The sequence below is a fragment of the Oryx dammah genome, unplaced genomic scaffold (genome assembly GCF_014754425.2).
Source record: "Oryx dammah isolate SB20612 unplaced genomic scaffold, SCBI_Odam_1.1 HiC_scaffold_5, whole genome shotgun sequence".
Classification (NCBI taxonomy): Eukaryota; Metazoa; Chordata; class Mammalia; order Artiodactyla; family Bovidae; genus Oryx; species Oryx dammah.
In genome coordinates this window covers 68,065,276-68,137,364 of record NW_024070189.1, presented here as the reverse complement: position 1 = coordinate 68,137,364, position 72,089 = coordinate 68,065,276, and the positions used below count along the sequence as shown (strand labels likewise).

At 35.3% G+C, this 72,089-nt stretch overlaps 2 protein-coding genes and 1 pseudogene across 2 annotated transcripts; all 3 read left to right on the top strand.

The window, feature by feature from the left end:
* Nucleotides 1–7,140: 7,140 nt before the first annotated feature.
* On the top strand, nucleotides 7,141–8,097 carry LOC120863776 (olfactory receptor 2L2-like). Its single transcript, XM_040240343.1, has one exon. The coding sequence runs from the start codon at nucleotides 7,141–7,143 to the stop codon at nucleotides 8,095–8,097; it is 957 nt and encodes a 318-aa protein (XP_040096277.1).
* Nucleotides 8,098–35,655: 27,558 nt separating this feature from the next.
* Nucleotides 35,656–36,594, top strand: LOC120863775 (annotated as a pseudogene).
* Nucleotides 36,595–59,948: 23,354 nt separating this feature from the next.
* On the top strand, nucleotides 59,949–60,887 carry LOC120863774 (olfactory receptor 2L8-like). Its single transcript, XM_040240342.1, has one exon. It carries the CDS (start codon nucleotides 59,949–59,951, stop codon nucleotides 60,885–60,887), a length of 939 nt encoding a protein of 312 aa, XP_040096276.1.
* The last annotated feature ends 11,202 nt before the right edge of the window (nucleotides 60,888–72,089 follow it).

Genomic DNA, 72,089 nt, shown 5'->3' with positions numbered 1-72,089 from the left:
TTCAGTGGGAAATTCTGTATTGTCTAGATTCTAGAGGACACGCTTCCAAAGTTTTTTTTTAAATTCTGACACTAGATTACTATGTCTTGGATATTTCACTTCATATCTTCATGATTCGGTTTTTTACTTTTCAATAATAAAACTATAGATTTAAAAATTGTATTTTCTATAAAATGTATGGATCACTAAAAGGAAATATTTTTAGTATTTTATTTTTATCTCTAAATATAAACATGGTGAAAAGGTCGGCAGCGAAATGGATACATAGTGACTTGAAAAAATGGTCAGATGTAATTCATTTTGAAATACAGGCATGTTTGTATATGATTTTAGTTATCATATGGGCTTCCCTGGCGGCTCAGATGGTAAAGAATCTACCTGCCATGCGGGAGACCTGGGTCTGATCCCCAGGTTGGGTAGATCCCCTGGAGGAAGGCATGGCCACCCCTCCCGTATTCTTGCTTGGAGAATCCCATGGACAGAGGAACCTGGCAGGCTGCAGTCCATGGGGTCACAAAAAGGTTGGACATTACTGAATGACTGAGTGACTAAGCACAGCACAGCAAGATCAAGTTAGTCATCATATAGAATATGTGGATCTGCAACCTCAGTTGAACAGCCAAAAATATGATTATTCTTTTGCAAGTGTATTCTAGATAGGGACAATTTTGTATTGGAGCTAAAACATGAATTGGATTTTTTTTAGAGATGTTAAGAGAACATTTTTGTAATATAATGTGTGTGCTTGTCGTGAGGGTGAGTGAAAATATGTAAAAACCATTATATGATTAAATAGAATATGCTAAAATGAATAAACAAAATATTGAAGTAACTTTACATGTGCTCTAAGAGACAGTCTTAAAACACATTCATTCTTGACCTTCTACCAATATGTAAAACTTATTTTTTAATGACTTCACTTTCCTTTTTATTCTTTCTTATCTTCAGTTATTTTTTGTTTGTGTGTGTGCTTGTGAACAAAGAGAGACCCACACTTATTTCAGATTCATTAACTGCAAGTATTTAATATTTGAGGTACACGATAGGAAAGATAGAAGGTGCCTTTAGATGACTAGATAGATAGATAGATACATAGGCATGGGAAACCAGCCGCAAATATGTTTTTTAATGTAAACACTTCAAATCTTTGAATCTCATTTTATCATCTATAAAACATCAATGGTGATTTCAAGCTCGAGTTATCAAATTATATTGGTCAAGATTAGACACAATTTAATCCTGGGACATATTGTGACACATTTCATGTATCATCCTATGAAATTCATCAGTACAAGTTTATACTTTTTGCCTTCTCTTTTATGTAAGTCACTGTCCAGATTTAAGGCTTTATTTTTCCCAGTGAAAACAAGTCAGAATTATATTATTTTTTCCCTCTATTATACACTATTATACCCTTTGCTTGGATTGCAATACTTTCAAAGAAATTTTAAAAATCAGAGATTGAAAATATTTGATAAGTTGAAATGAATTATTTATTGTTCCTCCAGTAGATAAAGACAAAATTAAAAGGAAAAATTGCCTAGTTAGAATTGTTTTTACCTAAGGAAAAAACATTTGGCCCTTATTATTATTATTATTATTTACCTTTAGATTTTGATATTAATGACTTCATGAAAAAATTTCAAAGAAAGTCCTATAAAAAATACATGACATTGTAGTGATCATAATTTCATTGGTAATTTCAAAAATTATATTTTTGCTGTCAATAATTAAATCACTAATGTAAATTTTATATTCTGGTATACTCTAACTTGCTATATCCTGATGAATCCAAACTACATTTAGGAAAAACAATTTGCTCTATTGCACTTTCTTTGGAAGTTTTCACAGGCCATATATTATTGGGAGATAATTTCTCTGCATGCTTTAAGGACTCTGATGTAGGTTTTGTACAACATAGAGTTCCAAACATGAAATAATTTTAGTTACATTAAATTCTATTTTTGACTATTTGTTAGCATCTAGGAGAATTTCCTTTCTTTTGAAGACTGAATAAAATTGTATGTATGTAATATATATACATATATAATGTATATGTGTATATATGTATATAAATATGCATGTATATACATGTTTATTTATATATATAAACATATATAAATATTTGCATATATGTGTGTATGTAGGTGTGGACATTTGTTTTGCTTACACCTCTTAGCTTTTCAGAACAAGCTTTTAAACACAAGGGTGCACAAATACTTGTTCTATACTTTGCTTTTAGTTATTTTGGAGGTATACTCAGAAGTGCAATTACTGGATCAAGTGGTAATTCTCTGTTTACTATGTTGAAAAATTATAATAGAATTTTATACAGTCGTTATACCATTTTGCATTCTCACCAGGATTGATTGAAGTGTTCTAATTTCTCCACAGCCTTATCAATACTTGTTTTTTTTTTCTTTTTGAAAAAAAAATACAAGCTCTTACTTAAGGGTGAGATGTGGTATCTCATTGTAGTTTTGACTTGAATTTCCCTAATAATTAGTGATGTGGAGGATGTTTTTCTGTGTTTATTGGCCATTTGTATAAATATTTACAAGTAAATATTTATTCAAGTGCTTTCCCCAATTTAAAATATTTTTCTGTTGTCATTTAGCTTCTATAGTCCTTCATATATTTCTTATATAAATTTATTACCTGATACATGTTTTGCAAATATTTTTTCCATTTGGTGAGTTGATTATTCCCTCCATTTTTCAATGCCCCAAAGTTTTTTTTTTTTAATAATGTCTAATTTATCTAATATTTTTATTCTTGCACATGTTTTTATTGTTATGTCTAAGAAAACACAGATGGATTCAATGGCATAATCTTTTCCTATATGGTTTCATCTAAGAGTTTATACTTTTAATTCTATATTTAGCTCTTTGATCCATCTTAGTTAATTCTTACATGGTGTAGGACATAGACCCAAATTTATTGATTGCATATTAATATTCCATGGTCCCAGGAATATTTGATCAAATGGCAACCCAATGAAATGGCTGTGAGACCCTTGTAAAATTCACTGACAACATAATGTAAAGTGCTTTTTTTCCTGATATTTCTATATTATTTTGTTGGTTTACATCTGTCTTGTGCTGGTACTACACTGTTTTATTACTGTAGCTTTGCAATAGGTTTTGAATTAGAGACATTGTGTTCTTTGATTCTAAGACTTCTTTCCATTATCCCAAGTCCTTGAGAGTTCATTAGAATTTTAGGATGTATTTTTATATTTTTACCTAAAAACTATCATTTGAGTTATGATAGACATCTCATTGCATCTGTAGTTTTCTTGTAGTAGTACTGTCATCTTAACTATATTCAGTTTCCCAACACATAAGCATAGAATGCTTTTCATTTTATTTGTCTTTTCAATTTCTTTTGCCACTTTTGGTGATTTTCAATGAACACATTTTTTACCTCTTTTGTTAAATCTATTCCTAGGGCTTTTATTCTTTTTTCAAATTCTGCAAATATAGTTATTTTCTTGAATATCTCTTAGTATTATATATTATTTAGTGTATAGAAATATATTCTGCAACCATGTGGAATTTCTTCATTAGTTCTAACAGATTTTTTGGTGAACTTTTTACAATTTTACACATATAAGCTTATGTAATGCTCTGTAAATTGGAAATGTCAAAGTGGACATCTTTGCCCTTTATCTTCTTAAAGGAAAAGTTTTTTGTCTTTCTCCATTGAATACAATCTTAGTTGTGTGTTCAATTTTAATCATGCCATCAGTTTTCTATCAAGTGAATATATAATTCAAATAAAGCAAGAACATGATCTTAAGTGTCTACAGGACAAAAAATGGTTTCATGACCCCATCCTGATGTCCAAAGAAAATATATTATTTTGATACTTTTCCCTTATTATTCACATTTTTTCATCAATATGCTTATCTTCTAGTGCTTAATTATTAATATTAAATACTATCTCTTGGTTCTTTGCTGTGAACATTGTGGATGGAGACCTTCCCTCCTCCATACACAACAACCTTCAGTGATTTTTCTATTTTCCCATCCTTTCAGCATAGTTACATCCCACTTTGTGTCTGGGAAGGCAAGGCTGACTATTTCACCATCATATAGTATATGCTAAAATACAAAAAATACACAGTATTTTAAAACCTAAGAATATTTTAGTTGGTATTGCTATAAAATAGTTTTTCTTATTAGTAGTATTTTCTTTAAGACACTTTTTTAAATTTTATTTTTAAAAAGTTTTATTAGAGTATACTTGATTTACAATATTGTATTTCTACTGTACAGCATGGTAAATCAGCTATACATATACATAGTTTTTGTTCAGTAGCTGGGCTGTGTCCGACTCTTTGTGAGGGCCTGTAGCATGCCAAGCATCCCTGTCCTTCACTATCTTCCAGAATTTGCTCAACTTTATTCCATTGAGTTCAATGATGCCATCCAACCAACTCATCCTTTGTTTTCCACTTCTCCTCCTGCCCTCAATCTTTCCCAGCAATAGGGTCTTTGCCAGTGAGTTGATTCTTTGGGTTGGGTGGCCAACATATTGGAGCTTCAGCTTCAGCATCAGTCCCTCCAATGAATAAGCAGGATTGATTTTTCCAGTACTACCATTCACAAGAACGAATTCTTCCACATTCAGCCTTCTTTACGGTCCAATACTCACGTCAATACATAACTACTGGGAAAACTATAGCATTGACTATATGGACCTTCGTTGACAAAGTGATGTATCTCTTTTTTAATATGTGTCTAAGTTTGTCATAGTTTTTCTTCCAATTTCTTTTAATTTCATGGCTGCAATCACCATCCACAGTGATTTTGGATTCCAAAAAAATAAAGTTTGTCACTGTTTCCATTTTTTTCCCATCTATTTGCCGTGAATGTTGGACAGGATACCATGATCTTAGCTTTATGAATATTGAGTTTAATATCGATTCTTTTTTAGATTATTTTCCCATATAGTTCTTTACAAAGTATTGAATAGAGACACTTTTGAACCACACATTAATAGAAGTATTGAAAATTGTCCAAAAATATTTTCAAAAGACATTTAGAATTTTCATGGAAGCAATTCCAAAAAAACAGTTCACATTTATTTTTAAGTATTATGTTTATATTTTTTTAATATTGTGTTGCATATGTATCAATTCTGATAAAAATAGGTTTTTTGGTATTATTAACTGTATTATTATTTTGAACTATATATATATTTCTATGAATTCCAATAAGCATGCATTTCTTCCCTTATATTAATTCTTTAAGCCTTCTATCAATTCAAGTGACAGCATTAATGTAATTTTCTTGCAGTTTTTCTTTAAATTTTTAAAAATTACTTTCAATTTGTCTATAACATTTGATTAAATCTTTTATCAATTATTATTTTAAAATTTGCAAGACACCTTATTACCAGACACTTTCTTTTACACATCTAATGAAATTTTTGTAGTGGAATGAAAATGTGTCATACATGTTTGAGATGCAAGCCCTTTTTAAAATAAAACATGTTCACTTCTATACTTTTCCAACCATTTTACCTCATTGTATCTTGCTTATGGGCCTTCTCTGGTGGATCAGTGATAAAGAATTTCCCTGCCAATGAAAGAGACATGGGTTCCATTACTGAGTGGGGAAGATCCCCTGGAGACGGAAATGGCAACCCATTCCAGTATTCTTGCCTGGGAAATCACATGGACAGAGGAACCTGGTGGGCTACAGTTCATGGGGTGCAAAGTGTCAGACATGATTTACAGCCACCACCAACAGCTGATTGTTTATGTGTGTGAACATGCATCTCTGTGTGTGTATGCGTATGTGCAGTTGCATGTCTCCATCCTTCATATAAAAACTTCCATAAAATCTGGTAACATTTGGCTCGTAAACTATTTTATGACTAGGAAGGAAGGAAGGGAAGACGCTCAGCTGTGTCCAACTCTTTGTGACCCCATGGATTGTAGCCTGCCAGGCTTCTCTGTCAATGGGATTTTTCAGGCAAGAGTACTGGAGTGGGTTGCCATTTCCTTCTCCAGGGGAATCTTCTGGACCAAGGGATAGAACCTGGGTCTCCCGCTTTGTAGGCAGGTGCTTTTACTGTCTGAGCCACCAGGGAAGTCACCACTAGATCATTACATAATCTGTGAAAATTTTCCACTTACTGTGTCTCTGGAGAATTCTTTCCATCTCCATGAAAAGATTCCTTTTTCTTTTTATCCATTTAAGTGACTGAGCATTACTCTGTGCAATCCCTTCAAAGGTCCTAAATTATTTCATCTCTTACTGTGCCTTGCACTCATCTGCTTTCTTTTCATTTATAACATTTCTATATGTTGTTATCATGAATTGGGATTTAATAGGGAGATATTTTAAATATATGTGATTAAGTTTGTATACTAATCTACAGCTGGAAAGTTTTAGATACAAGAAAATAAAAAGTAAAAATTGAACGAGTAAGCCAAAGTGAAATTGAACACTGTTTCTCTAACACATAAAAGTCATAAAACACATGTCATTTGGGAGAGTTTCAGCAGACTCTTGAAAGCTATAAGGAGTGTGATGCATAGATTTTCAAGCATAGTTTTTGTTAATATATTAACCACAGCATTCAGAAATATATTTCTTCTAAGGAAGCAGAAGAAATGATCCTTTAAATGTTACATGACATATGGATTCATTCTAGACTTCACAAAAGATAATTCAGCTAATGCTACCTAACTTAAATGTGAAAAAAAGTTCGTTGTCATAAATATTTACTAATAATGGAATTCTATAGTGCATGCACTTACATCATTTTCCTATTCATATACTTTAAAATGACATCATTTTTAATGTTAGTTTAGTTTGTGTAGGTCAGTCAAACATATTTATCCTAATGATGTTGCAATATATATATTTTTTAGATTATTTAATAGAAAACACTGGAACATTTGGAAAACACTTTGACCAAAAATGTTTGCATTTTCAAATTTTAATTCTGGCTCAAAATATTAAGGTTTCAGTTTTGTAAAATTAATAAAATCAGTTCATTTTTAAGAACTGTAACATTTTAAGTAATAGAGTCGATTAAAATAATAACAAAAATATCTTATAGTTTTAAACTTAACTCATTTGCTTTTGTGTCTTCCTTTAGGAAAAATAATATGAATGACCAATGGAAAATTATAATCAAACATCAACTGATTTCATCTTACTGGGGTTGTTCCCCTCATCAAGATTTGGCAAATTTCTTTTCATTCTTATTTTTCTAATTTTCCTAATTGCTCTGTTTGGCAACCTCTTTATGATCCTTCTCATCTTTATGGACACCCATCTTCACACACCCATGTATTTCCTTCTTAGTCAGCTCTCCTTCATTGACCTAAATTACATCTCCACCATTGTTCCCAAAATGGCCTACAATTTTCTCTTTGCAGACAAGTCTATCTCCTTCATTGGATGTGGGATTCAGAGCTTTTTCTTCTTGACTTTAGGAGGTGCAGAAACATTGCTCTTGACATTTATGGCTTATGATCATTATGTAGCCATTTGCTTCCGTCTTCACTATCCCATCAAAATCAGCAGAAAGGTCTGTATGTTGATGATAATAGGATCTTGGATAATGGGCTCTATTAATTCCTGTGCACATACCACATATGCCTTTCGTATCCCTTATTGCAAATCCAGGGCCATCAATCATTTCTTCTGTGATGTCCCAGCCATGTTGACTCTGGCCTGCATGGACACCTGGATCTATGAGTACACAGTATTTATGAGTACTATCTTCTTCCTTTTATTGCCTTTCATTGGTATTGCATGTTCCTATAGTCGTGTTCTCTTTGCTGTTTATCACATGCACTCAACCAAAGGGAGGAAGAAAGCTTATTCGACCTGCAGCACCCACCTTACTGTGGTGACTTTCTACTATATGCCATTTGCTTACACTTATCTCCGCCCAAGATCCTTTCGTACTCCAACCGAGGACAAGGCTCTGGCTGTCTTCTACACCATCTTGACCCCAATGCTCAACCCAGTTATCTATAGCCTGAGAAATAAAGAGGTGATTGGAGCACTGAGAAGATTAATTAATAGATTCTGCTCTGTGAAATTGTCAACAAATATTTTGGCATGAGTACCCACATCTTAGGTATAAACTCATTCATCAATATACAGAAATGTAAATTACCTTATCATATGTTCAAGGTCTATGTTTAATCTGGAGAATAAGAAAATTATGTCTGGGCAAATTTATAATTTATATTTGTATATATGCATATGTATATATATATATATATATACATATGTATATATATAATTTCAAGTGTCATTCTTTTTTCTTCAATTTTTCCCCACTGATTTCAAATGCATTTATTTTTTGCTGACATGTTGTAAACCAAATGGTTCTTTGTCATGTGGTAATAAAAATGAAAGCTGTTTAACTGGTCATTCAGTATTACAATTTCACTGTTTCCAAATATTTTCCCAATATGCGTAAAGCATAAATGTTAATGTTTCCTGGATATCTAGATCAAATTTAAATGATTATTTCTGTTATTTTCATAATAGACATAATTTATCAGTAACAGTTACTCTTTTTTTCCATTTAGGGAAACTTATGGTTGAAGTGGCTTCCCAGGTGGCACTAGTGTTAAAGAACCTGCCTGACAATGCAGACTAGACTTAAGAGATGTGGCTTAGGTCCCTGGGTATGGAAGATCCCCTGGAGGAGGGCATGGCAACCCACTCCAGTATTCTTGTCTGGAGAATTCCATAGACAGAGGAACCTGATAGGTTACAGTATATGGGGTTGCACAGAGTTGGACATGACTGAAGCAACTTTAGCTGAGACTTCAAGTTCCTATAGCACTCTGAATAAGGGATTCTCAAGTTATTATACCACTCTGGATTCTAGGGATGTGACTTAACATCAGCTATATCTGAGGATCAACAACAGAACCTGGAGATGCCAACAGAGATCAAGTAAATTGTGAAGTTATTTGTAAGATGAGTGAGTCAAGATGTAGACTAATTAGTGGAAATTAGAAACATTAAGGACATTCCTGCATCTATACCTCACATTCAGGACATACTCAGTTTACTTCCTAAGTGGCCACTATTTCTTGCATTAGATAATACCTCTCAGATGAGATTTTATTCTCCACACACTATATCCCATATTTCTACTAAAATGTGTTGGCAGAAGTCAACTTTTATCAACCAATTTTAGCAATTCATTCTATAGCTTAGCTTCTTTCCTAAATAGGTCCCAGTCTCTACATCCAATAAAACTCTATCAACTCAAGTGAACAGTAGTCTGTCTCTACTCCCACCATGGGTCACTGCTCATTCCAGGCAAAACTTCTCTCTCCTAGGTGGTGAAAACTTTGACCATTGCTGTTTTGTCTGCAGCTGCCATTGTCATCAACACCACCACTGGTTCAAGTCTTAATTACAACCCAGTCACTTCCCTGGGGTACTGAACACAGATGTATATGTAAACATGAGACCAGGCCAGTGAGTCCATATGCATGCTGTCTGAGTCCACATGTACAAGCTGTGCTTCTGGATCAAAACCTCATGATAAGTCTACCACCCCATCTATAGCTCCTTTGCTCAAAGGAATCCTCGGCAGTAAAATTGCTAAGTATTTCAAGATGTTGTTACTGATCCAGGATCATTTGCATGACACTCAGACAGTCAAATGCTGAAGATAAAGGCTTATGGAACAGTGTCTTCAGGGAACTTAAGCTCCATCAGGGGAGAGAGTGCAAGAAATAAGGAGCAATAATTTCTCTAGAAAGAAGAGACTCAGCGTGGGGTGATATCACCAGCTGAGGGTGGCCAGGAAAGCACAGGAACCCAAGGGAGCAGCATTTGGAAAGGAGGAGTGGCTGAGGGAAGTAGTGAGAATATCATTTGCTGAGTGCCCATTTCAGTCAGGGACTGTTGGGTGCTTTACAGGAAAAATAAACAAACCCCCAAACAACTCTGTGGAGTAAATATTATTTACCTTCATTTTAGAGAAAAGCCAAATAGGAAGGTTAAATTCTTGTCCATAGAAGTGGAGCTGTGAGAGGGGAGGCAGGTTTCCACTGCAGGTCTGTCTGGCCCCAAACCTTAATCATTTATCCTCCAGATTCTCACAGAAGAACTGGCTTAGGTGAGTAGGCACATGAATGCAAGGAAGGAGCAAACAGCTTAGAAGAATCTTTGGAGTGGGAGAGCCTTAAACATGCTTTGTTAAACTATGCAATGGCACCATGAACACCTTCCACCACCAACAATAGAATGGAATCGAGGCTACAAATAATCCCCAACCACAACTTCAGTGGACTGAAAACATGCAGACCCCAAAACACAGGGCTATCAGTGACCAGAGCTACCAGAGCCACCAGTGACAGGACGACCAGAGCCTTGCCCTCCTTAAGGCTAGCTCCGTCCATCAGGAAATCTTCAGACAACTTGAGTTCAATAAGAATGAGACACTTTGTTGTCATGTGTTAGAGAATTTTAGTAATAAATGTATACCTCCAAGATGTGAAAGATTCCTCTTAAACATGGCACCCTGGATTGGTAATTGAGAATCTCATGTTGAAGAAACTATGAGAAAATAAAATTATTGGTGGAAAGGCAACAAGGTTTAAACTTTACAGAGGTCATCTGTAAATATGTGTTAAAACTTTAAGCATATATATCCTTGGACCCATCAATTACTATGGAAGAATCGATTCTAAGAAAATAATTGAGTAGGCCTATTAATTCATGTGCAAGACTATTCATTGCTAACTGTTAATATTAATAATGAAAATCAGAAACATCTACATTTTATAGATTCAATCAATTCAATTCAATTCAGTCGCTCAGTCGTGTCCGACTCTTTGCGACCCCATGGACTGTAGCCTACCAGGCTCCTCTGTCCATGGGATTTTCCAGGCAATAGAAATGGAGTGGATTGCCATTTCCTTCTCCAGGGGATCTTCCCAACCCAGGAATCGAACCCAGGTCTCCCGCATTGTAGACAGATGCTTTACCATCTGAGCCACCAGGGAAGTCCACATTTTATAGATAGAGAACTCATTAAATTATATTGAGTATTTAGTGGAATATCAAATCACTGTTTTAAAAGTGAGTTAAATCTCTGTATGGAAAAAATACTATCAATATCTAGTTAAGTAAAAACAAAATCACCTATTACCATTATTTTTAATGACCCAGAGAGATGATATGGGGAGGGTGATGGGAGGGGGGTTCAGGGTTGGGAACTCATGTACACCTGTGGTGGATTCATGTCAATGTATAGCAAAACCAATACAGTATTGTAAAGTAAAAAAATAAAATTTAAATTAAAAAAAAGTTTATACATAGAAGAAAATCTTGAAGGAAACCAACGTGGAGATAATTGTAAGCAACCTTCCCTTTCTTGTTTTTCTGTTTACCAATTATTTGAATTTTTCACTAAACAAATATCACTTTTATAATAAAAATAAATAAATAATTCTATACTGAAAAAAACAAATCAAGTTCATAAATGAGAAGCCTTTGAGGGAGGAAGTTTTTCAAATTAGTTTATCATTAACCAAAATAAGTTCTAGCTGGATTAGAGTTAGGTATACAGTCTCTGTTAAGCAACTATATTCCAATAAAAACTAATGATAATAATTGGAAAAATAAAATGATTACCAATAAATAAATAAAAGCAGTCTATAAAAACCAGAAAAAAAATGCTGAAACCAATACATTTATATAAAACAAAGAGTTCATCCACAAGGCAGCCAAGAGGGAGAAGGGGAGAAAATGTTTCATATTTACCTCCCCAAAATTGAGAGGCTAGAGAAAATGGTATCCTGCTCCAGTATTCTTGCCTGGGAAATTCCGTGGACAAAGGAGCCCGGCAGGCTAAAGTCCATGGGGTCGTAAAGAGTTAGATACAACTGAGCACACACACACACAGATAGATATTTATGGAATAAAGAAGTAGGGTAATTTTAGGTATGGGAGGAGCTTGGGGTTAGAATAGAAAGGGAATGACGTTATGCAAACCAGAAACATGATAGTAATATCTATTCTTTTTGTTAATTATCACTGAAAATAATCTAAGGAAGTATGGAGTTGAACATAGATGTCCATTCCAGGTTCCTTATCCAGTTCAGGTGTTGAATAATAGCTGGGATCAGGAGATGTGAATCCATTGTTGACTCTGACACACCATGGCCCATCTAAAAAAGGTTACAGGTAGTCTTCTTTAGCTATCATCCACTCCATCAAAGGTAAAAATAAGACTCATAGTTTTAAATTTCCAAAACCCGGAAAGAATTGTCAAAAGGTTTTGTAAGTACATAATTTCCTGAAATTAGTGAATTGATACAAAGGCAGAAAATAAGATGAAGACAAACTGGTCTGACTGAACTTGTGACCATAGCTGTACTTTGGAACAAGACCATAAGAGTGTGCCAAGTTAGCATCTTGCAAGACCTCATGTGCTGTGTTTAGTCACTCAGTTGTGTCTGACTCTGTGACCCTATGGACTGTATCCAACCAGGCTCCACTCTCCCAAGAATTCTCCAGGCAAAATTACTGGAGTGGGTTGCCATGTCCTCCTCCAAAGGATCTTCCCAACCCAGGGATCAAACGTGGGTCTCCTGCATTGCAGGCAGGTTCTTTACCACTGAGCTATCAGGGAAACCTTTCATATCTGCTCTCAAAAGAAGGCTAGATATGAGCTACTCCTAGGGTTTACTAGACTCTGAAGGATTTTCCAGTAAGCTGTTGTTATACTCTTAAATAATCAAGGGAAATAAAAATTAATGAAAACCTTTACAAAATTATGATAGATACCAGAATTACATGCTGTATTGTAAATTCCACTTGGAGCATGCAGATGAGATACTGGAAAACTGAAAGAAGCTAGATAATGGTGAAAAGTTTAATAAGTCAACTCTCCCAGATCTTCATCTCTAGTAGCAGTAGATGAAGCAAATAAAATACCTTTTTCACCCTCTTGGTTGTTCAATACTGCCAGAAATACTTACCAGTACCTGGAAGAAAGAAAAAAGCTTTCTGAAGCCACCGTAGAAAATTTTATTATTACAGTTTAAAAACTAACAGCCCTAAGTCCAGAACATGGATACAAGCTCCTCTGCCCAAACTCTAGTAAAAATCTTAGTCATCTAAACAGACATAATTTCCTTTTTGAAGACACTTTACATTGCTCTGTATGTTGACATATATCTATATATACCTATGGGTGTTGTAAGTGTGTGATATATTTTAACCTTTGGATAGTATTGCCAAAATTAATTTGTAAACGAGTTATTTTAAATTGACTTGAACAAAATTAACCACTTACATGAATTAAGGAGTTGTAAAACTCTTACAAATGTAATAAAAATTAACTCAAATGTTTTACAAAAATAAAAGCTAGCTTGCTTTTGTTTCTTCTTGGGTTTTGCTTTAATTTAAAAAATATGTTTGTTTTTTTTTTAATTTATCAACACTGTGTATAATGCAGTCATGAAGCTTTATTCTACTTGGGTTTATTAGTAAAATAAGGTCAAGTTAATCTTTGTTATCAAATCCATCAGCAAAAAAAATAATTTGGGATGATGGCTGACTTTGTCTGATGGCCCATAAATTGTTTTGTGGGTTGTATAAGCATAATTATTGATGACAAGTAAATTAAATAGAATAAAACAGAGCAAAAGTTTATAAAAACATTTTAAAAATGGTATTTATGAAATATATCTACCTAAAAATGCTTTCTAAAAGCAACAACAACAAATTCTAAACTATTTTAGTAGCTTGAAACCTTACAGTTCTGTTTAGTTAAATGATACAAGTTTATTAAATATGAAAACTATTTTCAAATATGATTAAATATGGAAACAAGTATTACTTAACATAAATTTGTGTCTGCTCTTGGCTTTCTTTAACAAAGGATAAAAAGATAATTGAGATGATTAGTTAACATGTTTTGTGCAACACTAAAAAAAGATCATTCTGTGAGAAAATATGTTTCTAAGGGCGTACAAAATATATTTACATTTACCAAACCAGAGGATGCTAAGTCTAATATATGTGGTTAAAATTTTTAGATATAGTAATTGAAACATCCCAATGTGCAAGGAAAGTACAGTGAATGCGGTTTGTAGAAAAGGGTATGAGAAATATAAATATATTTCCTTGTTGAGGTAAAAGAAAGTGCTTTTGTCCTAGAGTGATACTTCTTATTTCAGAATGGGAAAAAGGAAAAAACAGAAGAAAGAATACAAATGTAAAAATAAAGTTGTTGATGGTTTGTGGTAAGGGGATATTTGGAATGAATGAAAAATGTCACCTGCCAAATCAGTATATAAAGACTGTTGCAGCCATCAAATTATCACATTACAGCAACCCCAGAAGGTGAGCTTTGAGGGAACTCAAGATGGAAACGAGATGCCCGCCATCAAGCCACGAGCCATCACAGCCACTACTCAACGTTGCACACTGAGGATACTCGACATGGGAAAACACAGTATACTGGCATCAAACAGCAAGGGTTAGTTGGTCAGATATTAAGATTCAATAAATTTAAGAAAATTGAAATCATATCAAGTATCTTTTTTTTTTCTGACCATAATACTATGAGATTGGAAATCAATTACAGGAAAAATGTTATTAAAAATGCAAACACATAAAGACTAAACAACCAATGGACCACTGAAGAAATCAAACAGGAAATTAAAAAAAAAAAAACCTAAAGATAAATGACATGAAAACATGATGACACATAACCTGTGGATGACATTAAAAAAGCAGTTCTAAGACAGATGTTTCTAATCATACAATCCTATCTCAGGAACAACAACAACAACAAAAATTCAAATAAGCAGTCTAACATTGTCCCTAACACAATTAGGGAAAGAAGAACAAACAAAGCTCCACTTGAGTTCAAGGAAAGAAATCATAAGGATCAGAGCAGAATAAATAAAATAGAGATTTAAAAAAATAGAAAAGATCAATGAAACTGAAAGCTGGTTCTTTGAGAAAACAAACAAAATTGATAAACCCTTAGCCAGACTCATCACAAAGAAAAAGGAAAAGATTCAAATCAATAAAATTAGAAATAAAAGGGAAGAAATTAGAACTACACTGAGGAAAACAAAGGATCATAAGAGACTACTTCAAGTAACTTCAAATCAATAAAATGAACAACCTGGAAGGGATTAACAAATTTTTAGAAAGGTATAATCTCCCAAGACTGAACCAGAAAGAAATAGAAATATGAACAAAGTACAAGTATTTAAATTGAAGTGGTGATTAAAGCTTTCTAACACACAAAAGTGCAGAACCAGATGGCTTTATAGGCAAAATCTATTAAATATTTAGAGAAAAGCTAACACCTATCATTCTCAGTGAGTGAAGGTCGCTTAGTCGTGTCCGACTCTTTGCAATCCCACGGACTATACAGCCCATGGAATTCTCCAGGCCAGAATACTGGAGTGGGTAGCCTTTCCCTTCTCCAAGGGAATCTTCCCAACCCAGAGATTGAACCCAGGTTCCCACATTGCAGGAAGATTCTTTACCAGCTGAGCCATAAGGGAAGCCCATTCTCAAAGTCTTGCAAAAAATTTCAGAGGGAGGGCCATTCCCAAGTTCATTCTATGAGGCCACTGTCAACCTGTTACTAAAACCAGACAAAGATATCACAAAAAATAGAAAATTACAGACAAATACACTGATTAATATAAATACAAAAATTCCCAACAAAATACTAGGAAACAGAACTCAACAATGCATTAAGAAGATCATATACCATGACCAAGTGGGATTTATCCTGGGATTGCAAATAATCTTCAGTAAATGCAAATCAACCAATGTGATACACCATATTAACAAATTAAAGAATAGAAAACATATGAGTATCTCAATAGATGCAGAAAAAACTTTACACAATATTCAATACCCAATTATGATTAAAACTCTCCAGATAGTGGGCAGAGAGGGAATCTACCTCAACATAATAAAGGACATATATGACAGACCCACAGCAAACATCATTCTCAGTGGTGAAAAACCGAAAGCATTTTCTCTAAGGACAGGAACAAGACAAGAATCCACTCTCATCATTCTTATTCAGCATAGTTTTGGAAGTACTCACCGCAATAATCAGAGAAGAGAAAGAAACAAAAGGAATATAAATTAGAAAAGAAGTAAAACTGTCATGGTTTGCATATAACATGATACTATATAGAGAGAATTCTAAAGATACCACCAGTAAACTACTTCTGTAAATCAGTGAATTTAGTAAAGTTTCAGGATACAAAATTAATGCACAGAAATTTTTTGCATTCCTTTACACTATCAAAAATGTCAGGAAGAGAAATTACTGAAGCAATCTCATTTACTATTGCAACAAATAGGATAAAATACCTAGGAATAAACCTACAAGAACCTTCCCTGGGGGCTCAGACAATAAAGAATCTGCCAGCAACGTGGGAGAGCCAGGTGATCCCTGGGTTGGGAAATTCCCCTGGAGAGGGGAATGGCTAGCCACTCCAGTATTCTTGCCTGGAGAATCTCACGGACAAAGGAGCCTGATGGGCTACAGCCCATGGGGTCACAAAGAATTGGACATGATTCAAAGACTAACCCTTTGAACTTTGAAACTTACATGAGGAGACAAAAGACCTGTACTCTGAAAACTATAAGATACCGATTAAAGAAATTGAAGATGACAACAGACAGAAAAATATACTGTGTACTTGGATTAAAAAAATCAGTAGTATCAAAATGACTTTACCAATGTGGGAATCTAGAGATTCAATGCAATTGCTATCAAATTACCAATGGCATTTTTCACAGAACTAGAACAAAAAATCTTAAAATTTTTATGGAGACACAAAAGACTCTGAATTGTTAAAGTAATCTTGACATAAATGAAGAGAACACAAGCATAAAATTAAAGGAAATCACCTAACCACACACACACAAACACGCACACAAAAGACCAAAAGGAAAGAAAGGAGCAAAGAAAAATATAGACTCAACTAGAAAACAATGTTCAAAATTGCAATAGATACATAGTTATCAGTAATTATCTTAGTGTTAATGGACAAAATGTTCCAATCGAAAGACATGGAGTGGCAGATTGGAGGAAAAAAACAAAAAGCAAGAGCATACAATATGCTGCCTACAAAAGACCTACTTTAGAGCAAAGGATGTACCTCGATTGAAAGTGAGGGAATGGAAAAATGTATTTCACACAAATGAAAATGACAAGAAAGTGGGGGTTGCAATATTTACATTAGTGAAATAGACTTCAAATGAAAAGACATAAAGAAAGATAAAGAATGCTATGTATTGGTAAAATCATCAATACAAAATCATCAATACTTACAACATGTAAGTACCTAATATATGAGCATTAAAATACATAAAATGAATATTAACATGCATAAAGGGAAAAATTGACTGGAACACAGTAACATTAGGAGACTTCTAACACCCAACTTACACCAATAGGCAGATTTTTCTAGATAGAAAATAGATAAAGAAACAAAGATCCTGAATGACATAATACAACAGTTACACTTAATTGATATTTTCAGTGCCTCCCTTTGGAAAATACAGAATACATTTTTTCACAAGTGCATATAGAATAGAACATTCTCTAAGATTGACTACAGGCTAGGGCACAAAATAAACTTGAAAAAATGTAACTGTGCAGAAATCATCCCAAGTATATTTTCTGAACCCAACAGCATAAAACTAGAAATCAAATGCAGAATAAGAAATGAGAGAGAGAGAGAAAAAAAAAAAAAAAAAGATTCCATGTAGGTTAAGCAGCGTGCACTATAAAGCAAATGGGTCAATGAGGAAATAAATAAATAAATTTAAAAGTACTTTGAGACAAATAACAGGAAAAGAACAACCATACAAAATTTATGGGATGCAGCAAAAGCACCTCTAAGAGAGAAGTTTATAACAACACAGTCCTTCCTCAAAAACTAAGAAGATTCTCAAACAACCTACCTACTATCTAAAAGGATTTTAAAAAGAGGAAAAAACAACATAAAGTCAGCAGACAGAAGGACATAGCAAAGATCAGAGAGGAAAAAAATTAAGAAAATGACAGAAAAAGACAAGAATGCCAAGATTTAGTCTTCTCCAAGGGTATACAAAATTGATAAAATTCTGACCTGGCCCACCAAGAAAACATAGAGAATCAAAATAAAATAATCAATGAAAAAGGAAAAATACCAACCTGCACTGCAGAAACACACAAAAATATATATATGAGAGTAGTATAAACAATTATATGCCAACGAATTTGGCAACCTAGATGAAATAGACAACTTTCTAGAAATGTACAGCTCACCAAAACTGAATCAAGAAGAAATAAACAATTTGAACAAGAGCAATCACTAAAAATGAAATATAATCTGCAATTTGAAAAGTTCCTACAAACAGAAGTTCAGGACAGATGGCTTCACAGGTGAATTGTAACACACAAAGAAAGAAGTGAAAATCACTCAGTCATGTCAGACTCTTTGCCGCCCCATGGACTATACAAGTCCATGAAATTCTCTAGGCCAGAACTCTGGAGTGGGTGACCTTTCCTTTTTCCAAGGGATCTTCCTAACCCAAGGATCGAACTCAGGTCTCCCACATTACAGGCAGATTCTTTACCAGCTGAGCCACAAGGTAAGCCCAGAAAAAGAAAAATTTTACCAATTTTTCTTAAACTCTTCTAAAAGACTGAAGAGGAAGGAACACACCCAAATATATTCTATGAACGCACCATCACCTTGATACCAAAACTAGACAAAGACACCACAAAAAAAGAACATTGCAGGTCAATATCTTTGATACAAATAGATGTAAAAATTCTCAACAAAATAAGAGCAAACCAAATCCACCAGCACACAGAAAAAAGTTCATACACCTGACAAAGAGTGATTCATTCCAAATACAAAAAGGATGGTTCAACATACAAAAATCAATCAATGTGATATTTTTGTTATTGTTGCTTAGTTTCTAAGTTGTATCCAACATTTTTGTGATCCTTGGACTGTAGCCCACCAGGCTCCACAAAGCAAATATATCCCAACATAATAAATGCTATTCACATCAAACCCACAGCCAATATAACATTCATGGTGAAAAGCTGAAAGTCTTCATGCCAAAATCGGGAAGAAGACAAGGATGTCCACTCAAATTGTCATATGCAGATGACATGATACTATATATAGAAAACCCTAAAGGATTTATACGAATACTACTATAACAGAAGAGTGAATTCAGCAATTTATCAGGGTACAAGATTAACATAGAAATCAGTTGCATTTATTTACCCTAACAATGAAAAATCAGAAAGGGGATATTAAAAGCAAACAAACAAAAAACAATATCTTTTAAAATCACACACCCTGAAATAAAACTCTTAGAAATAAACTTGACCAAGGAGGTGATACAGTTATACACTGAGAATTATAAAACATTAATAAAGGAAATGAAAGATGATTCAAAGAAATGGAAAGATATACCATACTCTTGAACTGGAAGATTTAATTTTGTTAAAATACAAAGCAATCTACAGATTTAATGTAATCCCTATCAAACTGTGTGTGGCATGTTCCACAAGACTAGGAAAAACTGTCTTAAAATTTCTGTGGAAATGTAAAGGAACCAGAATTGTCAAAGCAATCCTGAGGAAAAAGAACAAAGCAAGAGTGATAATCCTCCCAGGCTTCAGACAATACTACAAAACTACAATAATCAAAATGGTGTGGTACTGCAACAAAAGCAGACATGGAATTTTAATCAATGGAATAAAATAGATAATCAGAAATATACCCACACACCTATGGCCAATTAATTTTTTGTAAAGGAAGCAAGAAGGTAAAATGGGAAAAGATAAATCATCAGCAAGTGGTGCTGGGAAAGTGTGACACCTACATTTAAATCAGTGAAGTTAGATCATATCCTCACAACATATATAAAAATAAATTCAAAATAGCTCAAAACTTAAATACTTAAATATAAGACACAGCTTTATAAAAATCCTAGAACAGATCATAGGCAAAATATCCTCTGACATTAATCATACCAATGTTTTCTTAGGTCAGTCTTCTAAGGCACAGAAATAGAAGTAAAAAATTAAAAATTTTTTTAAAAATGATGATGTCTAATCAAACCTATAAGCTTTTGCATAGCAAAGGAAACCAGAAACAAAATGACAACTTATGAATTAGGACAAAAAAATTAGCAAATAATGTGACTGACAAAGACTTAATTTCCAAAAATTAAAATTAAACAGCTCCTAGCATTCAGTAATAGAAGAAGAAGAAAAAAAACTATTACAAAAATGAACAGAAGATCTAACTAGATGTTTCTCCAAAGAAGACATACAGATGGCCAAGAACACTGGAGAAGTTGCTCAGCATCACTATTATAGAACTACAAATCAAAGCTACAATGAGGTATCACCTCACAGCATTCAGAATGGCCATAACCAAAAAAACAATAAAAAGTGCTGGAGAGGTTGTGGAGGGAAGGAAATCCTCTTACACTTTGGTGGAAATTTAAGTCAGTGCAGTTACAATGGAAAGCAGTGTAGATGTTTCTCAGAAAACCAAAAATAATATTACCACATTATCCAGAAATTCCACTGGTCATATATCAGGACAGAATTTAATTTGAAAAGATATATGTACCTCTATGTTCATAGCAGCACTATTCACAGTAAGTAACTAAGACATGTAAACAACCTAAATGTCCATTGACAGATGAATAGATAAGTGGATAAAGATATGGTACATACATAAACAATGGAATATTACTCAGCCATAAAAAGAAGAAAATAATGCCGTTTGTAGCAACATGAATACAACTAGAGATCATCATACTAAGTGAAGTAAATCAGAAAGACAAATACCTTATGATATCACTTATATATAGAATCAAAAATGTGATAAAAATGAAACATTAGCAGACTTACAGAAATCAAGAATAGCCTTGTGGTTCCCAAGGGAGAGGGGGACTAGGGAAGGGATGTACTGGGGGTTTGGGATTAGTAGATGCAAATGGTTACATATAGAAGGGATAATCTACAAGGTTTTACTATGTAGCACATGAAACTACATTCAATATCTTGTGGTAAACCATAATAGACTGTCATACATATATATATATATATGTATCTCCACAACTAGAGCAAGAACCACATTTGTTTGTGAAAGAGAGGACTACAAAGTATCCAGAGATTATATGCTTTTGTCAGGAGGCAATGACTCATGACTCACTGGATATTTGAGGTATCTCTCTTGGTGAGTAAGTGAATATGATTTTATGGATATTAAGATGTTTACATACAAAAAGCTTGTAGCAAGAATGGCTCCTTGTAACATAATGTGGCAGATGATTTTGATCCACCCACAATTCAGGTCCTATCTATCTATAGAAATGGGAATTGTTGGTGGAAGAGAGCTGATTAGTCACAGAGTCATATTTCAACTCTTGCTTCAAGTGGGTGAACACTTCCTTCTTTCACCCAAGATTTCCATAGTTCTGGAATAAAATCTAATTCTTTGCTTTGGTCCACAGGAAAGGGCCCAAGCAACATAAATGTTAAGAAACTTAAAATTTCATTTAAGTTTTATCTTTACACAAAGTATGACTGACTTACTTTAATACACACTGTGCATTTCTCAGTTTTCAGATGTCTGGTAAAGATAAAAGTGCCAATAAAAGACTGCAAAAATATTTCCCTATTGTTAAACTTTAGTTCATGAGAGAGATTAGATGTTAAACATCATTTAAGTAGTCTTCAGTGACTGCTGCTGCTGCTGCTAAGTCGCTTCAGTCGTGTCTGACTCTGTGCGACCCTATAGACGGCAGCCCACCAGGCTCCCCCGTCCCTGGGATTCTCCAGGCAAGAATACTGGAGTCAGTTGCCATTTCCTTCAGTGACTATGACTACATTAATGCCATGACATAAGTTTCAGGAGAAAGCATTAGCTTTTGAAGAGGAAGTGCTTAATGTCACACAAAGAAAACAGTCTATGTACTGCTGATTGAAATGCAGGTATTGCTTTCTGCTGCTAATCATAAATATTTTTTATGCTCTGATTAAATATCTCATAAGTTTTAAATGGTCTATCATTATTTTCCCTGAAAGTGAAAGTGAAGTCTCTCAGTCGTGTCCGACTCTTTGCGACCCGTGGACTATAGCCCACCAAGCTCCTCCGTCCATAGGATTCTCCAGGAAAGAATACTGGAGTGGGTTGCCATTTCCTTCTCCAGGGGATCTTCCCAACCCAGGGATCGAACCCAAGTCTCCCACATTGCATGCAGACGCTTTAACCTCTGCACCACCAGGGAAGCCCTTATTTTCCCTAGATACTTCATGTCTCCCCAATGTTCGGTTTTATCATAAACGTTTTTTATGTATAGATGTTACAGCAGGAGTGTTTCTATTTATGCATCAGTACTATCATCCTTACATCTTCTTAACCACTTAATAAACTTGTATCCGATATACAGTTGCACTATATTTTCATATGTAGGTATTTGGCTTCCTCTGAATTATTGAGCTTAAGTGTTTCTAGAGAGAGAATATTTATTGTGTTTCACTTCAGAAAAAAAATCGCAAGCATCATGTAAAATGTATTTATATCTTTCTGATAAGCTAGGTTTCTTAACTAGAAACAGAAATTGATTCAGAAATTAATTATGTCTGAAAACTCTACAGTTATGCTGCTGCTGCTAAGTCACTACAGTTATGAGACATGTCTAAAATGAGCCTGAGAATGGATCAGTGAAGAGAGCACTATTTCCCTCTTGGGTGTCATTTACAGCATCAGAATCACAGTATAGTCTTCTCCAGAAACTTCAGAAGTGTATTTATGTTGTATCCATGTTCACTAAGCAATTGTGCCCTTACACCAGTTCTCTGAGCTACCCACTGCCAAGTTAAAGCATGCAAATAAATAACCTAGTGCATAGTGTAGGCTTACATCCTGGTTGAAGGTGTGAGTCAGGCAGGGAAGTGAATATTTTTATTACATCACAGATACTGAAACATTTGCTCTCTAAGAAATATCAAAAAGAAAATCCTTTTAAAAATAATAAATGGGTTCTAAATTTTGTGCTTAACTAGGGGTCCTGTGATCCCTCATTATCTATGACTCAGGTAATTATTGGTGAGAAAAAGGGATACGTGAGAAGATTTTTTTAAAAAAATATTAATATAATGTCTGGATGAAAGGACATAGAAGGTGGAGAAAGTAAACATAATTTGGTCTTTATTCTTTGATTAGCCCATAAATAATTTGTCTGATCCTGTTTTGACAGACAGGGTGAAAGGTTGAAGAGAGAGACAGAGACAGAGAAAGAGACACCTATCATTAGTTTTGAAACTAGTGAACAAGCATTGGTGCCTTTGGGACCTGATGATCTAATGTGACATGGAGCTGTATGGAAAGGCCATCGCTACAGTCCAGTAACAAGCACCATGTGGCGGCTATAATACATGATAGTCTTTCACTCTCTTTGTCATCTCAAAGGCCCTGCATCTTTCACATTTCTGCAAAGGTGACTTTGTGGGGAGGATCTCAACTGGCATTGTTATTTACTATCACAGAATAGAAGAATCTGAAGATGACTGTGTTTCTATGATTGTAGTCTCCCAGCACAAGACTTTCTCTTCTATTTCCTTTTAAAACCCAGACTGACTTGAAATTCTTCTTGGAATTATGTAACTAAAGTAGACATTGATAATGTTGTTTTCCTCAATGTGATAAGTAATCACCTCCTTTCAGTTGGTGCATCCCTACATCTACAGGATCATACTGCACAACTTCCTGCCTAAAAGCGTATGTTCTATTCATGTTAAATTGAAGGTAGTTGCTTTAAAAATAGTGATAAGTCACAATAAATCAAGTGTACAACTTCCTGTATCGTCAATCTACTATCCAGTATTCTAACATAAAATCCTTTGGCTGGATAAATCACATTTCTCAATGTTCTAAAATTTGAAATCAGGTTCAATTTATGTAAAAAAAATTGTATCCTTTCTCTCTTTTTCATAAGTCTCAATATTCTTTGGCAACTACAAGTCTGCTCTCTATGGCTATGAGTCTGTTGATTTCTTTTTAAAATTTTACTCAATTTATTAGCAAAAAGTCTTACCACATATATGTCAATTTATAAAAGCTAAAGACTCATCCATATTCTATTACCTTTTATAGCAATGTTTTATGATTTATAAATATTTTATAGTGTTTATAACAATATTTCACCTATATTTTCCATCAAGGGTACACAGAATGGAATTTCTTTTTCAAAATATGTAAATGTTATTAGTCATTAAGAGCTGTAAGATTTAAAAAATAATCAAACTGAATTGAAATTAGGAAAAAAATATAATACACAACTCAAGATTTGATTTCAATTCTATATTCTTCATTTTCTCTTAGGATAAATGAATGCATGGCTTCATGCTCTTCTTTTGTGTGCCTCCTCTGGAGGTATGTGACACTCAATACCTATTAAACTTTTCACCGCACTCTTTATGGAATACATACGGTTATTTCAGCATCAATTTATTCCCTATGCTTGCTAGCACATGAAATGTTCAATGAGAGACTTACTCAGTGCTCTTCTTCTTTTTATTATTTTTTAAATATAAATTTATTTATTTTAATTGGAGGTTAATTACTTTACAATATTGTATTGGTTTTCTTACTGAACAGATGTGCATTGTGTTTACACTTAGTTATTGTCTGAAGGATGTGGTAGAATAGAAGAGAATATTACAATCTGCATCCTTTTGTGCCCAAACATGGTTATAAACAACCATCCAGGCACAGACATAACTTCACTAGACCTCTGGATTTTACGTGACAGATTACAGCACTCATGTGGAGCACACAAATGAGAACAGACATATTATATTGGGACATTAACTCTACCTGAGCCACTCATTCCCCCAGTAATATGAAGCACAGTGCAGAGAGAGATTTATTCTCCCATGGGTTAGCAAAAGTCAAGTAAGCATCCAATTTTCATATACACTCAAATATCAAGCCGAATGGCCCAGAACTCTGTGACTATATCTACCCTTGGTTCATGATACTTACCTGCCCAAATTCTCTAGCTTCATCACTGGTTAAAAGCTTTCTGTCTCAGATTGAGTCTATAAAAATTGGAAATACTAAATACTTATCCAAATATGAGAACACCAATGCAAAAATATAAGACTACAAGTTCTACAAGGTTCATAAAGTAATGAATGAAGATCTATAATCTGCCTATTGATCTTCCCTCATAGCTCAGTTGGTAAAGAATCCTCCTGCGATGCAGGAGACCCCTGTTTGATTGCTGGGTCAAGAAGATCCACTGGAGAAGGAATAGGCTATCCACTCCAGTATTCTTGGGCTTCCCTTGTGGCTCAGCTGGTAAAGAAAATGCCTGAAATGGGGAAGACCTGGGTTCAATCCCTGGGTTGAGATGATTCCCCTGGAGAAGGGAAAGGCTACCCACTCCAGTATTCTGGCCTGAAGAATTCCATGGAGTATGCAGTCCTTGGGGTCACAAAGAGTCGGACATGACTGAGTGACTTTCACTTTCACTTCACTTCACTTCATAATCTGCACTTCACTTCACTTCATAATCTGCCTAACAATGAATACATAACATTCCTCTTTATCCATTAATCTGGTGATGGACAATTAGCTCACTTCCATATCTTGGCAGTTGTAAATAATTCAGAATGAACATTGGGGTACATGGATCATTTCAAATGAGTGTTTTTGGATTTTTCAGATGTAAACCCAGGAATGGAGTTGCTGGGTTGTCTAGTAGTTTTATTATTACCATGTGAGAAACATCAGTAGTGGCTGCACCAATTTACATTCCTACCAACAGTTAGGATGGTTCCCTTTTCTCCACATCCTTACCAACATTGTCTCCACATCTTTGCCAACATTTACGGTTTTTGTTTTTGTGTTCTTTTTAAAGATAGCCATTCTAACAGTTGTAAGGTAATGATATCTCACTGAGGTTTTGAGTTTCATTTTCCTGATTATTAGCTATGGTAAACATCTTACCATGTGCACACTGGCCATCTACATTTCCTCTTTAGAAAAAATGTCTATTTAGTTCTTCAGCCCATTTTTTATTTGGGTGTTGTTGAGTTGTTTTTATTTTGTTTGTTCAGTCACTCAGGCGTGCCTGACTCTTTGTGACTCCATGGACTGCAGCATGCCAGGCTTCCCTGTCTCTCACCATATCCTGGAACTTGATCAAAATTATGTCCATTGAATCAATAATGCCATCCAACCATCTCATCCACTGTCATCCCATCCTCCTTCTATCTCCAATCTTTCCTAGAATCAGAGTCTTTTCCAATGAGTTGGCTCATCACGTGGCCAAAGTATTGGAGCTTCATCTTCAGTATCAGTCCTCCCAATGAATATTCAGGACTGATTTCCTTTTGGAAGGACAGATTGGATCTCCTTGCAGTCCAATGGACTCCCAAGAGTGTTTTTCAATTCCACAGTTCAAAAGCATTAATTATCTGGTACTCATCCTTCTTTATGCCCCAAATTTTACATCCATACCTGACTACTGGAAAAATCATAGCTTTGACTATATGATATTTGTCAACAAAATAATGTCTCTGCTTTTTAATATGCTATCTAGGTTTGTCATAGCATTTCTTCCAAGGAGCAAGTGTCTTAATTTCATGTCTACAGTAACCATCCACAGCAATTTTGGAGCCCAAGAAAATCTGTGGAAAATATGAGTGGTATTTTGATAAGGATTGCATTGAATCTCTAGGTTGCCTTGAGTACTGTGACCATTTTAACAATATTGCTTTTCCAATCTAGTAACGATATATTTTTCCATTTGTGTCCTCTTCAATCTCTTTCATCGGTGCCTTACAGTTCTCAGAGTATAGTTCTTTTGTCTCCATAGGTAGGTTTATCTTAGATTATATTTTATTTTATTTTTATTTAATTTATTTATTTTAATTGGAGGCTAATTACTTTACAATATTGCAGTGGTTTTGCCATACATTGACATGAATCAGCCATGGGTGTAGATTTTAATTCTCTTTGATAAAATGGTAATTGGGATCATTTCCTTATTTTTTCTTTCTTATACTTAATTGTTAGAATATAGAAATGCAACAGATTTCTATGCAATAATATTGTATCCTACAACTTTACAAAATTCATTGATAAGCTCTAGTAGTTTTCTGGTAACATCCTTCATGGACTATACAGTCCATGAAATTCTCCAGGCCAGAATACTGGAGTGGGTAGCCTTTCCCTTCTCCCGGGTATCTTCCCCATCCAGTGATTGAACTCAGGTCTCCCACATTACAGGTGGATTCTTTACCAATTTAACCACCTGGGAAGCCCACATATAGTACTGTCATCTTCTAATTGATGTGACAGTTTTATTTCCTTTTTTCCAAATTGGATTCCATTTATTGATTTTTTCTTGTCTGGTTGCTGGGACTAGGACTTCCAAAACTATATTGAATAAAAGTGAAAGTGGACATCCTTGTCTTGTCCTGATCTTACAGGAAATATTTTCAATTCTTCAACAATGAGTGTTATGTTAGCTGTGAGTTTGTCATATATGGCCTTTATGATGTTTAGATATGTTCCTTCTGTGCACCATTTCTAGAGAGCTTTATCATAAGTGGATGTTGAATTTTATCAAAAGGCTTTTCTCCATCTACTGAGATGATCATATAATTTTTAATTTTTTACTTGGTTAATGTGAAGTAGTACATTAATTAATTTATAGATATTGAAATAATGTTTCAATTTCATCCTGTGATGAATCCCACTTCACCAAGGTTTTTTATCTATTTATGTATTGTTGGATTCGATTTGCTAATATTTTGATGAGGGCTTTTCCATCAGTGTTTATCAGTGATATAGGCCTGAAGGTTTATTTTCTTGTGATATTTTTGAGTTTGGTATCAGAGTGATGCTGGCCTCACAGGAGTCTGAAAATATGCTCTGCTCTTAAACGGTTTGGAGAATTTTTGAAGGGTAGATGGTTAACAGTAATATCATTATTTTCAATAAGTACTTTAATAATTTAAAGTTGCATACTTCAATGAGATTTTTCATCTGAAGGGAAATAATTGAAAATATGTAGACCCTAAAATAAATTAAAGATAACTCCCACATAGATGATATTTTTATTTCCATATTTTTTATTAAACTAAACATATTTCATTTAATTTATAAAAATCAGATCAATATAATCAAAACTGGCAAATAAATAGTTAAATGGAAACATAACATTACTTTGAATTTACTGAACAGCCACATATAAAATGTATGGTTCAAAAACTTTAGAGACATCTTAATATAGGAGAACTAAAAGAAAAATTACTTCCATCTCCACTGAATTCACCCTTAACTCCTCTGTGTAAATGTCTATACAAGCTATCAAAACTTCTTTCCTAATCTTGCCTTAAGGCCATCTTGGACTATTAGTGATTTAACCTACATTGATGAAATCTCAATGGACTTTTGGATGTGACTATCAGAAAAAACACATCATTTTTTAGAATAAAGCTCTAGGTAAATAAGTCCTAAAATAGTTGTTGCAGCTGAGTTTCCATAGAAGTACTTAAAATGTCAAACATGGATAAAAATTAATATGCAAATTTGTTCAGAAATTTTTCAAATAAATTTACTCAGAAAATAGCATTGTTCATGTGATGACCACTGGACATCTGTCAGCTAATTAGGCCAGTGAATGAGTGAAAATGTGAATATAAGAAAATATATTAGTGCTCATTTTATTTTTATTTTCCACAAAAGAGGAAGTATTCTTCAGCAAGTGATTGAGAGAAGTTTATTCAAGATTAAATACTTCTGTTTATGATAAGCAATGAATAGATCCAGGCATCTCCTTAATTGGTAAATTCCAAAAAGAAACTTTGACTATAGTTAGTTTAAATAAAATACATAAATAATTTATCCTGAAATATGTAAACTTAACAAATAAAAAAAGATGAACTTCTCAAACATTTATTCAGGTGTTTTGGTTTTGTTTTTCTTTTAACTGGGGTATAGTTGATTTGGAATCTTGTGTTAAGAGACACAGGAGACTCAGGTTTGATCCTGGTTTAGGAAGATCCCTGGAGAAGGAAATGGCAAGCCACTCTAATATTCTTGCCTGGAAAATTCCATGGACAGAGGAGTCTGGCGGGCTACAGTCCATGGGGTCTCATAGAGTCAACCTTGACTGAGCAACTGAGCATATGATCAGCTAGATATATTTGTACCGTAAAACATATATTGTTCTTAACCTGTGTAGCTTCAAAAATTGAAAATACACATGTGATTTCTAAATACTATCAATAAAATTTCTAAGTTAGCAAACTAATATAAGCCATTGTGTAATCTTTGCTCTCTTCTTTACTGGAATCTGTTGTGGAAACACTTTAGGGAATGTGGACTCCCACATAGGTCCATGTAAGATATTATGGACAGCCATGCTTATCCTGGATTCCAGAGGACACACTTCTGGCTGCTTTGATTGTGACTTTGAAAGCTGTTATACAGTGCTCTCAATTCCACATAACTGATAGCAATACAAATAATTATTATTATTGACATTTGGATTGCTGTATAATCAGTCAGTCTTTAGGAACTATCATTGATTCATGTAGCTAAAACATAAAAGATCTACCCATAAAACTGACTTCGTTTACTGATTTTCCAACCCTACACACAAATAAGGAAAGTCAGTTTGGAGAGGATCCAGGATGTTATGTTATTTCAAGATTCTAAAAAGATACAAAGTGGTCCATTTTGCTGTAAATCTGTTGCAGTGTGTCTATTCTTTAGAAACTTGAAAAATCCCAAATTTTTTTCTTATAAGACTTTCAGTCATGCCAGTTCAAGCAGACTTCTTAGCTATCAGTTCAGTTCAGTTCAATCATTCAGTCGTGTCTGACTGTTTGCAACCCCATGAATTGTATTCATTTGCAAATCTGCAAATTATCACACCAAGCTCTAGTTTGCAACTAAGTGTGATTTTTTTTTCTAAGTGTGATCTTTATTCGAGAATAATTTTGTTCAAAGGTGAAGAGAGTGTAGAGCATAATAATACGGTGCTTTGGAGGAAAATTCTGCCTTATCTGAAGTCTAGAGAACACTCTTCCATACTTCCTGACACAGCCACTACTCACTATACAGTTGGAAAACTCACTTGTATGATTCAACTTTTTAAAAAAATTTAACAGCTAAACTATAGTTTTAGAAATCATATATTCTATTAAGTATATGAATCATTAGCCTTTTTCAATATATCATTTTCAATTCTAAACATAAACACAGGAAAATGTCTAGAGTGAAACTGATGCATATTGACTTTAAGAGATGATAATATGCAATCATTTTGAACTATGGGCAGCACGCACATGGCTTTACTCATAATATAGACTATATATATATATCTACAGTCTAAATTGGACAGCAGATAATATGGTTGTCCCTTCACAAATAAACTTTCCTCTGCTTAGTTGCTCAATCATGTCCTGTTCTTTGCAAGCCCATGGACTGTAGCCCACCAGGCTTCTCTGACCATTGGGATTCTCCAAACAAGATTACTGGAGTGGGTCGCTGTGTCCTCCTCCAGGTGATCTTCCAGACCCAGGGATCGAACCCAGGTCTCCAACATTGCAGGCGATTGATTCTGTACTGTATGAGACACTAGGAAATCCCAAGAATAATGGAGTGGGTGGCCTATGCCTTCTCCAAGGGATCTTCCCAACCCAGGAATTGGACTGGGGTCTCCTGCATTGCAGGCCAGATTCTTAACCAGATGAACTACCAGGGAAGCCCAAAGTTTCCTAGGTATTGTCAATTTTGTTTTGGGAGCTAGACAAGAATTCAAATTTATTTAGAGGCTTCAAGAGACTATTTTTTAAAGGTCATGTGTATGCTTCTTGTGAGGTCAAAAGAAAATATATTAAGGAAATCTATGTGACAAAATAGGAGAATACCTCAAAGTGAGTCAATTGTAAATAATGAATTAATTTTAGATTTTTAAGAAAATTTTCATATATATTCCTGATTTTCTGCCATCTATATAGAATTTCTATTTTAATAACCCTTAATTTTTCTTTTGCTATCTTACTTTATATTTTTTCATGGTGAATGCAAAGTGGCCTACACTATTTCAGATGCTTTACTTCAAAATATTTAATATTTTAGTTACAAAGTAGATGAAAAACTCATTTAGATGGATAATAGATATATAGATATTAGATGGATAGAGAGATAGATATCCAATGATAAAGTTTAAGGTAAAGTCACTTTGAACTCTGAACCTCAAGTTTATTATAAATAAAATATCAGTTTGATGTCAAGCTCAAGAGACAGTGGTTAGGATCAAATGTAATTAAATCCTGAAACATAACTTCACACATTTCAAGTGATGAGCTATGGAGATAACCAACAAAATCTTATACCTTCAATTTCTCTTCCATGTAGGACAAGTCCAGATTAGAAGTTCATTTCTCCTCCTGTACAAAAAAATTCAGGTTTTTTTTCTGTTAGGTCTTTCCTCTTATGTATATGTATTAATATCAATATGTCATTAATACATTGATTCATAGATTGCAATGCTTTCTAAAGAAATTTAAGTAATCAATTATTGAAAATATTTTATAGCTTGAAATATTTTATTATTCATCAGTGGCTAAAAATAAGAAAAAATAAATGATTTGATTATTTTTACCCAAGAATAAATTGTCCTCTTCTGATTTTTCAATATTAAATGTTGACATCAACATTTGAGATAGCTTCCCTGTCAGATATAGTTAAGTAATATCTCATGACAGTGTACTAGAAGAATGCAACATGAATAACCAAAAATTGCTCCATCAGCAGTCATGATACATGGAATAAAATATTCAGTACAACGTGCCATTTATTGTTTCCATTAGTGCTTTTTTTTTTTCCTTTGAGTGTTATAATATTAACTACCTTATAGAAACATTTTCATTGACAGTCCTATATAAAATATATGTGATAGAAATGATCATATTTTTATTGGCAATTTCAAATATTACATTTTTAGCTTATAAATTATTAGTTTACCAATATGGGACAGTTTAATATGTTGTATCATGTTGGTTCCAAATAATATGTATAAAAAAAGTTATTTCTAGATTTTTCATGGCAAGTTTTCACAGGCCACATATTATTGGAATATTAATTCCCCTACACATACATATTCAGGACCCTGACATAGATTTTGTACAGTATATTTGGAATTCCAAATTTGAAGTAATTTCAATTATATTGAAATTATATATTTGGCTTCTTTATTGTGTGAATATGCACACTATAAAATTTTCTATTTATCAATTTTTATGTAGACAAGTCAATAACAGCAGGTCCACTGACATTATTGTGCAATAATTATCCACATCACCACAGAACCTTTTTATCTTACCCACCTGAAACTCCATACTCATGAACACTAACTCCATTTCTTCCACTTACCAGTGCCTAACAATCATCAATGCACTTTGTTTCTATGTATTTGATTACCCATTGTAAACCTGTATGTGGAATAATAAACATGGGTAGTCATGACTACATTATTTTACTTTGCATAATATCTTTAAGCTTCATCCAAGCTATAACATATAGAAAAAAGCCCTTCATTTTGAAGGGTTAGTCATTCTTTTCAGGCAAGAAAACTGGAATGGGTTGCCATTTCCTGCTGGAGGGGATACTCCAGACCCCGGGATAGAACCCATGTCTCTTGCCCCTCCTGCCTTGGCAGGCAGATTCTTTACCAGTGTTCCACCTGAGAATCCCATACAATATTTCTTCTTTGTTTTTCTGTAAATTGCCATATCATTTTCCACAGTGGTTACACCGCTTTGCATTATGTTGCATATTTTCTAATTTCCTCACATTCTTGTCAATACTTTTTGTTAATTTTTGCCATTAAAGTGTGAGATGTGATATCTTGTAGTTTTGATTTGAATTTTTCTATAATTAGTCATGTTGAGCATATTTTCCTCTGTTTATTGTCTTTGAGAAATGCTTCAAGTATTTTGCTGATTTTTAAATTAGGTTTTGATGTTGTTGAGTGTGTAGTTTTATGTATAACCCCTATATCAATCCATCATCAAATATGTATTTTGCAAATTTTTTTTGTATTCTGCGGGTTTCTTATTTCCTATATTAATAAAGTTCTATAATGTACAGAAGCTTTTAATTTTGATAAAAGTCCAATTTATTTATATTTGTTGGTTTTACACATGCTTTTGGTGTTATATCCAAGAAAGCAGAACTAAATTTAATGTCATGAAGTTTTTCCGCCATATTTTCCTCTAAAAATTTATTATTTTAGTTTTATATTTAACACTTTGATCGATTTAAGTTAATTCTAATAAATGGTGTAAGACAAAGCAATATATTCACATAATGGCTTTGAGACCCATGTCAAAAATGTTTTTTCTGGTATCTCTGTTTTATATTGTTGCATTAAGTCTATCTTTATGTAAATACTATACTATTTTTATTATCATAGTTGTATAAGTTTTGAATCAGAAACAGTGGATTCTCAAATTCTGGCTATTCTCAGTATCTTGAGATTTGTTAAGAATTTTAGAATGTATTTTTGTGTTTCTGCCTGAAAAACCCATTGGCATTATGTAGGGATATTTAATTGGAGAAGGCAATGGCAACCCACTCCAGTACTCTTGCCTGGAAAATTCCATGGACGGAGGAGCCTGGTAGGCTGCAATCCATGGGGTCACTAAGAGTCAGACACGACCGAGCGACTTCACTTTCACTTTCACTTTCATGCATTGGAGAAGGAAATGGCAACCCACTCCAGTATTCTTGCCTGGAGAATCCCAGGGATGGGGGAGCCTGGTGGGCTGCTGTCTCTGGGGTCTCACAGAGTCGAACACAACTGAAGCAACTTAGCAGCAGCATCAGGGATATTTAATTGCACCTGTTGTTTGCTTATAGTTTTGACATCTTAACAATATTCATTTTTCAAGCTAGGATCACATAGTGCTCTTCCATTTTTTTTGTCTTTCAGTTATTTTCACTGATGTTTTGTGCTTTTCAGTGAAGAAGTTATTTGCCTTCTTTAAGTTTATTCCCAGGGATTTTACTGTTTTTCATGATATGGTAGATACAAATTTTTCTTAAATTCTTTTTGGTATTGTATATTATAAATGGATATCAATACAGCTGCAGCTTTATCAATTCTAACAGATTTTTGGTGGACTCATTACAGGTTTATATATCTAAAACATCCTTGCCTTGTTTTATCTCTTAAAGGAAAAGTTTTCAAACTTTCACCATTGAGTATAATGTTAGATGTGAGATATTTTATTGAAATAAAGTAAGAACATGATCTCAGAGACCTACAGGACAAAACAAGCTTTCATAAGCCCACTCCTCCTGATCCACAAGGCAAAATTTTATGCTATTTTAAGTTTTCCCATCTATTTACTTGTATATTTCTCAACAATATGCTTACCTTCTCATGCTTCAGTTTGTTTCAGTTCAATCGCTCTTTCAGGTCCAACTCTTTGTGACCCTGTGGACTGCAGCATGCCAGGCCTCCCTGTCCATCACCAACTCCTGGAGCTTACTCAAACTCATGACCATTGAGTCAGTGATGCCATCCAACCATCTCACCCTCTGTCATCCCCTTCTCCTCCCACCTTCAATCTTTTCCAGCATCAGGGTCTTTTCCAATGAGTCAGTTCTTTACATCAGGTGGCCAAAGTATTGGAGTTTCAGCTTCAATCAGTCCTTCCAATGACTATTCTGGACTGATTTCCTGTAGGATGGACTGGTTGGATCTCCTTGCTGTCTAAAGGACTCTCAAGAGTCTTCTCCAACACCACAGTTCAAAAACATCAATTCTTAAATGCTCAGCTTTCTTTGTAGTACAACTCTCACATCCATACATGACTACTGGAAAAACCATAACTTTGACTAGATGGACCTTTGCTGTCAAAGTAATTTCTCCGCTTTTTCATATGTTGTCTCATGCTTAATTACTAAACATTAAGTATCATCTCTTGATTAGATCCACTCTGGCCACAGTGGATGGAGACCTTCCCCTTCCACATATAACTGCCTCCAACTACCTTTTATCTTTCCCCTCTTTCCATCATAGTTAAATCCCACTTTATGTCTATGATGGTTAGGTTGAGAACACTTTTCCATCTTCTAGTATACATTGCTAAAGTAGAAAAATATTAATTACTATAAAATCTTATATTTTAGTTAGTCTTTCCATATAAATAGTTCCTCTTATTTTGCTTTCCACAGTTAAGAAACTTTAAGGTGATACTGAGAATTTCAAGAAAATGTTTCAAGAGATGTTAAGAATTTTATAAGAAAATCCTTTTTAATTAAATATTTATTTTTTTCTGTATTCTGCTTATGTTGTACATTCAAATATATCAGTTCTTAAAATGCTATTCTTTATAATTTTAACTTCATCAGTATTACAATTTTTCCAATATAGATAACTCCAGTTCTTTATTACAGAGTAGTAAAACTTTAAACAATATTCAGCCTGACTAAAATAATACTATAGAAATATATTATTGTTTTAAACTTGAATTATGTACTTTTGTGTCTGCCTTTAGGAATAATTACATGAATGACCCATGGGAAATTATAATCAAACATCAACTGATTTCATCTTATTGGGATTGTTTCCCTCTTCAAGAACTGGTCTGTTCCTTTTTATTCTCATTGTTTTCATTTTCTTAATGGCTCTAGTTGGTAACCTTTCCATGATTCTTCTCATCTTTCTGGACATCCGTCTTCACAAGCCCATGTATTTTCTGCTTAGCTAGCTCTCCCTCATGGATCTGAACTACATCTCTACCACTGTTCCCAAAATGGCCTATGATTTTCTGTTTGCAAACAAGTTTATCTCCATCACTGGGTGTGGGATTCAGAGCTTCTTCTTCTTGACTATGGCAGGTGCAGAAGGATTGCTTTTGGCCTCTATGGCTTATGATCGTTATGTGGCCATTTGCTTTCCTCTTCATTATCCCATCAGAATCAGCAGAAGAGTGTGCATATTGATGATAACAGGATCTTGGATAATGGGCTCTATCAACTCCTGTGCCCACACCACGTATATTCTCTCTATCCCTTATTGCCAATCCAGGTCCATCAATCATTTCTTCTGTGATGTCACAATCATGTTGATAATAGCCTGCACTGATACAACGGTCTATGAATACACAGTGTTTCTGAGCACCACACTTTTCCTTTTGCTGCCCTTCATTGGTATTGCTTTTTCCTATGGCCGTGTTCTCCTTGCTGTCTATCGCATGAACTCAGCAGAAGGGAAGAAGAAGGCCTATTCAACTTGCAGCACCCACCTCATTGTGGTTTCTTTCTACTATGCACCCTTTGTTTACACGTATCTACGCCCAAGATTTCTGCGTACTCCAACAGAGGACAAAGTTCTGGCTGTCTTTTACATCATCCTTACCCCGATGCTCAATCCTATTATCTACAGCCTGAGAAACAAGGAGGTGATTGGGGCCCTGAGAAGAGTAACTCAGAGAATCTCTCCTATGAAAATGTAGACTAAATTTTTGCATGAATACCAGGAGTTTTATATATATATATAAATCTGTTTATAACTGTATAGTTATATATATATAAATTTATATATTTATTTATATAAATAACTGTATAGTCATTAAAATATTATTTTTATTAAATGAAAAGAGTAAAATGGATTTAGAGGACAAGAAAATAGTTCATATCTTGAAAAATCTCAATCTTATTTCTTGTTTCTTTTTTTTTAAATCAATTTCAAATGCATTTTTGTTGATAGACTGTCAACTAGAAAGATTCTCTGTCATTTAGTAGTGAACATGGACATTAACTGAATAACAGAATAGCATTCACCATAACAGTTCCACAGTTTTCAGTACATTTTTCAATAGGTCTGAACCACATTTTCTGAATGTCTAGATAAAATAAAAAGACAGAATATTTTTGTTCTTCTTATAGTATAACCATAATTACCAGTAACACTTCACTTTTTTTTTTTTTAATTTCAATATAGGGAAACTTCCTATTAGAGATTTAGCTGAGAATTCTGAAGTCCTTATACCACTCTGAACAGAAACTGAGAAAAGTTTATGTTAATTACAGGGTGATGCATCTATCATATAAGGTATACCTGGAAATCAACAATAGGCCTTGAAAATGCCACAAGAGATTGCTAAAACAATTATACAAGTGGGTCAGCATTTAATCTCATTAGTGGAAATTAACACTGTTGAGGAATTCCATGCAAACAGCTACTCTCAAATAGCTACTCTCAAAACATACTGTGTACCTGCTAAATTGCCAGTACAACTTATGTATTAGATGATGTCTCTCAAAGGAGATTTTATTCTCTACTCACTACATCCCATAGTTTTACTGGGAAAGTTAACTTTGTAAACTAATTTTCTTAGTTCATACGATGGCTTGATCACTTTCTTAAGCAGATCTCATCACTGTATCAACAAAAATTCATCAGTTCACGTAAATTTCCATGTAAATTGTTATCCATTAGTGATCAATGCAGAAATGCACTTAACCTCTCACATGTGGCAGAGAAGGGGAGGTTCATATTCTACATAATATGCAAGGCAAATCCCAAAATGAACATATGAGGACTCTTGCTAAAAAAATCAGGAAAAAAAATGTTAGATTATTGCTGCTCAAATGTAGTTTTTTCTTCAAAATTAATTCTTTAGTTGTGAAATGAAATTACACAGTCCAAAAAAAAAATATATATATATATATATATTGCATATAAACATAATGGTTCATTATCAGATTTGGGAGATCAATCCTTTCCACTTTATTTTCACTAAATTTAAAGCTTTAGAAACTTTATTTTCTGTTAATATAATTAGAGTGTTTTCAGCATCTGGTGATAAATACTAAGTTTCAGTGAATTTTTGATGATTTTTAATATTTAAATTTTAAAAGATTCTTTCTGCTTATGTTACTGGAGCTATTAGGAGTGCTTATAGTTTAGGAGACTATCAGGCTGAATTTTTGATAAATTATATTTAATATAAATTCTAGTACACACATATCTGATGATTGAAAAGGAGAAGAAATGTTTTCTAAAAGTATTTATCTTATGAAGCAGCTTCAAGTTATCAATTAATACAAATCTATTTTATATAAGTCTAAATTTAACTTTAAACATAAATTTAGTCAATGGCATTTTAATGATTCACTTCAATTTCTGACAATTAGTTGACTTTGTATAAGAATGATGTTTCAATTATCTGCTCACTCATTTTATCACTACACATTGAATTATAAGAAAATTAATTTTAGAAATGTTTGAATAATTGTTTTCTGAAAGTTTACATGAAAATGGTATGCTTTTCCACCTCTGATCTTTCAAATTAATTTTAAATCTTTAAGCAAGCTTTAAATATTATTTCTAAGCCTGTGGATATTTGTTTTACAATATTTCAAGAGTTTTTAAAACCATATATTTTATACTCTGATAATAATTCCATGATATGATCTTTTGTAATGATTATTTGTACACTTTTGTAAGTATTTATTGGAAGAGTTTACTCCCTAAACCTATCATTTTCTGTTCCAACACTTGGGTGAGATTGTTACTAATTTAGTAGATTACACAGGGATTACCCCGCTCTCCTAGGCAGTGGCCTATTCACCATTGTTGTTGTATCTGTATTTGCTGTTGTCACCACTACCACCAATCTGGGTTCAAGCTCCACCCAGCCACTTCCCTGGGGTCCTGTAGTGCCCTGAACACTAATGCATGTGTGGACATGGGGAGGCCAGGCACGTTGCTTCATGTCCATGTTGCTTGCCCTTATGTGTACAAGTCCTGCTGCTGGACTGAAACTGCATACTAATGCCGCCACCCAGTATAGATCCTCTGCTTATGTATGTACTCAGTGATAAAATTAAGAATTTCAAGATGGCAGCAGAGCAATGATTAAGCAAGGTTACTATCTGAGTATGAGAACCTATGTAAGCACACATGCTCTATGTTTTGAGAAATGTAGATTGAACAAATACAAAGGGGATGACATCATGTAAAACCAACAAAATGATGGGGATGTCAGTTTTTGTCATTGTAAATATCCTAAGGAAGTGTAGAAGCAAGCAAGCAAATGCATTCCAGACTCCTTCCCATTTTAGGTAGTGAGTAATAGAAGGAATCAGGAGACATTAATCTATTTCTGTCCTGACACAATATATTTTGTTCCGCCCTTTAAAAGAAACTGGAAACAATTTTATTTACTTTTTAAGCAACTGCCTAGAAAATGAGGATTTAACATTATATAAAATTAATTTCCTATGTTGTCCTTAGTAGGTCTTTGAGTAATTAAAAAAAAAAAAAACTCTCTTTGTTGAAAGAGCTATTTTTTTTTAAACTAATATTTAACAGTTTGTATTTGCCTACAAAATCCTTAATTTTCTTTATGGTTAAAATGAGAGATAGGAATTTATTTCACAGTGACCTATAATTCTACTTGACCAAGTGTTTTAAAACCTTTTATCAATTCTTAACCAATTTCCCAAACTCAAATGCCAAGCAAAGATCTGCTGAACTCAAATTAACTTTGGTATTTTTCATTAAACTCCTGTAAAATTGCAAAAAAAAAAAATTATCTCACCTTATGAAAATAGAAATGTTAAACTAATTAGGCTAATATGTGAAATTACATGGAAAGAATTGTCAAATAAGAAGTAATACTAAGACTTGTTTACATTGCTAATGTTGTATTGGTGTGTGTATATACATGCATATATATATTATGGTATATATTGCAGAAGTTATATGATATTTTTAGACATCTGATATGTTCTGGGACAGTGTTATCAGTCATAATGCAAATTATCATCTTAAAATGTTGTATATCACAAAAATTACTACATTTTCTTATGAAATAAATTTGTGTATCTTTTGTCTTTGTCATTCATAGCTATTGTTTAATTTAGATATTTACAAAAATGTTTCTACACAAATGCTCTATTTTCAAGGACATTCATGAAAGGGACTAATGGAAAACCTAGATTTAATAACAAGTACTCATTACATGGGGCTGAATGATCTGAAGATGATGATTACAATTTTTTTATTACATTTTGTTTGAAACATTGCTGGATACTTAATGGGTTTTTTTTTTTTTTCCCAGACTGAAAAAAACTTTTCCTCTTACCTGTGACTCACAATAATTAAAAAAAAATATGACACCTTAAACAAAGATACAGCATTTATTTTAATCCCAATCTGATCCCTCAGGAATTTGGAAAGCCTTGAATCAAAGCTTTAGTCCTATAGCCAACGTTTCCACTTGTGCCATTCTGCTGCTGCTGCTGCTGCTAAGTCGCTTCAGTCATGTCCAACTCTGTGCGACGCCATAGAGGGCAGCCCACCAGGGTCCTCCGTCCCTGGGATTCTCCAAGCAAGAACACTGGAGTGGGTTGCTATTTCCTTTTCCAATGCATACATGCATGCTAAGTCGCTTCAGTCATGTCTGACTCTGTGCGACCCCATGGACAGCAGCCCATCAGGCTCCTCTATCCACAGGATTCTCCAGGCAAGAATATTGGAGCAGGTTGCCATTTCCTTCTCCTGTGCCCTTCTACAAGGAGAATAAATTCATATTGAGTTAGAATAAGAGTCTGTTCAAAAGGATGAATTTGTTTGAAAAGAGACAATAGATCTCAAATGTACTAATTTGTGCTAAGCCAATGTCACCAAACTGAGTCTAAATACCAACTGATGAGAGCTGATGAGGCTGAACCACCCAAGTCCAGTTTATGTGGGATATGGATGACAGCAGACAAGGTATAATCTCCCTGAGAGTATAGTGAGGGATCAAGAACAATATTAGATTAGGAGATTTATCCCAGAGACCAGGATCCACAATCAGAGCAGGAAACCACATCTGTATCCAAAATGTGTGCTCAGTTGCTCAGTCTAGTCTGAATCTTTGAGATACCATGGACTGCAGCCTGCCAGGATCCTCTGTCCATGGGATTTCCCAGGCAAGAATACTGGAGTGGGCTGTCATTTCCTTCTCCACTAATCTGAAGTACTGAAATACAAAAACCCTGAGGTTATATGACTTTATCAGGAGTAATGATTTATGATAGTGCAATTTTAGGGTGTCTTTTCTACTTGTTAAGTGCATATAATTTCACAGAAAAGAAGTGAATATAATTTCACAAGTAGGAAGAAGTTTATGTACATATCATTGCTATTGTCACATACTGTGTAGATCATTTTAATTCACCAAAACTTTAGAATCATTTATAGAAATGAGAATATTATAGGAAGAGAGCTAATTGGTTACAGAGGCTTATTTCAATCTATTTTTCCAATGTGAATGTATGGACCCTTTTTCCCCCTCACTGGGCATTTCTAGGACTCTTGAATAAAGTCCAATTACTTCCTCTTACCCATAAGAAAAAAAAAGCCTAAGAAACAGATGACTATGCTAAGAAACTTAAAGTTTTATAGAAGTTTGTCTTTAGAACAAACAGTGGCTGATTTACTTTTAATATACAACTTTTCCTAAGTTTTAGCTATCTAAAAGAAGATAGAAGTGCCAATGAGATTGCTGCAAATATATTTCTCTGTTGTTAAACTTTAGTTCATGAAGATAGCAATCAGAGGTTAGATATTAAATATTATTTAAATAGTCTTCTATGAAAGAATATTAATACAAGTCCCTATCATTTTAAAGAAAATGCATTACTTGTGGAGAACCAGAAGTGCTTAATAAGACACAGAGGTAGCACCACTCTGGGGGGCTTCCCTGGTGGCTCAGCTGCAATGCAGGAGACACAGGAGATGCGGTTTGATCCCTGAATCGGGAAGATCCCCTGGAGGAAGGCATTGCAACTCACACCAGTATTCTTGCCTGAAAAATTCCATGGACAGAGGAGCCTGGCAGGCTGCAGTCATGGGGTTGCAAAGAGTCGGATTGATCTGAAACGACTGAGAATGAGCACAACTCTGTACTGCTGATTGAAGCGCAAGCAATAAATTAACTATGCTAATAATGTATAGCTATTTGAATTTTATTCTCTGAATAAACATCTCATGATTTTGAAGTGGTTTATCACTATATTCCCCATTCTGTCTTTTACTAATGTGCATTTTATAACAACATTTTTAATGTATATGTTGTGTTATAGCAGACTGTTTATTCCTATGTATTATTAACCTTCGTTGTCATCATTTTTAACCAAAGTCGTGTCCAACTCTTGCAACCCCATGCACTGTGTCCTGCCAGGCTCCTCTGTCCATGGGATTCTCCAGGCATGTTTATTCCTATGTATTATTAACATTACCTCTTGTCTAAGAAACTATTGTAATTGAAATATGCACTATGTTATCATTTATAGTTATTTGGCTGCCTCTGAATTACTGAGTTTGGGTATTTCTAGAGAGATGGCTACATTTTTTTAAATTTCATAAAATAATCCACAAGCCTAGTGGAAAATTAATGCAATATCATGTTTATAATACTCTTTGTATACACTCGTATTTTAATTTCTAAATTGAGCATTTGTTCTTTCAAATAATTTTGAGTATCTAATAGACAACCAAAAGGGGGAATAAGTTAATTCTGAACTTACAAAAGTTTATGTCATAATTCTCTAGGGTGTTTGAAAAAATATTCTTTTGGAATATAACTCAATTTTGTTAATTTTTTTTGAGATATGGGTTTTCCTTATGTCTATGAATTAATTAATTAGTTGTAAATGGTGTATGACAATAAGTATAAACATAATCAATAAATTTTTGTTTTAATTTGAACTAGATTTTCCTTTAAACTAAAAACATTTTTCTGCTACCCTTCTATGTTCTCAGCTGGAAATTCTGAAGAACTAGGCATGTAGGATGGAGAAGGCAATGGCACCCCACTCCAGTACTCTTGCCTGGAAAATCCCATGGACGGAGGAGCCTGGTAGGCTACAGTCCATGGGGTCACTAAGAGTCAGGCATGACTGAGCGACTTCACTTTGACTTTACACTTTCATGCATTGGAGAAGGAAACGGCAACGCACTCCAGTGTTCTTGCCTGGAGCATTCCAGGGACATAAGAGCCTGGTGGGCTGCTGTCTATGAGGTCGCACAGAGTCGGACATGACTGAAGCGACTTAGCAGCAGCAGCAGCAGCAGCAGCAGCAGGCATGTAGGAGATGGCTTGGAACTGACAGAATTTCTGGAAGAGATAGTCAAAAGGATATGGCCACAGGTTGAACCTAAAATTGGATTTGAACAATCAGCATCTCCTCATGTTCTCTTCTCTTCTTGGAATGTACACTTTTTGTACTTTTCACGCAGTGGGAGCTGTTCTATGGGCATGGCCTCGGCAGATAAAGTGTTTTAGAGAATAAAACTAGGTTGTATATTTTATTGAACCCATTTAACTTATCTATTTAAGCTTCTAAGATTATACTAGAAAAGATAGATATGTAAAAATAGATATCTATTTGTCTTACGACTGACTAAAACAAGCCTCATAAATGTTTCCTTGCTTATTATATTCTAACGTACCAGTCTAGAATGGTCTACCTCTTTTTCTGTCTCTCCTTTCTTTGCATGTACAGGGGCCAGTTTGTAAACTGAAAATTGATGAGGAAGCTGGGAGACCACATAGGTTAACCTTAGGAAAAACAAATCCATGAGGAAAATTCCAAGTTGGCCATCAACTTCAATGTGGTGAAGGATGGTGTGGTGCACTTGTTAGATCTCCTGGAATCCTCCATGAGTATGAATGGGGATGCCCCCAAGACTCCAGTTTTTATGTGCTTGTTTAGCTACCCATGTGCTTCCCTGGTGACTTAGATGGTAAAGAATCTGCCTACAGTGTGAGAAACCTGGGTTGGGGAGATCCCCTGGAGGAGGGCATTGCAACCCATTCCATTGTTGACTGGAGAATTCCCATAGACAGAGGTGCCTGGCAGGCTACAGTTCATGGGGTCACAAAGAATCAGACATGACTGAACGGCTAAGCACAGAACAGCACAACTACCCACACTGCATCACAGTGGAAAAAGTAATGGGTGTCATAGCATGCTTGCTTCTAACATGAGCAGGTTTGCCGGCCATTGACATTCACCTAGAGGCTGAAGATTGAGTTAGAAAGTTGAAAAAAGGCCTGAGGTTAGACAAGGATGTGCAACTGTCCCCTACTCTTTTAACTTTGGGACTGGCAGAGAAGTTAGGAGAGCAAGATAAAATTTTTGAGATCTCAGCGCATCATTTTATAATACTAGAAGGGCTCAAGTTGTCACAGATTAAGATCCGAAAACTTGTTACAATGCCTGATTAGGAATCCCATTCCCAAGAGGTAAAATCCCTGGGAAAGTGAGGAAAATGAAAGGGAGTGTATTGTGGTGATTAAAAGTAAAATGGATAAATGGAATGAAACAGGCAATTAGATCCCTAATACAAAGGACTTTTGGAAATAGCAAAAACAATAGATTGCTGATAATAAAGAATATATATCCCCAAACTGCTAGAAGAAAACTTGTATTATTTTCTGTCCCTTAAAGTGGTAAGTTTTTTCATGACTGTACAATACAAACATCACCTATAATTCCTTAAGATTGGAAAGAAAAGAGTTAATACAAAGCTTTTTAAAAATACATACTGCTGAAAAGAATCCCTTGCAAAAATCTAGTCCACAGTCTCAATAAACTTTCTTGTCAAGGGCTAAAGTTTTAGAATGAAATCTATGGAATCTCTGTATGTATGTATGTGTGTGTGTGTGTGTGTGTGTGTGTGTGTATGGATATAAGGTATTTGTGTATAATATTTTTCTATCTTTGGAGGGTATTGTCAAAATTAAAATAAAAAGCTCAATTTAATTGTCTCTAAGAAAAGTAGTATATTAAGGAATTATTAACATTTATAAAAGAGTGCAAAATATGTAGTTTTAAAAACTGATTCAATATTGCAAAGCAAATATTTAAAGACAGCAACAATTTGATATTTTAAGAATTTTTGCTTGTATGTTTTTATTAAACTAACCATATTCCATTTAATTTATTAAACTTTTGGCCAATATAATCAAAATTAGGAAACAAACTGATACTTGCAGACAAATCATTAATATGTACTTTTTGAACAATATATAAAATATATGACACAGAAAGTTTAGAGACATATTATTGGATAAATCTGAATAAATATGTTTCTTTCCCCACTGAATTGACCCTTAACACACCTGTGAAAATGTCTATATATGTTGTTAAAATTTCTACCTCAACTTTGGCTTCTGGCCATCCTGGGCCATTTGTGACTTAACCAACATTTGCTAAACCTCAGTGGACATTTCTATGTAAACATCAGAAAAAAGAAATCATGCAGTAGAATAAAACTCCAGATAAATAAGTCCCAGAATAACTGGTGCTCCTGAGTTTCCCTAAAGGTATTTAAAATGTAAATTGTAGAGATAAAAGATTAGTATGCACATCCGTTTAGAAAATTTTCAAAGAAATTTACTCAGAAAATGATTCTGTTTACATGATGCCCATTGGAATTTTGTCAGTTAATCAAACCAATGAGTGTGTAAAAGTGGATATAATAGAAGGTACTTATCTTAACTGTAATTTTACTGTTATTCCACAAAAGAGGAGGGATTCTTCAGCAAGTGCTTAAGAGAAATTATTTGGAATTAAGTAATTCTGTTTATAATAAGCAGCAAATAGATCACGGCATCTTACTAGCCAGAGAATGCCAAAAAGAAAACTTTATTGATAGAAGTTGTTTTAAACATGAAATATAAATAATTCACACTAAAATATGTATCCTTAAAAAAAATAGATGGACAGTTCAAACACATATCCATGCATTTTAAGATATGAAGCTCTTTTAAACCTGAAACAAGTTAGTACACAATTCAGATAATTGATCTGAATGTAAATGATTGTAAAGTGATAGGAAAACAGCAAAATTAATTACATAGGGTACTACTGATATTATGTACTACTGTTCTAGACTTACGGTGAATGGGCCTACCCTCAACTCTTCTGACATATAACTGCATATGATGCTCTATTGTAAAGTATATGATAGAGTTTATATGGACTAAACATATATTTTTGTAATTATTAAGAAGGAATGTTTCATTTTATCCCTAGCCTGTGATGTTTTCTTCGTGAATGGGAAACTTTGCAGCAAGTAGAGATGCCTTAAAACATAAAAAAATATCCTTAGGAGTAGAGTTGCTTTCAAGCAACCACAGTCTAAAATCACTTAGTTACTGATTACAGTATATTAATGTTTTGGTAGTTTTGGTTATTGTTTGGATCAAAATCACTCAGGATTTAATGCATTCCGTTTAGGAAGTATTTAATGTGCTCTATGTAAGACTTGGTTAAGAAACAGAGGAATTTTGAAGCTTGAGGTCCAGCAGTGGCTGCACAATACCATACTGTTCAGCAGAAAATTTAGAGCAAGAAATAAAAAAGAGCTAGTGTTTGGGGAGCTGATTCATAAATGTGCTTTCTGACTGTGAACTCAAAAAAGGATCCTGGAAGATGCTTTGGATGTGCTGAAGTTATATTTGAAGATAAACCTAGCGCTTAAAAACATAAGTCCTAAATAAGGATTGTGAAAGACAGCATATCTTATTTCCTGTTTATTATATATATGGTTTCATTAATGAAGTATGGTTTCAAGGCACCCTTGGTAATCTCAATACTGCTTCCTACTTGTTCTTTTAATCCACATAAATCTACTAATACATAAATACACTGCATAAATTTCTAATCAAAGCCTAGAACTGACTTCTCTAGAATTTATATGAAACCACAAAATGGAATATATAGTAGTTTTAAAATGGCTTATATTACCTGTATATGTAGATACAGTTTTTCCTTGAATAACTTCTAGAAATAATCCAGGTAACTAACCATATGTCTTACATTTAGCTATACTAACAGCTAACATTTTTTTGTTGTATTTAAGCTCAAACTTTGTGAAACTGAAATATCATATGTTTTTAATTTTTTCACTCTTTTCCTTTACACATCAATAAATTCCCAGTGGAAATTAATATTTGAGTAAATAAGCTTGCAGATGTTTTGTGAGAATTAAATAGGCAGAGCTTAAAAAAACAATTGGTTTGCATTTCTCTGATAATGAGTGATGTTGAGCATCTTTTCATGTGTTTATTAGCCATCTGTATGTCTTCTTTGGAGAAATGTCTGTTTAGTTCTTTGGCCCATTTTTTGATTGGGCCGTTTATTTTTCTAGAATTGAGCTGCAGGAGTTGCTTGTATAATTTTTAGATTAGTCCTTTGTCAGTTGCTTCATTTGCTATTCTTTTCTCCCATTCTGAAGGCTGTCTTTTCACCTTGCTTATACTTTCCTTTGTTGTGCAGAAGCTCTTAATTTTAATTAGGTCCCATTTGTTTATTTTTGCTTTTATTTCCAGTATTCTGGGAGGTGGGTCATAGAGGATCCTGCTGTGACTTATGTCGGAGAGTGTTTTGCCTATGCTCTCCTCTAGGAGTTTTATAGTTTCTGGTTTTACATTTAGATCTTTAATCCATTTTGAGTTTATTTTTGTGTATAGTGTTAGAAAATGTTCTAGTTTCTTTCTTTTACAAGTGACAGATGGCTAACACATGAAAAGAAGCTCAATGACACTTATTATCAGAGAAATGCAAATCAAAACCACAATGAGGTACCATTTCATGCCAGTCAGAATGGCTGCAATACAAGAGTCTACAAGCAATAAATGCTGGAGAGGGTGTGGAGAAAAGGCAACACTCTTACACTGTTGGTGGGAATGCAAACTAGTACAGCCACTATGGAGAACAGTGTGGAGATTCCTTAAAAAACTGGAAATAGAACTGTCTTATGACCCAACAATCCCACTGCTAGGCATACATACCGAGGAAACCAGAATTGAAAGAGACACGTGTACCCCAATGTTCATCGTGACACTGTTTATAATAGCCAGGACATGGAAGCAACCTAGATGTCCATCAGCAGATGAATGGATAAGAAAGCTGTGGTACATATACACAATGGGGTATTACTCACCTGTTAAAAAGAATACATTTGAATCAGTTCTAATGAGGTGGATAAAACTGGAGCCAATTATACAGAGTGAAGTAAGCCAGAAAGAAAAACACCAATACAGTATACTGACACATATATATGGAATTTAGAAAGATGGTAATGATAACCCTGTATGCAAGACAGCAAAAGAGACACGGATATATAGAACAATATTTCGGACTCTGTGGGAGAGGGAGAGGGTGGGTTGATTTGGGAGAATGGCATTGAAATATGTATAATGTCATATATGAAACAAATCACCAGTCCATGTTCAATGTATGATACAGGATGCTCGGGGCTTGTGTACTGGGTGACCTGGAGAGATGGTACAGGGAGGGAGGTGGGAGGGGGGTTCAGGATTGGCAACATGTGTACACCCGTGGCAGATTCATGTTGATATATGGCAAAACCAATACAATATTGTAAAGTAATTAACCTCCGATTAAAATAAATAAATTTTTTAAGAAAAAAAAGACAATTGGAAACTATATCATCATTCAATTTGAGCAAATGACGAGAGGTGAATGTAAATGATGGTGATGGGAGTGGTATTAACAAAGATACCAAAACTTACAGCCACTCTTCAATGATAGTTTATACTCAGGCATGTGCTTTTTCATATATTTTATCTAATTGATAATTTTAATATTCCATATTTCTTTATATCAGGAGAAAGGGATGACAGAGGATGAGATGGTTGGATGGCATCACTGACTTGATGGACATGGGTTTGGATGGACTCCAGGAGTTGGTGATGCACAGGGAGGCCTGGCGTGCTGTGATTCATGGGGTCACAAAGAGTCGGACACAATCAAGCAACTGAACTGAACGGAACTGATTCTACCTAAATGATACAGGTTCAGATGATTAAATTCATTCATCTAACTTTACAATTCTTACAAGTAGGTGAGCTAGAATTATACACAGGTTTAAACCTAAAATTTCTCTGCTGTACCTATATAATGAAACAGGAACAACAAACAGTTTGAAGAACATATTCTGATAATCAGTTTCTGTTTCTGAAAAATCTGTCCACATAATTACCAAGTTATTAAGACCGATTCACCATTGTAAAATTTCATTAATTTTATGTTAATTAGAAGCACAGAAACGTATACCCAGGCAAATAATCACTGTGTATTCTAGGTTTTCTATGCTTTTTTTAAACATGTTTCTCAAACTATATAGCTTCAAAATTGAAAAATACACAATTCTTGACTATTAAATACTATCTGTAAAATGTCTAGTCAGTAAACTAATATAGACTATTATGCAATTTCTGTCTCTTCTTTAGTAGGACATGATATGGAAACATTTAAAGAAACGTGAATTCTCATGAAGAATCCCATGTAAGGTAACTGTAGACTAATAAGCTTGTCTAGACACCATAAAACACATTCTAGGTAATGTGTTCAGATTCTATGATAGCTATTTTACAATACTGTCAATACTTAGATAATTAATGGCAATGCAAAATAATCATTGTAGATGTTTAGACTGATGTATGGTCAAGCTGGCTTAAAACTCAACATTCAAAAAACTAATATCATGGCATCTGGTCCCATCACTTCAAGGCAAACAGATAGGGAAACAATGGAAACAGTGACAGACCTTATTTTTGTGGGCTCCAAAATCACTGCAGGTGATGACTGCAGCCATGAAACTGAAAGACACTTGCTCCTTGGAAGAAAAACTATGACTAACCTAGACAGCATATTAAAAAACAGACATTACTTTACCAATAAAGGTCCATCTAGTCAAAGCTATGGTTTTTCCAGTAGTCACATATGTATATGAGAGTTAGACTATAAAGAAAGCTGAGCACTGAAGAATTGATGCTTTTGAACTGAGATGCTGGAGAAGACTCTTGAGAGTCCCTTGGACTGCAAGGAGATCAAACTAGCCAATCCTAAAGGAAATCAGTCCTAAATATTTATTGGAAGGATTGATGCTGAAGCTGATGCTCCAATACTTTGAACACCTGATGTGAAAAACTGACTCATTGGAAAAGATCCTGATGTTGGAAAAGATTGAAGGCAGGAGGAGAAGGGGATAACAGAGGATGAGATGGTTGGATGGCATTATTGACTCAATGGACATGAATTTGAGCAAACTCTGGGATAAGGTGATAGACAGGGAAGCCTGGCATGCTGCAGTCTCTGGGGTCACAAAGAGTTGGACATGTCGAACAACTCAACTGATGGTCAATCGATTTTTAGAAATGATGTTTGGCTTCCTATAGCTAATGAATTTAAAGACCTAGTAACTTGATGAGGACTTCCCTGGTGGCTCAGATGGTAAAGCGTCTGTCTACAATGCAGGAGACCCGGGTTTGATTCCTGGGTTGGGAAGATCCCATGGAGAAGGAAATGGCAATCCACTCCAGTACTATTGCCTGGAAAATCCCATGGACAGAGGAGCCTGGTAGGCTACAGTCCATGGGGTTGCAAAGAGTCGGACACGACTGAGCAACTTCACTTCACTTCACTTCACTTCACTTCACTTCACTTCACTTCAGTAACTTGGTGAAGTTGACCTAAGGAGATTCAACCAGTCCATTCTAAAGATCAGTCCTGGGTGTTCATCGGAAAGACTGATGCTAAAGCTGAAACTCCAATAATTTAGCCACCTCATGCAAAGAGTTGACTCATTGGAAAAGACCCTGATGCAGGGAGGAATTGGGGGGTGGAGGAGAAGGGGACGACAGAGGATGAGATGGCTGGATGGCATCACCAACTCAATGGACATGAGTTTGAGTAAACTCCGGGAGTTGGTGATGGACAGGGAGGCCTGGCATGCTGTGATTCATGGGGTTGCAAGGAGTCGGACAAGACTGGGTGACTGAACTGAACTAATCTGAACTGAACTGAACCTGTTTTACTGGTTTTCCAGCCTTACATATGCATAAGAAAGTATGTGTGGGTATGAATCCAGCATTTTATGATATCTTGGGAGTCTAAGAAGATAGGAAGTGATCCAAATTTCTGAAAAACTGTTGGAGGGTGACTTGTGCTCTGCTACTGCTGCTGCTAAGTAGCTTCAGTCATGTCCGAGTCAGTGTGACCCCATAGATGGCAGCCAACCAGGCTCCCCTGTCCCTGGGATTCTCCAGGCAAGAACACTGGAGTGGGTTGCCATTTCCTTCTCCAGACTTGTTCTCTAGCAGCTTTTAAAAGTCTAATCTGAGATTTCTTATAAAACTGCCAGAAAATCCAATTTAAAGAAGCTTCTTTGGTGAATCCAGTCCTATCATACCTCTGTAAGTTGTCACATCAGGTTTGTTTTTTAATCAATAATGATACTTCCTTGAGAATAGTTTTTATCAAAAGTGAGGAGAGTGTAGGGTACAAAAATTAGTGCTTCACTAGTAAAATTTTTATTTTTTAGGCACTAGAGGATACTCTTCCATGCTTTCCAACTTGATGGCCAGATTACAGTCTTAAATGACTTCTTCATGTATCAGTTTTTTATGTATATTTTAAAAAATAAACTCTAGTTTTAAAAATCATGTTCTGTAAAATATATAAATCGCTAAAATCAGAATTTATGACAAATATTTTCATATCTAAATATAATGTAGATCTGCAATGAAATTCATCCATATTTACTTCAAGAGATGGTCATATGTAATTCATTCTGTAACCTGGGTGGCATTTGAACAGTTTTATTCTTCGTATAGAATATATATCAATATATCTAAAGTCTGGATTAGACATATAATATGGGTATTTTTTTATAAATTAATTCTGATAGATAGGGACAACTTTCTATTGAGAGCTAGACATGAATTGATTTTTATTTAGATACAGAGAGACCATTTTTATAAGACAATATGAGTGCTTTGATTTTTAATTGGAGGATAATTGTTTTACAGTCTTATGTTGCTTTCTGCCATACGACAGCATGAATCAGCCATAAGGATATATACAGACCCTCCCTCTTGAGTCTCTCTTTGGAGTCTCCTTCTCATCCCTCATTACCCCCCTTCCACAGGTCATCACAGAGAGCCTGCTGGACTTCTTTGTTTTGAGGTCAACTGAAAGCTTCCCTGGTGGCTCAGTCAGGACAGAATCTGCCTGCAATGAAGGAGACCAGAGGTTAATCTCTAGGTCAGGAAGATCCTCTGGAGAAGGAAATGACAACCCATTCCAGTATTTTGCCTGGAAAATCCCATGGATAGAGGAGCCTGAAGGGCTATAGTCATGAAGTCACAAGAGTCTGACACTACTTAGCAATTAAACCACCACCACCACCAACAGCATGTTAAAGCCAGTATACATCTGAGAAAATAGAAGAATTTGCCAAACTAGAAAACTATAAACACTGAACTTTATTTGCATTTTAAGAAACTTTTCACATACGTTCTTTTACACCTGTGTAGTATTTTTATTTTAGTAACTTTTTTTTCCTCTTTCCTTTCTTACTTTTTATTTCATTTTTGTGTATGTTGAGCTTACCTGGTGGCTCAGACAGTGAAGAATCCACTGGCAATATGGGATACCTGGGTTCAATCCCTGGGTTGGGAAGATACCCTGGAGAAGGGAACAGTATTCTTGCCTGGAGAATTCAATGGACAGAGGAGGCTGGCATGGTGTTGCAAAGAGTCAGACATGATTGAGCAACTTTCATTTCACTTCTTGTGTATGTTGGTGAATAAAAACCTATAGATACAGTCAATAAAAATTTACACCCTCATCTTCTATTCAATGTAGGTTATATTGCAGATTCAAGGCTTGTTTATTTATTTGTTTCTTCCCCAAATATCCAACATCAGAACGTTTTCTGCTAATTCTTTCCTTCTTAGGTATAATGTCATTACTGCTGACATATCAATGGCAATACTTTTAAAGAAGTATTTAAAATTCAAAAAATTGAAAATGCTTCATAAATTTAAATACCTTATTTTTCCTTCAGTGGATAAAGCCAAAATAAAAGACAGTAATAAACAATTTGGATTTATTTTTAATTAAGAAAAAGATGTCTTATTCAATTTAGATCTTGAAGCAATAAAACTTGATACTCAATAGCTGAGATTGTTCCCCTGTCAGATTCAAGGATCTTTTAAGTTACATCAAATGACAGAAGATTTGAACAGTGTAACATGAATAACAACAACAACTGAATGTTTCATTGGCAGCCCTGATACATGGAATAAAATATCAGATATAATATGACATTCATTTTTTCCATTTGGTGTTTATTATTTCACCTTCAGAGCGTGATTGAATTAAGTAACTCATGGAAACATTTTTCCATAGAAAGTCTAATATAATAAAATACATGTGAAAGAAATATTAGTATTTTCATTGGAATTTGAAATATTACATTTTCACTTGTCAATAACTAAATAACTGATACTAATTATACAAGGTGGGAAAGTCTAATATGATATATCATGTTGAATCTAAATGACATTTATTTCAAAAATTGCTCACCATTTTTTAGCAAGTTATTATTTTATTTTAATTGCTAAATTGTGTCTTACTCTTGTGATCCCATGGACTATAGCCCACCAGGTTTGGTTTGTGGAATTTCCTAAGCAAGAATATGGAGTGGGATGTCATTTCTTTTTCCAGGGGATCTCCCCAACCCAGGGATCAAACTTACACCTCCTGCATCGACAAACAAGTTATTTACCATTGAGCCACCAGGCCACCAGAGAAGCAAGTTTTCATATTATTAAAAGATCAATTTCTCTGCACATGTTCAGGATCTGGCCATAGATTTTTTTTATATTTGGAGCTTCAAATATAAACTAATTTCATTTAAATGTTTTGACTATGGTAAATATACACGCTATAAAATTTACTATTTTTAAGTGTACAGATCAATGACATTAAGTACATTGATAGTATTTTCCAATCATTACTGACATTAACCCAGAACATTTTTATCTTACTCAGCTGAAACTCTGTACCCACTATTGGTCCCAATTCCATATTCCTGGGAACATCATTTCACTTTCATCTCTATGAATTTGACTACTCGTATGTATAGAATCCTGTGGATTGTTCATCATGTGTGACTTATTTATTTTACTTAGTGTATCTATAAGTTTCATCCATGTTGTACTATTGAGAGTGTTAACAGCCTTGGTAGGAAGAAATAAACTGCAAGTGGAAAACATTTTCTTTTGTTTTCTGTTCTAATCCTGTGTTGCCATGGTGACACCTGATTCCATCTGGACTTAACTTTAATCTCAAACCTTGAGCTAACCATTGCGTTTTTCTTATGTAAATGCTTTCTCAAGCTATGTTAAGGAACTATGTATTTGCTTGGAAATCTGCCTTTCTTCAAGATCCATGTCAATTGTTTTATGATCAAGGATGACTCACCTTGTGCCAGTGCTGTCTCAAAATGCCTGCTGTGGGTGAGGGGCCTGGTATAACTCACAGTTTTGTGAGGCATTTCCTTTCTCTAACTAGCAGCTTGCTCAAGGTATATAACTCCTTGCTCAAAACCAGCAAGAGGACACCCTTTCTGTCCCCCTCTGATGTCTATGTCAGAAACTTTCTTTATCTCTTATACTTTAATAAAATGTTATTACACAGAAAGCTCTGAGTGATCAAGCCTCATCACTAGCCCCGGATCAAATTCCTCTCCTCTGGAGGCCACGAATCCCAGTGTTGTTTGCAGCTCATAGCACCAACCTTTCAGTAAGTAGTACAATTTCTTTCCTTTTTAAGACTGAAATTCTTAAATATATGTGTGTGTTTTGTTGTTGTTTTTTAGTCACTCATTTTACTCAGATTCTTCTGCGACACCATGGACTGTAGCCCACCAAGCTCCTCTATCCATGCGATTTCCCAGTCAAGAATACTGGAGTGGGCTGCCTCCAGGGGAGCTTCCCAACCCAGGGATCAAATTAACATCTTTTTGCATTGGTAGGTGGATTCTTTATCATCAAGCCACCAGTGAAGCCCATATTTATTCAAATACTCCCCCACTTTTATTTATTTTTAATTTTTATTTATTTATTTACTTTTGGCTGAGCTGAGTCTTCCTTGCTGGGCATGAGCTTTCTTTAGTTGTGGTTAGTGCAGGCTAGTCTCTTATGGTACATGGGCTTCTCATTGCAGTGGATTCTCTTGTTGCATAGCACAGGCTCTAGTTTGTAGCACATGGACTTAGCTGCCCCCTGGCATGTTTTTCAATTAGTTTTTCTGTTGTTGAGTAGTATAGTTCTTTATCTATTCCTTATATCAATTATGATCTGACACATATTTTTCAAGTTTTTTTTTTTTCTCATTCTGTGGGTTTCTTCCTTACTGTATTGATAATGTTCTTTCAGAAACAGACGTTTTTAATTTTTAAAAAGTGCAATTCATATATAAATATATATACATTGTTGTTGCACATGATTTTGGTATTATATTTGAGATAGCACAGCTAAATTTAATGTCATGAAATTCCCTCCCTCTCCCAATGTTTTACTTTTAGCTCATATTTAACACTTTGATCCATTTAAGTTAATTCTTGTGTATGATGTAAGACAATGTCTCAATTTCATTAATTGGACCAGAATATCCAATTTTCCCAGCAATATTTGTTGAAAAAATATCCCCATTGACTAGCTTTATTATATGTATGTATAATATTCTTATACCTTAATCTATCAGTGAATATTCTCGTTGCTTGCACCTTTTAGCTTCTAGGAATAGAAGTGTATAAATACTTGTTCTAAATTCTCATGAAACCCTCTCTCTCTGGCCAATGTTTTTATCTATATATATATGTGTGTGTGTGAATTGGACTTTTTAAAAATTAAGAGTCACATAGGAAAAAGTGTGGTATTTTTGTTCTCTGTTTTATTTTGTTGATTTGTGTCTGTTTTTATGCCAATGCTATACTCTTTATATTATCACAGTTTTGTAGTGAGTTTTGAATCAGAAACAGTTGAGTTCAATTAGTTTATAAGATTTTTTTGCTATTCTCATGACCTTGAGATTTCATCAGAATTTTAGGATGTACTTTTTTTCTGCCTAAAACTCATGAGAATTATGATAGATATTTCATTGTACCTGTTGTTTTGCTTATGGCAGTACTGACATCTTAGCAATATCAGTTTCTCAGCCCAAGAGCACAGAACACTTTTCTGTTTGCTTATCTTTTCAATTTATTTCAGCAATGCTTTGAGATTTTTATTGAAGAACTAGTCTTCTTGTTAAGTTCATCCCTAGAAAGTTTACTCTTTTTCTTGATTTTGGAAATGTAATTTCTTAAAGTTTTCTTAGTATTATATATTATTAGGGTACAGAAATAAAACTGATTTTGTATCCTACAACTTTTGCCAAATATGTTTATTAGTTTTAAATTTTTTTTAATATACTCTACATTTTTATATCTATAAGATCACATCATCTGTGAACTAAGATAATTTTGCTTCCTGTATTATGTCATTTAGAAGTGACAAAAGTGGAAATATTTGCCTTTACTCCCTCTTAAAGGAAAAGCTTTCAGTCTTCACAATTGAGTATAATGTTGGACATGAGTTCTGAAACTGTGACTTCAGTTCTACCTCAGTATAATTTATTGCAATAGAATAGAACATAATCTCAACAGCCCACAGGACAAATCACTGGTTTCATAGTTCACCACTCCTGATTAACAAGGCAAATATTTTATAATCTTTTACCATTTTTCTTCTATGTATATTTTTCACCAATATGCTATCTTCTCAGGCTTCCCTCATAGCTCAGTTGGTAAGGAATCTGCCTGCAATGCAGGAGACCTAGGTTCAGTCCCTGGGGTGGGAAGATCCCCTGGAGAATGGAAAGGCTACCCACTCCAGTATTCTGGAGATGGGGTTACAATGAGTCAGACACAACTGAGCATTAAATACCAAGTACCATCTCTAGCCACAGTGGATGGAGACGTTCCTCCTCCTCATACCTCCATCTCCACCTCTTTTTCTCTTTCCCCATCCCTTCAGCATAATTACATCCCACTTTGTGTCTGGGTTATCTAGGTTGGCACATTTTTTTATCTTCTAGTATATATTGCTAAAATACAAACATATAATTTATCATAAACTCTGAATATATTTTAGTTATGCAATGTAATATATTTTAGTAACGTAAAAGTTCTCATTATTATTATTTTCATTGGGACATTTTTAAGATCACACATTTATAGGCAATAGTTGCATTTTTCAAATGCTCTCCAGAAGACTTTAGAAATTTCAAGAAAAATTGTTTTTCAAGACAATATTTCTATTTTATTTTTCTGTGTTCTGTCTATGCTGTTTGAATATATGTTTCATATATGCAAATACTAAAAAAAGTGATTTTATTAGCTTCATTATTATTTTGCTATATACAATCCCAGGAGTGAAAATATTTATAAGCATATATTGTTTGTCTTATATTAATTCTCTAATTTTCTTACCCCTTGAAAATGTCAATTTTTTTATTATTTCTGTGGTTTTCCAATTCTTTTAATTGTGGTAGGTTTTTTTTTTTCCTTCCTAAGTTTCACTTGTTTTTTTAAATCAGTTATGATTATTATTATTTTTATTTGCAGAGTCACTTTTGCTAGACTATTTTATATATATCTAATGATGTTTATTTTGTGGAATGGTAATGTCTGAAACAAATCCTATTTTTTGTAATGCATTCTTTTCTGTATTTCCCAATCATTTTAATCTTACTATTTGAGTGTGTGTGAATGTGTATTTGTGTTTTTTTGTGTGAGTATGAGTGCACATGTGTGCATCTTCCTCTTTCATGTTGCAGACTTCCTTAAAAGTCTGCTAATATTTTTATATTAAAATATTTACAACTAAAACACTATATATTTTGTAGAGTTTGTTCACCTGCAATGTCTTTGGAAAATTTCTTTTCCCATCTCCATGAAAAAGATTTGTAAGATGCCAATTTCTCTTTTCTATTTAAGAGATTGACCACTCTTTCATCCATTTCTTCCTTCAAATTTTCTTAAAAAATTTCACCTCTTATTATGGCTTACGTTTATATCCTCTCTTTTAATTATAGCTTATCTATTTTTATCATCATAACAGTTGACTTTTAATGGGAGTGATTGTAAATATATGTACTTAAATTTACACACTAAACTGGAAAAAAAGAAACACCTTAAATATAAGAAACTAAAAGATAAATGTTAAATGTGTAAGGTAAACTTCCATTAAGCAATTTATATCATGTAATTGTCAGAACCTGATAGCTCAGTTGGTAAAAAAATCTGCCTGAGATGCAGGAGACCCCAGTTTGATTCCTAGGATGGAAAGATCCACTGGAGAAAGGATAGGCCACCCACTCCAGTATTCTTGGGCTTCCCTTGTGGCTCAGCTGATAAAGAATCCACCTGCAATGCAGGAGACTTGGGTTCGATCCCTTGGTTGGGATGATCCCATGGAGAAGGGAAAGGCTACCCACTCCAGTATTCTGCCCTGGAGAATCCCATGTATAGTCCGTGGGGTCGCAAAGAGTCAGACACAACTCATCAACTTTCACAATTGTCAGAGAAACTAGCAGACATAAAATGTCTGCTGTTTTGGACAGCTTGGACAGATTCATCAAAGCTATGAGAATTGTTGTTTTAGATATATAGGCAAAGGCTCTGTTTTAACTACATATTCAGAAACTTATTGAAGAGAAAGGAGAGTGACAGCTTTGTAGATAATATTTGACAATAAGGATTCATTATAGATTTCATGAAATATACCTTGATTAGTACCTGATTTCAAGGAAACTTGTTTTGACATCTCAGAACAAGGTAGGCTAAGAAAGAAAAGAAGCTTCTCACCACAAGATGATTGGCTGCAACAGTTTAGAGGCAAAACCTTAGGATTTAAATATGAAAAATAAGTCATTCCTTAATTGTAAACAATATTTATTAATAATGGAATTATATAAAGGATGAACTTACATTAATTTTCTATGAATATATTTTGATTATGACATTTGCTTTTGATGTGACTTGCATTTGTATAGGTCAGTAAAACATACTTATCCTAATACTGTCATAGTAAACTTCTTTACAACTGTAAGAATTCTGGAAAACACTTGAGCCAAAATGTTTGTACTTTCAATTTTTAAAAAAATATTTATTTTTTAATTGAAAGATGACTGCTTTACAGAATTGCATTGGCTTCTACCAGACATCAATATGAATCAGCTACAGGTATATCTTGGAGAAGGAAATGGCAACCCACTCCAGTGTTCTTGCCTGGAGAATCCCAGGGAAGGTGGAACCTGATGGGCTGCCGTCTACGGGGTCGCACAGAGTTGGACACGACTGAAGCGACTTAGCAGCAGCAACAGGAATAATTTAGAAGAAGGCAGTGGCACCCTATTCCAGTACTCTTGCCTGGAAAATCCCATGGATGGAGGAGCCTGATGGGCTGCAGTCCATGGGGTCGCTAAGAGTCTGACATGACTGAGCAGCTTCACTTTCACTTTTCACTTTCATGCATTGGAGAAGGAAATGGCAACCCATTCCAGTGTTTTTGCCCGGAGAATTCCAGGGACGGGGGAGCCTGGTGGCTACCGTCTATGGGGTCGCACAGAGTCGGACACGACTGAAGCGACTTAGCAGCAGCAGCAGTAGCAGCAGCACAGGTATATCTATATATCCCCTCCCTCTTGAACCTCCCTCCCACCTACCTCCCCACCCCATCCCTCTAGGTTGTTACAGAGCCCCTGTTTAAATCAAAAGCTAAAAAAATTTTTTTTTCCAAAAATGATAAACCAGTTCTTTATTTAAGAACTTAAAAATTTTAAATAATCATAGTCTGACTAAAATAATCTAAAATAGCTTAATGTTTTAAACTTGACTTAATCTTGTTTCTATCTTTAGGAAAAATTGTATGAATTTCCCATGGAAAATTATAATCAAACATCCACTGATTTCATCTTACTGGGGCTGTTCCCTTCCTCAAGAATTGGCCTGTTTCTTTTTATTCTCATTGTTCTCATTTTCCTAATGGCTCTATTTGGTAACCTCTCCATGATCCTTCTCGTTTTTCTGGACACCCGTCTCCATACACCAATGTATTTTCTACTCAGTCAGCTCTCCCTCATGGACCTGACCTACATCTCCACCATTGTGCCCAAAATGGCCTACAATTTTCTGTATGGAAAAACATCTATCTCTTTCATTGGGTGTGGGATTCAGAGCTTTTTCTTCTTGACTATAGCAGGTGCAGAAGGATTGCTTTTGGCCTCTATGGCTTATGATCGGTATGTGGCCATTTGCTTTCCTCTTCACTATCCCACCAAAATCACCAGACGAGTGTGTGTGTTGATGATAATAGGATCTTGGATAACGGGCTCTATCAACTCCTGTGCCCACACCACATATGCCTTTCGTATCCCTTATTGCAGATCCAGGGCCATCAATCATTTCTTCTGTGATGTCCCAGCCATGTTGACTCTGGCCTGCATGGACACCTGGATCTATGAGTACACTGTGTTTGTGAGCACTACGGTTTTCCTTTTGTTGCCTTTCATCGGTATTGCACTTTCCTATGGTCGTGTTCTCCACGCTGTCTATCACATGAACTCAGCAGAAGGGAAGAAGAAGGCCTATTCAACTTGCAGCACCCACCTCACTGTGGTGACTTTTTACTATGCACCCTTTGTTTACACTTATCTACGCCCAAGATCCCTTCGATCTCCAACGGAAGACAAGGTTCTGGCTGTCTTCTACACCATGCTGACCCCAGTGTTCAATCCTATTATCTATAGCTTAAGAAATAAGCAAGTGATGGGGGCCTCGAGGAGAGTAATTCAGAGAATCTGCTTTGTGAAAATGTAGACATTTTTGAATGAGTATCAAGAGTTGCATGTAAATACATTCATCAGTATATGTTAATTAAAATATGATCTTATCTTTAAATGCAAGGCCTATAATTAATCTAGAGGAGCAGACTATCACTCATTGGCCTGGAAAAAAATTATCATATATTTAGATTATTTATAATGTTTTTACCATAAGTTTTAAGTGCTTTTATTTATTGCTAAAATAAAGTTAATATTATGATATAGTAATGAAAATGAAAACTGCCTATTAAAGTTGTAATTTAGCTAATAATTATCCAATTGTTAGCTAACAATTTTATGATATGCCTAAAACATGTTTTTTGAATGCCTAGATAAAATTAAAAGTCAAAAGACTTCTTATTCTTCTCATAGTAGAACAATAATTACAAATACCAGTTATTATTTATTTCTACATCAGCAAACTTCATTTCAGAGATTAGCTAGGCTTTACCAAGGACTCTTAATTTCTTATATCACTGTGAAAGGCAAATGACAAGTTTATCTTTCTTTTAAAGTGATGCATCCTTGGGAAGTGATTTACTATCGGGTATACCTGGGGATCCTCAATAAGGACCTGAAGGTGCCAACAGAGATCAAAGAATTTGTTGTTAATTATAGGGCTAGTTTGTCAGTGTTTAGTCTAGCTAGTGGATATTAGAAATATCAACGATATTCTTAACCAGCATCTACAAAACTCAGAACATACTTAGTTTACATTCTAAAACAGTAATAACAACTTTTGTTTTAAATAATGTCTCTCAAATGAGAATTTGTTCTCCTCTCACTGGATTCCCTATTTCTACTAAAACAGGTTGGGAAAGCCAACTTTTATGAACCAATTATAGCCATTAATATTATGGCTTAAACACTTTACTAAACAAGTCTGGCTAGTTCATACAATAAAAATCCATCAGCTCAAGTGATGGGTAAATTGTTATGACTGTCTATCAATGGTCAGTGTATAAATGCTCTTTTCCTCTCAAGCATGGTAGGGAAGAGAAAGTTCAAATCCTCCCTTATTTTCAGGGCAGAGCACAAAATGAAAATATGAGGCATCTTGTTCCATAATCAGATAAAGGTGCAACTTTTGGTGCTCAAATATACTTTTTCCTCAAAATTAATTTATTAGTTAAAAAGAATGGAGAAGGAAATGGCAACCCATTCCAGTATTCTTGCCTGGAGAATCCCATGGACAGAGGAGCCTGATAGGCTACAGTCCATGGGGTCTGAAAGAGTTGAACATGACTAAACTCCTCAGCAGAATTAATAAGAAATGCAATAAAAAATACAAGGATATTTTGTGTCAGAATGTTGTATGTATTAAAAAGAAATACTTCCTCATGTGATATCTTTATCAATTATAAATTTCTAAGGATCCTCTTTCTTCAAATTTATTTTTATCAAAACTTGCAATTTGGAGTCTTTATTAATGTAGTAGATACTATTTTTAGTCACTGGTGATAAATATTAGGTAAAATTATATTTTGATGATTTTTATTGAATTTTTTCACTTTAAAAGATTATTGTGCTTACATTACTGGAACTCTTAGGAATGTTTACAGGTTGTGAAAACATTGGGTTAAATTTCTGAAAAATTATATCAAAATATAAATTTTAGTACACTTAGATCTGATGATTCTCAAGAAGAAATTTTTTTCTAAAAGAAGTATCATATGAATTCATTTCAAATCATCAACTTATACAGATCCATTTCATTTAAGTTTTAGTTTAATTTTAAATATGAATTTAATCACAGACATTTTAATGATTTCTCTCAAATTTGTGGTGATTTGCCAGCTTTGTGTAAGAACAGAATTGTCTTTATGTTTCAAATACCTGCTCTTTCACTTTATCACCATATCTTCAATTACAGTGTAAATTAACTTTTTTTTTTTTATTGTCATTTTCTGAGACTTTATAGAAAAGAATGTATTTTTCCCCCGTGATGTTTTTAATTATTTTAAATCTTTAAAAAATTTATTTTTATTTCTGATGTTTGGATATTTGTTTTGCAAATGCTGAAATAGTTTTTTTAAGCCACATATTCTGTATTCTTTAATGAAAACTAACAATTCCCTAGTTATGCCATATAACTAGATATGATATATCACAATGGTCATTTGTACACTCTTCTTTTGTAATAATTTACTGAAAGAGCTCACTGCCAAGCTTTCTAACATTTCTGATCTAACACTCATGTGAGATATATAATAGTTTTGTAAATGACACAGGGAAGGGCTCTGGATGAAAATGTAAGTCAGATCCCAGTTCCAATATGGGTCATTTCTGCTGCTAGAATCCCTTCTCTCTCCTAGGCACCACCATATCACTCCCTTGGTGTCCTGCAGTGCCTTGAACACTAATGTCTGTGTGTATGTGGAGAAGCCAGGCCAACTGATCTATGTGCATGCTGACTAGAGGACACGTACAGTTCCTGCAGATAGACTAAAACTGTATTCTATGCTACTGCTCGCACTGAGTATAGCTCCTCTGTATGTATATACACAAAGATAAAGCTGTTTAGAATTTCAAGAGAACATTAAACCAGACAAGGGTACTGTAAGCACAAATGCTACTTAACTCTGAGAAGATAGAATGAATGAATAGAAAGGGAATGACTTCATACAAAATGAGGAAAATGATGGGAATATCTGCTGTTTTTGTTAGTTGTTAGGAAGCTGAGCACAGAAGAATTGATGCTTTTGAACTGTGGTGTTGGGAGGACTCTTGAGAGTCTCTTGGACTGCAAGGAGATGAAACAAGTCCACCCTAAAGGAGATCAGTCCTGGGTGTTCATTGGAAGGACTGATGTTGAAGCTGAAACTCCAATAGTTTGGCCACCTGATGTGAAGTGCTAACTCATTGGTAAAGACCCTGATGCTGAGAAAGATTGAAGGCGGGAGAAGGGGACAACAGAGGATGAGATGGTTAGATGGCATCACTGACTCAATGGACATGAGTTTGGGTAAACACCGGGAGTTGGTGATGGACAGAGAAGCCTGGTGTGCTGCAGACCATGGGGTCGCAAAGTGTCAGACATGACTGAGCAACTGAACTGACTGATCTTTGGCTATAATTCAAGGAAATGTGGAATTGAGCAGGGATGTTCAACATTCAGCATCTACTTCCATTTCAAGTAGTGAGTAATAGAAGGAATCAGGAAATATGGGTCAACCTATTGTTGGCCCTGACACACTATTTTTATTATTTGCCTTTCCTTAATAAGAAATTGCAAAGTTTTTTTTTTCCTATGTTTTAAGTAATCTGCTTAAAAATTAAAGGTATGAAATTACATGAAAACAATTTCCTGTATTGTTTTCATCGTCTTTGATTCCTTAAGAAAACTGAGATATCTGCAAAGAAGAGCTAAATTTTTAAACAAACATTTAACATTCTGCAGTTGCCTGCAAAATCTTTGTCATATGATCGGTACCTACGACACAACCACGATAAAATCAAATCCCCCTGACAGGTGGGTGACTCACAAACTGGAGAACAATAATACCAAAAAAGTTCCCCCACTGTTGTGAAGCTTCTAAAACCCACGTCAGACTTACTAGTCAGGGGACGTGACACAGGGACTGGGAATCCTCAGAGAATCTGACCTTAAAAGCCAGAGGGATTAGATTACAAGACTTCCACAGATCAGTCAGTCAGTTCAGTCACTGAGTTCTGTCTAATTCTTTGTGACCCCATTGACTGCAGCATGCCAGGCCTCCCAGTCCATCACCAAATCCAGGAGTTTACTCAGACTCATGTCCATGGAGTCAGAGATGACATTTAACCATCTCATCCTCTTTCATCCCCTTCTCCTGACTTCAATCTTTCCCAGCATCAGGGTCTTTTCAAATGAGTCAGTTCTTCACATCAGGTGGCCAAAGTATTGGAGTTTCAGCTTCAGCATTAGTCCGTCCATTGAATATTCAGGACTGATTTCCTTTAGGATGGACTGGTTGTATCTCCTTGCAGTCCAAGGGACTCTCAAGAAACTTCTCCAACATCACAGTTCAAAAGCATCAATATTTCAGCACTAAGCATTCTTTATAGTCCAACTTTCACATCCATACATGACCACTGGAAAAACCATAGCTTTGACTAGATAGACCTTTATTGGCAAAATAATGTCTCTGCTTTTTAATATGCTGTCTAGGTTGGTCATAACACTTCTTCCATGGGGCAAGCATCTTTTAATTTCATGGCTGCAGTCACTATCTGCAGTGATTTTGAAGCCCCCCAAAATAAAGTCTGTTACTATGTCCACTGTTTCCCCATCTATTTGCCTTGAAGTGATGGGACCAATGGCACGATCTTAGTTTTCTGAACATTGAGTTTTAATCCAAAATTTTCACCCTCCTCTTTCACTCTCATCAAGCGGCTCTTTAGTTCTTCATCACTTTCTGCCATAAGGGTGGTGTCATCTGCATATCTGAGGTTATTGATATTTCTCCCGGCAATCTTGATTCCAGCTTGTGCTTCATCCAGCCCAGCATTTCTCATGATATACTATGCATATAAGTTAAATAAGCAGGGTGACAATATACAGCCTTAACTTACTCCTTTCCCTATTTGGAATCAGTCTGTTGTAACATGTCTAGTTCTAACTACTGCTTCCTGACCTGCATCCAGATTTCTAAAGAGGCAGGTCAGATGGCCTGGTATTGCCATCTCTTTCAGAATTTTCTGCACTTTGTTGTGACCCACACCACCAAAGGCTTTGGCATAGTCAATAAAACAGAAGTAAATGTTTTTCAGGAACTCTCTTGCTTTTATGATGATCCAATGGATGTTGGTAATTTGATCTCTGGTTCTTCTGCTTTTTCTCAATCCAGCCTGAACATCTGTAAGTTCACGGTACTGTTGAAGTCTGGCTTGGAGAATCTTGAGTATTAGTTTACTAGGATGTGAGATGAGTGCAATTGTGTGGTACTTTGAGCATTCTTTGGCATTGATTTTCTTTGGGATTGGAATGAAAACTGACCTTTTCCAGTCTTGTGCCCACTGTTGAGTTTTCCAAATTTGCTGGCATATTGAGTACAGCACTTTCACAGCATCATCTTTTAGCATCTGAAGTAGCTCAACTGGAAATACATCACCTCCACTAGCTTTGTTCATAGTGATGCTTTCTAAGGCCCACTTGACTTCACATTCCAGGATATCTGGCTCTAGGTGAGTGATCCCACCATCATGGTTATCTGGGTCATGAAGAACTTTTTTGTATAGTTCTTTTGTGTATTCTTGCTACCTCTTCTTAATATATTCTGCTTCTGTTAGGTCCATACCATTTCTGTCCTTTATTGAACCCATCTTTGCATGAAATGTTCCCTTGGTATCTCTAATTTTCTTGAAGAGATCTCTAGTCTTTCCCATTCTGTTGTTTTCCTCTATTTCTTTGCACTGATCACTGAGGAAGGCTTTATCTTTCATTGCTATTCTTTGGAACTCTGTGTTCAAATGAGTATATCTTTAGTTTTCTCCTTTGCCTTTTGCTTGTCTTCTTTTCACAACTATTTGTAAGGCCTCCTCAAACAAACATTTTGCCTTTTTGCATTTCTTTTTCTTGGGGATGATCCTGATCCATGCCTCTTTTATGATGTCATGAACCTCCATCCATAGTTCTTTAGGTACTCTGTCTATCAGATCTAATCCCTTGAATCTATTTCTCACTCCCACTGTATAATGGTAAGGGATTTGATTTAGGTCATACCTGAATGGTCTAGCAGTTTTCCCTACTTTCTTCATTTTAAGTCTGAATTTGGCAATAAGGAGTTCATGATCTGAGCCACAGTCAGCTCCCAGTCTTGTTTTTGCTGAATGTATAGAGCATCTCCATCTTTGGTTACAAAGAATATAATCAATCTGATTTCATTATCGACCATCTGGTGATGTCCATGTGTAGAGTCTTTTCTTGTGTTGTTGGAAGAGGTTGTTTGCTATGACCAGTGTGTTCTCTTGGCAAAACTCTATTTGCCTTTGCCCTGCTTCATTCTGTACTCCAAGGTCAAATTTACCTGTTATTCCAGGTATTTTTTGACTTCCTACTTTTGCATTCCAGTCCCTAATAATCCCTAATAATGAAGAGGACAAGTTTTGGGGGGGGGGTGTTAGTTCTAGAAGGTCTTGTAGGTCTTCTTAGAACCATTAGCTTTAGCTTCTTCAGCATTACTGGTCAGGGCATAGACTTGGATTACTGTGATACTGAATGGTTTACCTTGGAAACGAATAGAGATCATTCTGTAGTTTTTGAGATTGCTTTCAAGTACTGCATTTCAGACTCTTTTGTTGACTATAATTGCTACTCCATTTATTCTAAAGGATTCTTGCCCACAGTAGTAGATATAATGGTCATCTGAGTTAAATTCACCCATTCCAGTCCATTTTAGTTCACTGTTTCCTAAAATGTCAACATTCACTCTTGCCATCTCCTGTTTGAGCACCAATTTGCTTGATTCATGGACCTAACATTCCAGGTTCCTATGCAATATTGCTCTTTACAGCATCAGACACTACTTCTATCACCGGTCACATCCACAACTGGGAGTTCTTTTTGCTTTGGCTTTGTCTCTTCATTCTTTCTTGAGTTATTTATTCACTGGTCTCCAATAGCATATCTGTAGGTGTATGTCCACCTATAGACCTGGGGAGTTCATCTTTCAATGTCCTATCTTTTTTGCCTTTTCATACTGTTCATGGGATTCTCAAGGCAAGAATACTGAAGTGGTTTGTCATTCCCTTCTCCAGTCAACCACCTTTTGTCAGAACTCTCCACCATGACATGTCCATCTTAGGTGGCCCTATACAGCATGGCTCATAGTTTCATTCAGTTAGACAAGGCTATGGTCCCTGTGATCAGATTGGTTAGTTTTTTGTGATTTTGGTTTTCAGTCTGTTTGCCCTCTGATGGAGAATGGTAAGAGGCTTATGGAAGCTTCCTGATGGGAGACACTGACTGAGGGGAAAACTGTGTCTTATTCTGATGGATTGGGCCATGCTCAGTAAAGCTTTAATTCAATTTTCTGTTAAAGGGTGGAGCTGTGCTCCCTCCCTGTTATTTACCTGGGGGAAAACTATGGTGGAGGTAATGAAGATAATGGTTATGGATATGGGACATCCTTCAAAAGGTCCCATACATGCACTGTTACACTCAGTGCCCCCAACCCTGCATCAGGCCACCATTGACCCACTCCTCTGCCAGAGACTCCTGGACAATCATGGGCAAGTCTGGGTCAGTCTCTTGTGGGGTCACTGCTCTTTTCTCCTGTGTCCTGGTGCACACAAGGTTCTGTCTGTGCCTTTCAAGAGTTTATTTCCCCAGACCTATGTAAGTTCTGGCAGCTCTATGGTGGGGTTATTGGCATTCTCCTCCAAGAGGACTTATGCCATTCTCAAGTCTGCTGCACTCAGAGCTGCTACCTCTGCAGCTGTCCACTGCTGACCTGTACCTCCACAGGAGACACTCAAACACAGTTCTGTCTCAGTCTCTGTGGGGTCTCTATGTCTTCCACAGGACTGGGGGAAACATATTCCAGTCTTGGAGAGCACAAACAAAACCTTGTGTGCACAAAGAATCAGAGGAAAGGAGCAGTGATTCCACAGGAAACTCAAATAAAACTACCTGCTAGTGTTGGAGGGTCTCCTGTGGAGGGATGGGTCAGCAGGAGCTTACAACAGGGATGGGGGTTGGGGACTGGAGACAGCTGTCTGACAAGGTCCCCTTTGGCATAAACTCTCTTGGAGGTCGCCATTAATCTAACCATAAACTCCATAGATTTGGGCCAAAACACTGCCATAAAGAAAGTCAGCATGTGCCTGGTGACTCAAAACTGACCAGAAGCAAACACATTAGAAAAGCTGAGAGTTTAATAATAAGTAGGAGAAGGCAATGGCAACCCACTCCAGTACTCTTGCCTGGAAAATCCCATGGACAGAGGAGCCTGGTGGGCTACAGTCCATGGGGTCGCTAAAAGTTGGGCACGACTGAGTGACTTCACTTTGACTTTTCACTTTCATGCATTGGAGAAGGAAATGGCAACCCACTCCAGTGTTCTTGCCTGGAGAATTCCAGGGATGGGGGAACCTGGTGGGCTGCCATCTATGGGGTTGCACAGAGTCAGACATGACTGAAGCGACTTAGCAGCAGCAGCAGCAAACCATTATTCTGTAAGTGAGGCTTTTGATGATAAACTCAAATGATAGTTGAAAAGCAGGAAACAAACTCTGAGAACCAAGGAGAATTTGGGGGAACATAATTGTTATCAGACAAGGTAAATCTTCCCTGAGACAAGATTATCAAAATTATCACCAATCAATCTGGAGGGGTGTATTCCTGATCCTGTCCATGATGCCAACTATCTAGCTGTATCTCACTGTGTGCACTGTTCATTGAACCCATGGTAGGCAAGGCGCAAGCTAAAATGCTGGAAGAAGACTTGAGGAGCCATATGAACTGCAGACACATCTATTCTCTCCTGGCTGACTCAGTAGCCATAGCAGTAGACACACTATATTCTTTCCTCTCATAGCTGACCCCACGGACACAGCCGTGATGCAGCAGTAATGCTGCTGCTTCCAGGTGGAGCTTGCATACCCCGACAACACACAACCCGCGACAAAGTGAGTCTCTCATGACATGCATGCACAGTGATAAGCGATCTTAGCTGTTCAGTTCAGTCGCTCAGTCGTGTCTGACTCTTTGCAACCCCATGAATCACAGCACGCCAGGCCTCCCTGTCCATCACCAACTCCCAGAGTTCACCCAGACTCACGTCCATCGAGTCAGTGATGCCATCCAGCCATCTCATCCTCTGTCGTCCCCTTCTCCTCCTGCCCCCGATCCCTCCCAGCATTAGAGTCTTTTCCAAGGAGTCAACTCTTTGCATGAGGTGGCCAAAGTACTGGAGTTTCAGCTTTAGCATCATTCCTTCCAAAGAATTCCCAGGGCTGATCTCCTTCAGAATGGACTGGTTGGATCTCCTTGCAGTCCAAGGGACTCTCAAGAGTCTTCTCCAACACTACAGTTCAAAAGCATCAATTCTTCAGCTCTCAGCCTTCTTCACAGTCCAACTCTCACATCCATACATGACTACTGGAAAAACCATAGCTTTGACTAATCAGACCTTTGTTGGCAAAGTAATATCTCTACTTTTGAATATAATATCTAGGTTGGTCATAACTTTTCTTCCAAGGAGTAAGTGTCTTTTAATTTCATGGCTGCAGTCACCATCTACAGTGATTTTGGAGCCCCCCAAAATAAAGTCTGACACTGTTCCACTGTTTCCCATAAAGTGATGGGACCAGATGCCATGATCTTCGTTTTCTGAATGTTGAGCTTTAAGCCAACTTTTTCACTCTCCTCTTTCACTTTCATCAAGAGACTTTTGAGTTCCTCTTCACTTTCTGCCATAAGGGTGGTGTCATCTGCATATCTGAGGTGATTGATATTTCTCCTGGCAATCTTGATTCCAGCTTGTGTTTCTTCCAGTCTCAGCTGTTACATACTCATTATTTATAAAATGTGGGGTGAGAGAGCTTGAATGTGCCATCTTGGCTAATTTGCTCTCTCTCCACAAGGGGTCATTCTCTTTTGTTAGCCTCTCCTTGCCCTGAATATACAGAAGAGAGTTATGAACCAACAATTAATGAGCTAGCTGGGAGATCACATTAAAGAATCTTGGAAAGAAAAGTTCATGATGGAAATTTCAAGTTGACCAACAACTTCTGTGTGGTGAAGAAGAGCTCATATGTCAGATTTTTTTTGAAACCTGTGTAATGGTATTGCTCCCATATGCCAGGCTTTCCTACTGGTTCTTGTTCATGTAACAAACTTTAACAAAAGAGAAACTAACGAGTGTCAGAGTGTTCCAGGAGACCTGGGTTCAATCCCTGTGTCAGGAAGATCCTCTGGAGAAGGAAATGGCAACCCACTCCAGTATGCTTGCCTGGGGAACCCCATGGAGAGAAGAGCCTAGTGGGTTACAGTCCATGGGGTGGCAAGAGTCAGACATGACTTAGTGACTAAATCACGTCATCACTGATAGCTTTGGAAAATCTCACACCAGTCTGACATCAGTGATGCTAGGAAAGATAGGAGAGCAGCACAAAAATTTGGAGACCTTAGCATGCCATTTTACCAAGCTAGGAGGGCTCATGTTGTCACAGATTAAGATTCAAGCACTTGTCACTAAGCCTGATTAGTACTCTGAGAGGTAAAATTCCTGGGAAAGGGAGAAGAGTAAAGGGAATTATGTTGTGGTTATTGACGATAAAATGGATGAATAGAAGATTCCATGCGATTTTATCACTAATACAAAGAAGATTTTAAAATAGTAATTACTATCAACTTCTAAAAGTAAATATTCCCCAAAATGACTAGAAGAAAATTTACATTCTTGATAACCCTGTATGTGAGACAGCAAAAGAGACACAGATGTATACAACAGTCTTTTGGACTCTGTGGGAGAGGGAGAGGGTGGGATGATTTGGGAGAATGGCATTGAAACATGTATATAAGAAACGAATTGCCAGTCTAGGTTCGATGCAGGGTACAGGATGCTTGGGGCTAGTGTACTGGGATAACTCAGAGGGATGGTGTGGGGGGGAGGTGGGAGGGGGGTTTGGGATTGGGAACACGTGTACACCCGTGGCGGATTCATGTTGACGTGTGGCAAAACCAATACAATATTGTAAAGTAAAATAAATAAATAAATAAATAATTAATTAAAATTAAAAAATAAAAAGCTATAGATCTTATTATATCTCTAAAATGTAAGCAATGCCTACGATTGCTTGAAACTGAATAAACAAGTAAAGGTGGTAAAATTATATAATTTTATATAACATATATATACTGTTAAACATCACCGGTTTGTTCTTTTCTCCTTCATATGCCCAGATTCCATTTACTGAATATTTGTTCTGCCTTCAAATATATACATTTCAAAGCATGTCTTGGTTATTTCCAGGCTGTTGAATTTCCATGTAATTATTAGAATTAGTTTGCAAAAGTTTTCACCAAAACGTGAGATTTTTAGTGTGACTGTATGCAATTTGGATAATAATTTGTGGAGAAATAAATTAATTTTCATTTTGATCAATTTACTAGTAAATCAAAGGCAATGGCACCCCACTCCAGTATTCCTGCCTGGAGGATCAGGCTCTGGTAGGCTGCAATCCACAGGGTTGGGAAGAGTCGGACACGACT

Bases quoted from the DNA above. Each gene is read 5' to 3' on its own strand.
- LOC120863776 (XM_040240343.1), top strand. From the start codon at position 7,141: ATGGAAAATTATAATCAAACATCAACTGATTTCATCTTACTGGGGTTG.
- LOC120863774 (XM_040240342.1), top strand. From the start codon at position 59,949: ATGGAAAATTATAATCAAACATCCACTGATTTCATCTTACTGGGGCTG.